Genomic DNA, 65772 nt, shown 5'->3' with positions numbered 1-65772 from the left:
CTTGAATCTTTTTATATCTCTTTTGTAGCTGTTAGCCCTTTTTATAAATTCACATTCTGAAACAACTCTTATAAAATTTCTGATTTAGACAAATTACTCCACTGTAATAAGATGAAATACTTTCATGTTTTTTTATGGTACTATAATACTATAATTGAAACCCAACTGAAACTTTTTATACTCTTTGTATATAAATTACACCTGATAGAATCTTAACTCTTAGTAACCTTGTTTTAGCAAATACACAGACACAAAGCAATATTAAACCTTTTTTCCATTTACCAATTTATGAAAACACACATAATGTTTAAATATATTACCTTATGGAACTTAATAAGTAAAGAGTACTTGATTTTATATTTGGTTGATATTTTAACACTTTAGCTTTGTAAATTAATCAGATGTCTGTAAAAACCAAGATCTTAGACAAATGTAGTAAACAGAATTAGCCATCTCTTTCTTGTTGAAGAAAAATCCTTCTACAGGATACCATGATAGTCCCATTGATATACTTAATAACTCGTCTGTAAAAAGCCATGGGCTACATTTTTGTATTATATCAACATATGCCCTAATTGTTCTTGGTCTTACTGGGGTGCCTCCTTCCTCTAACAATTTATTCAACCATTTCCCCCAGTTTGCCTGAGAAAGTTCTAGGGACAGGCAACTTGAAACAAAACAAAATAAATCAAAACAAGAACACATTGTTTTTTGAAATGGTCACCCATTCTCTCGCCTTCCCTCAGGGGCGAGCAATTTCACTTACCTCCAAGTTTTAGACGTTCCGCGTACAGACCACCAAATGCCGCAGTCTGGCTGGGCACAAAATCACGAGCCACTCACAGCCTTGTAGATTCAAACAGCAAGTCTTTATTCCCGACCTCTCACCGACACTCTAGACACACATTCTGGGGGAAATCCACCAGCACTCTACACGCACGTTCTGGGAAAATCTACCTCCACTCGGCTCTGCATCCCAAAATACTCTCTGAATCCCGCGAGAACTCAACGGTAACTCAAGGAGCGGGCGGGCGGGCGCCTGAGGCAGCAGGATACACCCTATTCCCAGCAGGAATCACCTTAAACCTGGAACTGCCCTAAACCTGGATAGCCCTAAACCCTGATCCGCCCTAAAACCGGATCCACCCTGGTCCTTGAGCAGGGTCACCTTACTCAAACATTCATGCAATGTCACTGCAAATGACCTGGGTCCAAGGCAAGCCCATTTCCACAATGGAGAGTCCTTCCTCTAAGCAACATGGGGTAGGCTGACAAAGAAATTGCCATGCGTCATTCCTACTTGGCAATGGCTCTCAGCAATTTCTGAGCATGAAGTCATCCAGTTAAAGCACCCCAATTTATATGGGAAGAAACTTATGCTCTATCTGCTCTTGGCCTTTTTGCACAAGGGTAAATGGACTCATCTTAGTTTTATTTGAGTAGAATATCAAATCCTACCACCTTCCCTAGAATTCTGGAAACTTTTCAGATATTCCTGTACATTTGCTTGTCCCTGGGCATATGAAACACATACATCATATCACTGCCCCATGGCTGACTTAACTCCAAACTATGAATTTTTTTGACATTTAACAAAAAGACTCCAACATGATACAAATATGCAATGGCTTAAAACCACTGATGAGAGTTGTAAGGATGTCAAGCAAGGGGAATCTTACACTCTGATATGCACATGAATGGTCACAACCCCTTTCAAAAAATCTTTGATGGCATATCTTAGAGATTGAAATAGAATGTGGTTGTTGCTCAATGATTCAACTCTTAGGAATATACCAAATGGAAATGCCTACCTGTGTTCACCAGGTGAAACTTTGTTTACAGCAACATTATGTGCAAACCAGAAGCAATGCAAATATGTATCAGTAATGAAAGAATAAATAAAATGAACTCAATATTTTTAAGAGGGAGTCTGCACAGAATTGAAAATAAAATACCACCACATTCACAGAATGTAGATAACTTGTGATTGTCATTGTTGACTTCTCTGAACCATATGTTTCAAGATTGGGGTTGGGATATCCTACATCCAAGATCAGCCAGTCACCTCCATAGAGTGTATGCATAGGATTCTTATTCTATGTTGTCCCCATTTAGCTTTTATAAAATTTTATTACTTGTGTAATTTTCTGGAAGAATAGTGATTGATCACATAATAATCTCATATTGTTTTTTAAAGGCCTCTTCTGGCTAGATAGTCATACAGGCACCAGTTTAATTTTCTTTAAAGAGCCTATAAACAATTTAAATATTACATATCATTGAACACCTTGGTAACACAACTAAGATTTCAAAATTGTATCCTGCTTTGAGAACAAACACATTCTTTTGGATTTATGTGAATAAATGCATATCCCTGAAGTAATACTTATATTTTTCAAATCTTAGATGGATTAAGGAGGGAAACAAGTTAAATATTCCTACTTTTGTTCACAATAGCATAGTTACTCTGGTAGAATAATTTTCATTTCTATAAAATACTTAAGACAAGCCAACTTTATATGAGAAGTGGTTTATTTTGCTAACAGTTTTGAAGATTCTACAGCATGGCAGCTAGACCACCTCAACTCTGCTCAGGGCTCTCTTAGCTGCTTCCAATTCTATGGTGGATGGTCACAGAAAGAAACACAGGGAATCAGAAGTCTCACTTCTGTTCAGGAAGCCAGAGATACTGAGTGAGAGATGGTTCAGGATTTTATACTGGGCTGGGGTTCTGGCTCAGTAGTAGAGCGCTTGCCTAGCAAGTGTGAGGTACTGGGTTCAATTCTCAGCAACACATTAATAAATAAATAAAGGTATTGTTTCCACCTATAACTAATAAAAATATTTTTTTAAAAAATGTTATACCAGCTATTGCCCTTCTCGGACTATTCCCTGAAGACCTTAAAAGAGCGTACTACAGGGATACTGCTACATCGATGTTCATAGCAGCACAATTCACAATCGCTAGACTGTGGAACCAACCCAGATGCCCTTCAATAGATGAATGGATAAAAAAAATGTGGCATTTATACACAATGGAGTATTATACAACACTAAAAAATGACAAAACCATGGAATTTGCAGGGAAATGGATGGCACTAGAGCAGATTATGCTTAGTGAAGCTAGCCAATCCCTAAAAAACAAATACCAAATGTCTTCTTTGATATAATGAGAGCAACTAAGAACAAAGCAGGGAGGAAGAGCAGGAAGAAAAGATTAACATTAAACAGATACATAAGGTGGGAGGGAAAGGGAGAGAAAAGGGAAATTGCATGGTAATGGAGGGAGATCCTCATTGTTATACAAAATTACATATAAGAGGTTGTGAGAGGAATGGGAAAATAAACAAGGAGAGAAATGAATTACAGTAGATGGGGTAGAGAGAGAAGATGGGAGGGGAGGGGAGGGGAGATAGTAGAGGATAGGAAAGGTAGCAGAATACAATAGTTACTAATAGGGCATTATGTAAAAATGTAGATGTGTAACTGACGTGATTCTGCAATCTGTATTTGGGGTAAAATTGGGAGTTCAAAACCCACCTGAATCAAATGTATGAAATATGATATGTCAAGAGCTTTGTAATGTTTTGAACAACCAATAAAAAAAAAAAGTTATACCAACTTTCTCATGTACACTTGTCAAAAAGAGTAAGGATAAACAACTGCAGAAAGGAAAAACAGCTGTGGATAAAAGCAAATGTCCAGAGTAGAAAGAAAACTGCAACCTCACAAGCTCCAGACAAAAGCAACAGCTAACTTCTAGCTAAAAAGGCCAAAGGCCCTGGGCTCCCCAGGCTGCACTGCAGCTGCACCACCCGCAGCAGGGCTCATGCCCATGTGGAGATAAATAGGAGCCACATGTCTGGCCTCAGAGCTAGGTCCAACCTCCCAGGTCCTGTCATCCAGGCAATGGTAGCTGAGGAGAGGAAGGGCCTACAGTACAAGCCCCCCTGGCTTGTTTGCCCTGAATATCTGACATTTTGCCTAAAAACACATGGTTCTGAATGGAGTCCTGCCTTATGCCCACAGAGCTCAGCAGGTACAATGGCCTCCTAGAGTCCTCATGTATGCAGGCACCTCTTTCATGGCCATGCTGGGTTCTGCAGAAGGAGGCCACTAAAAACCTCTGTATGACTAGGTGTGGTTGTGAACACTTGTAATGAGAGAAACATGGGAGGCTAAGGAAAGAAGATTGCATGTTTGAGGTCAGCCTCAGAAACTTAGCAAGGCTGTGAGTAACTTAACAATTTATGGAAACCCTGTGTCAAAATAAAACATTAAATGGACTGGGAATGTGGCTCGGTCATTAAGGGAACATGGGTTCAATCCCTGGTACAAAAAAAAAAAAAAATCTATCTGGTCCTTGTGATCTTCATTGGAGAGAACACCCTGGCCATGGAGGAAAATCTTCAATGGTCAGTGGGGGCAAACTTTCATTAACCCTTCACCACTAGTTGATGTTGTCTTGAAGGTAATGACTGTGAAGAACAGAAACTAAAGCCAGTTCAAGTTGTGTTGGTAGCTGCCACAAACAGGTCACCCAGGAAGCATAAAGAAAAGCATGGAAGGGCGTCCCTCCATTAAACATATGCCTAGAGTGAGAAGAGGCCCAGCAGGAGTCTCTGGGTACAACTGACAGTGGGAGTGACCTGAAGTTGACAACACTGTGATAATCAAAACAGTGACTAGTCAGGCTCATCCACATCCTGTACTCCAACCCCTAGAATGCAACCAGGGAAATGAAGACTAAGGCAGAGATTTGTACATGTCAGGTTGTCCAATGCTACTCCTGGATGAGATCGATCTTCTGTGTGAATTAAGTACTCAGATGACCTTCTCACTCAAAAGCCATGACTCCACTTGCAAATGCCACCAGAACATGTCCTGATCTAGTCTCCACTGGCCATACAGGGAGAAAAACAGCTTGCTCTGCCGGAGGTCAACTAAAAAGTGAATAAGGCTGTGTGGATCAAAGGGACAATGAGGAGGACTATCAATGTCATCACAACACGATGTTGTTTAAGGAGGAGGTCACCTGCCCAGGAAAAAAACAGTACTCCCTTAAGAGAAGTATTGGTAGCAATCCAGCCCCTTGTGGACAAGTTCTTAAAACGTGGATGAATTTGCTTTGCAAAAAATACCCTGCAATACTCCAACCCTGTTTGTTAAAAAACAAAACAAAACAAAACTCCCACTGGTTCATACTAATTTGTATAACAATAGCTATGAGCCTAAGAGCCATAATTAACATTGTTTAGGATATTCAGACACAGGACATAATTTGTATATCCTGCTAATTAAAATGTCAGGTAACTATGGTTGGTTAAAGTGGTACAATTAAAAGATGAATTCTTTTGCATCCCACTGAAAAGGAATTCCTAATTATGGTTTGCTTTTGAGTGACAAGACTTCAATACAAATGTAAACCATCTAGTATTGCCAGACTGTTTTATCTTAGGGATTTAATATTTCTTCTATTTTGTTGAATAAGTGTCTAACAAAAGTGTTAGCTGTGTGGGTTCAGCTGAATAAAGAAATCCTTTTACAATATGTGGATGACCTGCTTATAGCCAAACCCAACAAAAAAAAAACTGTGCCTTTAGAATACTACTGCTATAATAAAGCACCCCACATCATATGGATATGAGGCATCCACTAAAAAGACTCTGTTTTGTTTAAAAAAAAAAAAGTCACCTATCTGGAATTCCATTTATTCGTGAACCTCATTTTGGATGTTAGATTAAAGGCAGGCTATAAGAATTCAGGGACCAAACACAGTTAGATGTGCTACTGGCAATGTCATGGTTCTGCCATGTATGGGTCCCTAATATTAGACTAATAGCAAATGTCTCTATGAAGCCCAAAAGGATTATAAATCAAATAGTTGACTTCTACACCAGAAAGCTGAGCTGCCTGAGAGGTAAAAACACAGTCTCATGACAGCCCTGCCCTAGGTCCGCCTGATTTGCAAGAGTTGTCTATATGTGAATGAGAAAAAAAGGTACAGACATTGAAGGGCTAGTTATTTAGACTTCTGGTTTATTTATACTTCAATAAACTATAACATCTTAAAGGTATTAGTGTATTAATATTAATGAATTAATTAAGTACAACCACTCTGGAAAGCACCATGAAGTCTCCTCAAAAGCCTAGGAATGGAGCCACCATGTGCCCCAGCTGCCCCACTCCTTAGTATTTGCCCAAAAGAACTGAAATAAGCATACTGTACGGATACAGCAATGTTGTTAGAGCAGAGCAGTTCACACAGCCAAGTTATGGGATCAGTCCAGAATCTGGGAAGAGATGAATGGATACAGAAAATGTGGTATATAAACACAATGGAGTTTTCCCATTAGGAATGGAAATGATGGCCATATGCAACTAAATAAAACTAAACTCCTCTCTCTCACCATGCACAAAACTCAACTCAAAATGGATCAAGGACTTAGGAATACAACCAGAGACTCTATGACTAATAGAAGAAAAAGTAGGCCCTAATCTCTATCATGTGGGATTAGGCCAACTTCCTTAATAAGACTCCTGTGGTGCAAGAATTAAAACCAGAATCAATAAATGGGATGGAATCAAACTAAAAAGTTTCTTCTCAGCAAAAGAAACAATCTGTGAGGTGAATAGAGAGCCTACATTTTGGGAGCAAATCTTTACCCCTTACACATCACATAGAGCACTAGTCTCTAGGGTATATAAAGATCTCAAAAAGATAAACACCAAAAACAAATAACCCAATCAATAAATGGGCTAAGGACCTGAACAGACACTTCCCAGAAAAGGATATTCAATCAATCAACAAATATATGAAAAAATGTTCATAATATCTAGCAATTAGAGAAATGCAAATCAAACCTATTCTAAGATACCATCTCACTCCAGCTATTATGAAGACAAACAACAATAAGTGTTGGTAAGGATGTGGGGAAAAAGGCACACTCATACACTGCTGGTGGGACTGCAAATTGGTGCAGCCAATATGGAAAGCAGTATGGAGATTCCTTGGAAAACTTGGAATGAAACTACCATTTGACACAGCTATCCCTCTCCTGGGTCTGTACCCAAAGGACTTAAAAACAGCATGCTACAGGGACACAGCCACATCAATGTTTATAGCAGCACAATTCACAATAGCTAAACTGTGGAACCAACATAAATGCCCTTCAATAGATGAGCGGATTAAAAACAATGTGATATATATACATAATGGAATTTTGCTCAGCAATAAAAGAGAATAAAATCATGGCATTTGCAGGTAAATGGATGGCACTGGAGAAGATAATGCTAAGTGCAGTTAGCCAATCCCAAAAAAACAAATGCCGAATGTTTTCTCTGATATAAGGAGGCTGACTCATAGTGGGGTAGGGAGGGGTGGCATGGGAGAAATAGATGAATTCTAGATAGGGCAGAGGGGTGGGAGGGAAAAGAAGGGGACAGGGGATTAGCAAGGGTAGTAGAATGTGACAGACATCATTATCCAAAGTAAATGTAGGAAGACACGAATTGGTGTCAACATACTTTATATACAAACAGAGATATGAGAAAATGTGGTATATATGTGTAATAAGAATTGTAATGCAAAAAAAAAAAAACAAAGTACATGTGTAAAGACATGAATTGGCGTGAACATACTCTGTATACAAAGATATGAACAAATGTGCTCTATTTGTATAAAAAGAATTGTAATGTATTCCACTGCCGTGTATTTAAAAAAATAAAATCAATTTTTAAAAAAGACTAATTTATACCTAAGGACCAAGGTATTATAAAATAAGAATGTCCACTGAAAGAATAATACTAAAATACTGTACATTGCTTATCAAAGAGTAGAGAAATAAAGATCTATAAAAAAATTTTTTTAAATAAATACATTAACAAAAGCTAATTTTAAAAAAGGAACAAAATTTGGGGGCTGGTGCTGTAGCTCAGTGTAGAGCATTTGCCTTGCTAGCAAGTGTGAGGCCCTGGGTTTGATTCTCAACACCACATATAAATAAATGAAATAAAAGTCCATCAACAACTAAAAAAAAATATTTTTTAAAGAAGAATGAAATCATGGCATTTGCAGACAAAGGGAAAAAACTGGAGAACATCATGCTAAGTGATATAAGCCAGACTCTGAAAGTCAAGAGTTCAATGTTTTCTCTAATATGTGGTCACTAGACCAAAATAAGAGGGGAAAGTGAGGAGGATCCTCTGAGAATAGAGGAGAAATCAGGTGAGTAGAGGGAGAGGACTCAGGGCAAGGGAAATGGGATGAGAAATGGGAAGAATGGTGAACTGAAAATGACCAAGCTACCCTGTGTATATATGTGAAAATAACACAGTTAAGTTCACCTTTAAATTAGTGCTACCTATGCAGCACTAATATGAACAACTATAAGTAAACAGAAATAAACCCAGTACAATAGAGGAAAGGGAAAGGGGGTAGAAAGTGGACGGAAGGAAAAGCATTAGTTTTGGGACTGAATTGGAGCAGATTATATCCCAAGCTTGTATTGCTTAACACACTGTATAATTAGGTCAAAATGGACCCCAGTATTAGGTGTCAATGTAATGCACTAATAAAAAAAGGCACCACTACCCCCAAAATTAAAAATAACTTATATGAACAAATCTTCAAGCCAACAAAATACTAAATTTTGCTCCATATTTTCAAATGAGCAAATGCATCTTCTACTCAATAATTTTTAGTTATTAGGTGAAACGGCAGCACATAACCTGTTATGTGTGCTGTTGTTACAGACTGACTTTCTAGGTTTTTATTTCTTTAACAGTACAATTAAGAGTCTAAGTAATGATCTTTAAAATTCCTTAGAGCCTTGGGCTGAGGTTGGGGCTCAATGGCAGAGTGCTTGCCTCCCACATGTGAGATTCTATCCTCAGCACCACATAAACTGTAAGGGTCCCGCGAAACGTCGGAGAAAGAGACCACCAAGTGACCACTCATGCAATTGGCAGAAGGGGATTTATTGAACCAGCATGCTGGGGCTCCGTGCCCACTCAAGAAAGGAAAGCAGCCAGAGCCCCGAGCAGGGGCTGAGCACTGCTTAAGTACACTTTTTGGGGAGGGCGGAGGGCTTTGTATACATCAGAACAAATCATCATGAGGCGCGGGAAAATTGAACAACAACTTCTAAACATGATTAGTTCATTCATTGGCGGGAACAGGTCAGGCTGGAGTGATAGGTCATTCCTAAGGAGGGGGTTACATTTAAACTGATTGGTCCAGGCCCTGCAATGCCTACGTGGGACCACACAGAGCCCTTATTAAACAACCAAATAGTCAGGGGAAATATTTACTGGGCAGTTCCAAGCATTGTCTTAACAGCTACAGAAATTTCAGGTTTTGCAGGTAGCATAGAAACCTAACAATACCTAATCCTTTACATTTTAACTCAGACCTTGCAGCTTAGAAACTTTACAACACCCGGTCTTTTACCCTTTAACTTTAACGCTTTAACTTCAATTTCTTTTACCCTTACAAAACAAAATAAAGATATTGTGCCCATGTATCATATATATTCCTTAGAGCCTCAAAATTCACTCTATTCCAAGCTGAAAAAAAAAATGCCTCTAGTCATATGAAAATTTAAGCATAATTACAACAACAGGATGCATCTAAAAAACATTTAGGCTTTAACTGCAAAGTTGGACTTCACCACTTTTGAAACTTACTTAATTCCCGGGGTCTCAGTTTTCTTATCTGTAAAACAAGAAGAGCAGTTGTACTATCTCAGGGTTGCCATGAAGCTGAAACAAAGAAACTCAGGTGCCTGAAACTTAGCTACAAACAATACAACTCAGCAATGCACCACCAGCATCTGGAATCCCTGCATAGGAAACACTGTCTGGGTCACAACAATGACCTGGTCCAACCCTCAGTTCACAGTGTAGGAATGGAGTCCGTGGGAGAGCCCTTGATTTCCACCTTAGGTCAATTCTTTCCTCTGCACCACTATAGAAACCTTCATTAGTTAAGACTGCTTTACCTTAGGCTCGATAATTTGCAGAATCCCTCAGCAGAGTTAACCCGGAGCAGGAAGGAAACATGAAAGGGCGCCTATATCAGGTTATTTTATTTTATTTTTTAATATTTATTTTTTAGGTGTAGATGGACACAACACAATGCCTTTATTTTATTTTTTATGTGGTGCTGAGATCAAACAGGGTCCCGCCCGAACCCAGGTCCCCCTGTGCTAGGCAAGCGCTCTACCGCTGAGCCACAATCCCAGCCCCAGAATATTTTATTTTTAAGAGAGAGAAACATGAAATAGGTGCTTGGCTGCTATTAAAAGGGAAAGCCCGGCAGGTCCTGTCTTTGTGTTACCGCCCTTTGCCATTTACAGGTGAGAAGTCCTTGCTTCCCCAAATGCTGAAGTATAACACCAGAGAAGCAGCTGAGGCAAGTTTAGAGTGGAAAGTAGAAGCTTTATTAAGGACAGCAGAAAAGACTTCTTCCTGGAGGAAGAAGGACCCAAGAGGTGGAATCCGTGGAAAGGGGGAGGTCTTCCCTCTTTTATAGCTAAAGTCTTCTTTTAGCTTTCCCCCGCATTTCTGTCAGCCTTCCTGTCCTTTGTTCTGTTATCTTGCAGTGATAGAATGAAGATGGGGAGACCCAAAAGGTGAGGGGCAGATGGGCTGGAGGAGTAGTCTGGTCAGGCATGGCCTGGGGCCACTTCCGATTAGCATCTCCCTGATGGCTGGGAACTGCTTCATTAACATTTCTTTAGAATGGGCTTAGGGACTTGGAGACATTAACATTTCAATCTCCCAAGTGCTGCTCTGCTTTCCCGGGCTCCATTCTCAACATGGCCTTCCTTTTTTCGATTTTACTGGATATTAGACCCAATTTAACTAACTACACTAACTACCTAGCTTTAAATCTGGCTTCATTTGGAGCAGCTCCCTCCCCCGGGTCAGGGTTCTTCAGTCCACCACCTGCCACTCTGCAGGGAGGCTGCTCTGGCCTCCGCCTGCCTTAGATGTCCGGTCCTGGGAGTAGCTGCTGAGGCCACCCGGTCCTGCACAGGACCCTACAAATCCAATCTAACCCAGCTTCGGAAGCCCTCTTCCTAACCGCAGGCGGACTGCGAGGACCCTGTTGGAGGCTGAGCCTCAGGGGAGGAGGAGGACAGAGGGGAGGAAGCCGGTGGCGGAACCAATCGCGCCCGCTGCTCCTTGGGCCTCCGAGCCCTACGGTCCTCCCTGCGGTCCTCCGCGCGTCCCCGCGTCCCCGCTCGGCCCGCACTGTCGCCTCACCGCACGTTAGCTCCCAAACCCGGACTCGCTGGCTTCCTCCAGTGGCCTCCTCTAGCCCTGCGCCCGCTGCCAGTCAACGCTCCTGCTCTGCGGACGCTCTGCCCTCGAGTCTCCATGGCTACGGCTCCACGAGCCTGTGCTTCATGCTCCGCGGGCGTCACCGTCGGCTCCCCCTGCTGGGCGGAGTCAAAACAGGTTTGCTCTTCAGGATCCCCCTAGGTGGAATCCTGCAAATGCCCTGTGTGGGAGGTGGGAACATGGGGGGGTGACCCTTCCCGCGTCGGGGGTCGACTCCTCAAGGGTGTGCAAGGACTCCTCCATGGCCTGGAGGGATGACCCCTGGAAGAATTGGGAGGATGCCACCCACCTTGGTCTCTGGAATGACCAACCCATCCATAGCCTGGGGAGCTGACCCTTGATGCTTGGGTTTCCCAACTGAAACTGCCTAGCAGAGTAATGAGGCTATTATCTAGGAGGACAGGTCCTCTCATCATCCAGGTTATTGCAAAATAGTTAACATCCTAAATATATGTGATAGAGATATTTATACATCTGAGAACTAAATATGTTTGTCTGAGCCTTGAAAAAGTTTATAAACTAAAGTTTCTGTAGGTTTACGGGCAAGGTAACCAATAAGAGCTCTCTTTTATACATTGTGTCTGACAGAAAAGGACTATATTACCATTTAAAAACCTGGTTTGCATCTGTTTGGTTTAACTACATAAATGTTCCATTGTTATGTAAATGAGATACATTTATATGTAGCATTATATATAGTCTATTTCCATTACCTCAGCTGAATTCAGACTCCGCCACTCGCTTTACTCCATGTTAAGATGGCGCTAAGGTAGGCCAGAATTAAGCTTATTTATAGTTGTTGTCAAAAGATAGATTTTTGCTGTTAAGATTACTGTGATCTTAAAATAAACAAGGGATATAATACAAAATTACATAATGGTTCTGGTAAATTATAAGATATGTTTAAGGTTGTAAGAGAGTTTTAAAAGAAAAACTTTGAAGGATTTCAAGTGTAATTGAGTTTATAAATTAATGGGTCTTTACAGAGGCTAAATAGATATTAAGTATACATTAGTGCTATTATAGAGAGTATGTTTCTTGGTTCAAAGTTATTATACAAGCTAAATATGTGTTGCTTGTATTAACTTTATATTGTGTTTTTCTGTCCCATCCGGCAGGACACATCAACGTGGGCAGCGAACCTAGATGGGGAGGAATGAAGGGACAAGAGACACGAAAGGTGACAGCAAGACAAAAGTTCTGATCAAGCTGCAAACTTTTATTGTTCACACAGGGGTATTTATATGCTGGGGATGGGGAAGCTCTCTTATCGGCAGTTGCTGGATGTCTGCACAAGGTGAGATAACCGCAGGATGTTTCAGGAAGATAGGTTTCAGGAAGATAGGTGGCCGCAGGATGTCTCAGGTGAGATAAGTAGCTGCAGGATGCCTCCCAGGCAGGATGTCTCCCAGGGGGCTGTCAGGCTAATCTTTGAAGGAGAATTTCCTTCTAGTCCCTGACATTTTTCTTATAAAAATTTATAAGAGTTACTTGTTAATATTTTAGAAGTACTACTTTTAATAGAACAATCTGAGTTAATTTAAGACAATTAGTTATCTCCAACAGAAAAGATAGGGTATAATGCTGATTTGTAAGCACTTACCATGCCAGGCACATGCTGGACATTCTGCAATCACACACCATCTCCTGGGGTGTCTGACAGGTCTTAAGGAAGTTGCTAGGGTGCCATTTGGTAGGTGAAGAGACTAAAGCTCAGGGAGACTTGTCACTGTCTGGGGATACTTGTCAAACAGAAGCTGCTTGTAGAATCCACCTCTGGATCATTCCTGATGCTCAGGCACAAAGCACTGCAAGGAAGAACCCCACCCACCTTCTCTCTGCTTGCTGTCCTGCTCCCAGCTCCAGCTTCACATGGCCCCCACCCTGCCTCTTCTTCCATTAGAAATACCCTTTTATACTCCACATCCCCATCCTCTCCCCCAGCTTTGCCCACAGTCCCCATCCCTGGTCACCACAAAACAGTCTCTGCAGCCTGAGTGCCACATGGGCCTTCTCTACTGATGAGTGCATCCTCCAGAACCCTCAGGTTTGTCTCTGTCCAAAGAGAAGCTGAGCAGGGCGGGGAGGATAGCCGACACTGGGCTCTTGGGAGGGAACCTCAGACTTCTCTGGCCAGGAAAGGCTTTAGGAGACTGGTACTTGATCCTTGGCATGGTCTATGGTGAGAGTTCATCACAGCTGGTCAGGTTGGAGGCCTGGTCTGGGCTGCTGAAGCACCAGAGACTGCAGTCAGGGCTAGGCACTGGGCAGTCCTAGGGCCCCATGGTGGCTTAGGAGGGGGAGAGAGGGATTCAGCAACCCTAGGAAGGCAGCTGAGAGGGCAGCTAGGGTGTGGGTGGCCTATCTACAGGACAGAGTTCACAGGCAGAATAGAGAGTGGCTAAAGATTCATGGAAACTTCTGGGGACTTGGGTAGTGTTCAGGGACAGTAACTTGGAGCTGGAACCATAATGGCACAAATTCTAATGTCTGAACCTTGGAGAGAAGGAACAAGAAGTGGGTTAAGGGAGAAGGGAGCAGTTCTTACCAGGGCAGAAGCCATTCATGGGACTCTGTGATTTTCCAGCTGCCTTTCCCAGGCAGCTAAGCTAAATTTTATTTTATTTAAAAAAAATTGAACCCAGGGTTAAGCCCAAACTATCATTAACAACAATCCTAGTCATTTTTTTCCTAGTTGTTGGAATTGAACCCAAGGATTCTAAATTCATTATTACATCCCCAGTCCTTTTAAACTTCAGCTTGGGACAGGGTCTCACTAAGTTACTGGCCTTGAACTTATGATTCTTCTGCCTCAGACTCCCAAGTAGCAAGTCATTTTTCAAGTATTTACTTAGAGCTACTGGTCAATAAGTGATTTACATATAGTAACTCAGTTCCCACAACCTCTGAGGGAGTGATGGCTTTAACTCTATTTTGCCCATGAGAACTCTAAGGCACAGAGAGCTTGAATAATATCCCCAGGATCACCCAGGAGAGGGATTCAGATATAGTCATCCTGGCTCCAGTGTCCTTCTGATGACCTGAGAAGGAAATGATGGCTTTTTCTCCTTTCCAACTGGAAATATGTGTTGTTTTTCTGATTTGGGAAGTAACTGAAGAGGCATAACAATATTTGATCAAAATAAATGACTATAAACAGAAAAGAAGATGACTCTCCATTAGCCCATGTCAGACACAGAGCTGTTTACCTCTGGTTACAACATGACACAGTATGATCCAATTGTTGAAGATCAAAGTTGCAAATCAAATTAGTGACAGGCAGGCCCAGTGTGCCAAGACTGGGAAGTTGAGCTGATACAGATGGTAGAGGGAGAATTGGAAGGGTACCCAGCAGATCATGGAGTCTAGGAGTGGAAGTAGTGATGGGCATGTGTCAGGACTGTTCAGGGGCCCACATCCCAAGTCTGAAAGACTTGGGCACTTTTGAGTATTCCAGGCCTGCTGTTGGGCCTGCAAGAGTAGAATCTGGTCATCAGCAGTGGGCAGAGCTGAGGTTTCAAGCTGGTGGATACAGTGGATATCCAGCCTGAGAGGACCTCATGTCAGTGTCTGGGTCTGGAACTGGCAGGGGAGAGAGAGTGAGTTGTCCTAGTTCCCCAACCCACTCATTTAATGAGTCCCACTAGGAACTCCAACCATCAATCACCTGGCTTCCTGCACAGACCAACATTGTCTTCAGCCTTTGCATGAGAAAGACTCTGCACACAGAAATGGTCAAAGCAGTCTACAGGAAGGCAATGACAAAGGCCTGGCATCCCTGGGTGAGAGCCCTGGGATCTAGGGAGCTGGGTCCCCCAAAAATCAAACTATCAAGAAAACCAAACCAGCATTCCTTCTCAGGGTCCCTGCTAAGTGTGAGTTTTCTAAGGAGAGAATAACACTTGTGAGGTAAGCAAAGCTGAGCCCTGTCTAAAAATAAAAAGGGCTGTGGGTGTAGCTCAGTAGTAGAGAACCCCTGGGTTCAATCCTCAGTACCATGACATGTGGAGTGTGATGACTAGGATCATAGTCTTTGCTTCCTGGCTGCAGCTGTACCTGCGCTGGGAACTTCTTGTGCAAGAGTGCTGGTCAAGATTGCCCATTTGCTCTGAAGGTGCCCCGGCTGAGGTAATTCTGTTTAAGACCTGGAACTATCAGTCTTGACTGATAATAATCTACTTACACTCATAATTCTCTATCCTCAGCAGCTGGTGTCTGCTGAGGATAGAGAATTATGAGTGCAAGTAGATAATTATAATTGCTTGCTAGTGCTTTGAACTTCAAGCCTGCTTTCTTGAAGAAACTTCCTCACAGAATACCTTTTTGATGATAAAAGCTATGTAATAAACCTGCTGAACTACCTCTAGGTCATTGTTCTTCCATTGGAGGATGGTGTCCCATATGGTCTGAGCTTTCTTTGTGTAAATATTTGTTGTATTTCTTAATCCCCCATTGCCCTTCACTGGTTTTCAAGGTTCAGATATGTATATTGTCGCAACAAAAGATAAGCAACTAGAGATAAAATAAACATACAAGGGCTGCTGATAAAGCTCCCCTGATAGAAGGATTGCCTAGCCTGGGTACAGCCCTTGGTATGATCCTCAGCCCCATACACAAATAGTCTATCCTGAGTGTAAAACACATGTCACACATCTAACCTACTGATCACCACAGTCTGTCCCTGCTGCCCTGAACACACTCAGAATACTCACGGCAGCCTGCAGTGGGGCAGTCAGCAATACAGCCAACCTCACACTGCAGTGACAAAGGTTTTCTGTTTCTTCATCAGGGATGAAACCCAGGGCCTGGCATGTGCCAAGTGCACTCTACCACTGAGCCTCTCTGCAGCCCTCAAAGTGCTGAATATCTCACACAGGGTGCTGAACACTGACCTGAAAGTTAGCACCCCATTGGTTGTGTGGGAGACACTTTTCACCATCGTAAGCCTGGAAAAGGAAGTCAGGATCAGCTGCATCTTGTGACCTTTCTGAGATATAATATATTTCTCAGCAAAAAAAAAAAAAAAAAAATGTTAAACCTGGAAGAAATGCAGGCCCACAAGGCTCCTCCCTGCCAATAAGAACAGGAAACCTGGGACAGGGGATGACACTTTCACAAACCTGATTCTAGAACTTGGGGAGGTAGGTTAATTCTCCCTAACCTAAAATCTGTAAGAATAATTTTCAATTAGAACAAATCAGTGTGGGCCAACATGACCTGGGGTCACCTTGAGTCTTTAGTTGCAATAGTAATAAAATCTCTTTTCCATGGGGACTTGAAAATCTGATGAAATCTTGGTATCAGCCAGAATTAAAGAGGTGGAGTTGGGCGGTGCTCAACTGAGTGACAGGAAGATGAAGTTAAGGAGATAAATCTATGAACTGGACCTATTATGCTATGCCATCCTTTGACACCAACATGCTGTCTTTGAAAATACAATTTACCTAAGGCTTTCTGGCCCTGTTCTGGCTTAACTCAATATGAGGTTACATTTTTGCACCATGGGCCTGTTTCCTCCAGCTGGTCTCTCAGGGCCAAGGAATGCATGTGCCTAGACTTCTCCCTGTCAATAAGAACACTTTATCTTGAAAGGGGAGTTGTATCTTTATAATGACCAGATAGTTCAAGATTTATGTTAACAGGATAATTAAAAGCAAAGCTCACTGACAATAAAATATGTAAAAATAACAAGTTCCAATTAGAACTAGTCAGTGGAGGCCAAGGTGATCAAGCATTTCAAAGGGTAAATTGGGCAACTGCAGGTAGAATTAAATTGCACCTAAGGGATTCTGTGTCTGGGACAACTGCAGTAATCATTAATTTTGTAATGCTGGCAGATGGGAGGTAGGAGGTGTTGTCCCTGTGAACATTTAGTTTAATTCTTGCCAGAGAAGGCCAAGTATGTGACAGGACATGTCCTGAAACAGTCTGGCTTGAGCTGTCATTAACTCACCATGTGACTTCCCTCAGCTAGTTTCCTCCTCTTTAGAGTGAAAGGCAGGAATCAGGGGTATCTGTGCTGTAGAGAAGACTACCTGTGGAGACAGAGTGAAGTGTTTTTGATTCTGGTGTTCTGGCTTGAAAGAACTCTAGACAAGATGTGGCACTTACTAAAACAATAGCAAATTTATTAAAAGCCATAGGAAAGCCAGGTAAAGTTGTGCACACCTGTAATCCCAGCAGTTCAAGAGGCTGAGTCAGGAGGATTATAAGTCCAAATCCAGCTTCAGTAACTTAGTGAGACCCTAAGAAACTCAACAAAATAAAATATAAAACAGGCAGTAGCTGTGGCTCAAGACCCCATATTAAAAAGAAAGGAAGGAAGGAAGGAAGGAAGGAAGGAAGGAAGGAAGGAAGGAAGGAAGGAAGGAAGGAAGGAAGGAAGGAAGGAAGGAAGGGGAAATGGATAAAGAGGACATTCACAAGGGAGGCAGTGGGTTCTCTCAGAAAGAAAGATAGTGCACCCCTACTGTGCTCCAGTTTTACAGGGTGAAAGGCCAAGGTTCATCGTCGGAGATTAAAATGCACACACAGATAGCAGTGACAAAGATGAAGCACTTTACTGCAAGCTGGTGCTAGTTTATATAGAAAGTGAGAGTCAGTTATCTTAAACCAGGAAGCTCCCGGGGCCAATCATAGTAAAGGTCAGGTCATCACCTACGATGCATGCATGTGCGCCCTGCATAAGATTCATGAGGGGCACGAACTGTCCACGAGTACAGAAGATGGGAGGGCCAATTAGAAGGTTTTCAAAACAACTTGTTATCCACCCACTGGCAACTTGCCTGCCACCACGTTGCATTAGGGGCTCCTTATCTGAAAGGCCCGGGGAGTTCTAGCCGCCCACTGGAAATTTGCCCACTGCCATGTTTGAAAGGCCTGGGGAGTTCTCAGGGAGACTCCCAATATTTTCCCTTTTTTGTTATTATATGGAAAGGGACGTCGATTCATTCTGGCTACTTTCTGCTGAGTGGGGGTGTCGCTGGGGAAGGGGTCTGAAGGAGGGAAGTTAGGAGTCCCCACAAGAGAGCTGCAAAGATTGGTATAAGGTCAGATGTGACATCACAAAATGTTCCCTGTAGCCAAAGGTCAATTATCACTTCAGTCCAGTCGGTATAAGTCTCTACGGCGGGTACAAGCCAGGCATCATCAGATATTGCTCTCAAGAAGGTATCCCAGGAATCTTTGAAGGGTTTTTCAGCATTGTGAGGGATGTTCTCTGGAGAAGGCAGTTGATTCATCTGTGGCCAGAAGCTGATAATTTCTAAGTAGAAACTGGTTAAAAGTTTGGTTAGAGATTTTACCTACTTGAGTTTGAATAAACTTTCTAATACATGGTAAAAATAGACACATTTAAAAGATTACACATAGTGGTCCAAGGATAGGCCATACCCATGCCAGAAGGGGAGTAGACATTAAGGAAGAGAAAAGATTTTGACTTGTTGGGGTCCTTAATGTGGCTGCCAGGTCAGTGAGCTTAACAACATTGTCTTCTATAAGACCCGATTCATTGATATAATAACAGCATTCTTCCCTAAGGAAAAGACAGGTTCTGCCCTTTTCAGCAGTGAGTAAATCTAGGGCCCTGCAATTCTGAAGGTTGAGTTGTGCCAATGAGGTGACCTGTTTTTGTAAGGATGTTAGAGATTCTGCTGTGGAAGTAAGTGCTCCTTCAAGTTTTGAATTAATGTCCTTGACAGCCCATACAGAATGACTTTAGGTTCCCCCCCCCATAACCCTGCATCTGCTGCTGAGGGCATTAATGAAATGCCTATCACTAATGGAAGGAATGCAGCCCATTTTCCATGTTTTAGAGGGTTAAGGATGGATTTTACTTCAGAGTTGCTATAGAAAGTGAGTTGTGGAACTATGTTGACTAATAAACGTGGACTAGACATGTTGGAGAATATAATGGCGGTGAGAGTGCCATTGCACAGAAGAAGAGACCTGGTGGGGAATAAGTGGTGTGGTTGATGGTTAGGTTACCGTGGCAAAAATCTGCCAGAAGGGAATTGGGAGTTGCGGATCCCAGAAGGCAAACCTGAGGAATTATGGTATGGTTATTTTCCTCAGGTTCCTATAAAGGAACATTCTGCAGGGGTTTAATAGGATCCTTTTTGTAGGATGAGTTGGGCAAGCTGGAAACATCCGCGCTGGAAAATTTTATTGGAACTGTGGCAAGTAAGGGCCGAGCTAGGGAAGCGCACAGAAAGCAATTTGCTGGACTTGCATCGGGGAAAGTTTGGTTTAGGTAGGACAATGTGTCAGTGATGATCTGTAACCAGGTATAGATCGGTGAAGCCTAAGAGTCAGAAGTGCGTTGGCTTTCTAGGGATGCGAGCAGCCATTGTTCTGCTTGTTGAGATAAGAGAGACTGGGGGCCCTATAGAAATATATTCCTGGGTAATGGATAAGGAACCACAGGGAGTGGAGGTATACCCACCGAAATAAAAGGAAGCTTTTACTCCTGCTGCCCAGCGTGGGTTCCCAGGGTCTGGGATGGTCAGCTTTATTGGTGGGAGGCAGAATTAAGTTTAAATCTTCCTACATTTAATTGCCCTGAATATGCATCATGAATTCTGCATGACCAATAGGGGCAGCCTCCGTAGGTTTCTGGCCACTGTTTGCAGTAATCCTTATTTTGGTCATATAAAAAACATAAGTAAGAGTGACTGGCTTGCTTAATGAGCTCAAAGGAAGAGGAAGAGAGTACAATATAGATGGCTGAGGAGCACCCTGTTAGGGGACAATCAGAAGTTGTGGTCCGGGTGTTTTTTGTGTGTATGTTTCTCTCACCTTGAATCTCCAGACATACAATGTGAAGGCATTACCCTTGGGGTGACGATGAGGATGAGGATCAGAAAGTTAAGGTACATTTTTGGATATGTTCTCAGCTATGGGTGTAAGGGCAGAAACACGAGAGAGATGAATTTTTAAAGGGTCAGTAGAGTGGGGAGAGCAAGAGTATGTAGGTGTGGATTCTTGCGAGTCCTCTGGTCCTATGTTGCCAGAATCAGTTTCCCAGATGCATGGTTTGAGCCTGGAAATGTGAATAAATTGATTATTTGTGAGTCTGAGTTTTGCTGCCGAGGGAGTGCACATGATAACCAAGGTGGGGCCCTCCCATTTGGGGTGTAGTTGGGGTCTTTCACCTAGGGGGCAGTAATATACCTGTTGGCCAGGTGTTAGGGTGAGGGGGTTTTGAGTAATGGTTGGGTCAGGTAAAAGCCAGTCCTGGTATTTCCAAAGTTCAGAGCATAGATGGAAAAGGAGAGATAGAGCATAGGAATCAGGTATAGGTAATTGTTCAGTCTGTATTCCAGGGGGTAAGAATGAACGGTTGTACATAACCTCAAATGGGGAAAGGTTGGATGGTTTCTTTGGTAAAGCCCTGAAACACAACAGGGCCAAGGGGAGGACCTTAGTCCAGTCTAAGCTTAATTCCATGGTGAATTTGGTGAGGGTTTCTTTGAGAGACCGATTAGTTCTTTCAACTTTCCCGGAAGCTTGGGAATGGTAAGGGCAATGGAAATGCTAAGGGAGTGATAGTGCGCTAGCTAGCCCCTGAGTTATCTGTGGGGTAAATTCTGGGCCATTATCCGATTGGATGGAAGTGGGCATCCCAAAACAAGGGATTATGTCAGATATCAACTGATCCATAACCGTGGATGCCTGCTTATTGGATGTGGGAAATGCCTCTATCCACCCTGAGAATGTGTCCACCAGTACTAAGAGATATTTAATGTTTTTTACCCTGGGCATATTTGTGAAATCAATTTGCCAATCAGCTCCTGGGGTGTGACCATGGGCCTGATGAGAAGGATAGGGTCTGGATTTTAAGGGGGTGTTGGTATTGGTCCTCTGGCAGATCTGGCATGTGGATGTAACCTGTTGCAGAAAGGTCTGATCGTTGGAGGAAAGAGGGAAAAAATATTGAAGGAAAGTTAATAAGCTCTGGGGGCTAGAGTGGAACAGTGAATGGAGAAATCTAATGAGCTGGTGAGGGTCAGAAAGTTGCTCCTCAGAGGAAAGATGGAGTAATGAGGAAGAGGATGGGGCCTGTAAGGTAGCTGACCTGGTCAGCTTTAGAGTTGCCCACTGTGGCAGGAGAAGAGTCGGTCTTATGGGCTTTACAGTGGACTATTCCCAGCTGTAAAGGCAGCGTGGAAGCCTGTAGCAGATTAGAAATAAGGCTGACATTTATAATAGCAGTTCCTTTAGTCATTAGAAGTTCCCTCTCCTTCCAGATAGCCGCATGAAAAACCAGTATATGAAAGACATCTTTGGAATCAGTGTATAGAGAAAGTTTTTTCCCTTTTGCTAGTTCACATGCTCTTGAGACAGCCGTAAGTTCTGCTTGTTGGTTGGTTGTGTTGGGATTGAGGCAATGAATGGCGCAGGAAGGCACCAGTCTGCGTGTTCCCTTAGGAGTTTCTGTAGAAGTGTGAGACAGGGCAGGTAGGACACAAGGGGAGGAGGAGTGATTGAAAAGTTTTGGGTGGTTAAGAAAGGGCACCAATAGAGTTGCTCAAAGGGGCTAAGGCCTGAGGGAACCCTTGGGGATGCCTCAATTCAGGTGAGGGCCAACAGCAGGAGATTGGGCCAGAAGAGCCTAAGTTCAATAGCAAGTTTAGTGAGATGATCCTTGAGAACGCCGTTAGGCCTTTCAACTTTACCCAAGGATTGGGGTTGGTAGGAGCCTCCAAGTGATGTTGAGGCCTTTGGAGACTAGTTGAACAACCTGATAAGTGAAGGCCAGACTGTTGTCTGACTGGACGGAGGCGGGAAGTTCGAACCTGGGAATGATCTGCTCAATGAGGATGGAGGCAACAGTGTCAGCAGTTTCCCTGGATGTAGGGAAGGCTTCTATCCAACCTGAAAAAAGTATCAACCAAAGTAATTAGGTAGCTAAGCTTTTTGTGCCTAGGCACATGAGTGAAGTTGATCTACCAGTCTTCACCTGTCTGGTGGCTCCTCATCTGAGGTGTGGGGAGTTTAGGTTTGATGCTTCCTTGTGGGGATACTGTAGAGCAGACAGAATAAGCAGAATGGACCTGCTAGAGAGTAGTTCTCATTCCTATGAAGTGAAAGAGGGGTTGTAAAAACTGTAAAAAGGGGCTAGAGAGGGTTTTAGATGGGCACAGAGTCTCTGGAGCCAGAGGAGTTGGTCATGAGTCATAGGTCTCCATCTTGGGCACCAGGGCTGGTAGTCTTAAAGAAGTAGTTGATTGACTGACTGGTTGGTGAATCTATATATCTGATCTTGCAGGAACTTCTGTAGCAATTTAACAGACGTGGTCCTATTAGTGGTCCTATTAGGAGAAACATAAAGAGGACTAATAGGGGTCCTGTGAGGGAGAGGAGCCAAGGCTATACTTGACTGAACATTCCCCATGGAGACTGTTGGCTAGTTGCTGTTTCCTCTTTTCTAGCTGTTCTTGTCTTTTATTACTCCTAGGAATGACTTTTTGGCTTAACTGGTTTTGGTAGGTGTTTAAGATCAAGCTGGTCAAAATTGACTTTGTTTCTATCTATTGTTAAGAGTCAGCCGAGTTCCCATAGGGGTCACTCGTGGGGGAACTTGAGAGTAGCTTCTTAGTTCTGCTAGTGCCATTTGAGCTAGGATGGGTCCAGGTCTTACTTGACCATGTGGCTTCCCTTGGAAGCATCAGGGATGTCTCCCTTCTCAGATGACCCTCCTATGGACAGCAAATACATGGATTGGCTTTTCATTCTCCAGTGGTCTCACTAATCTCCCTGATCAGGAGGTTATGTGGCCCAGAGTTGCAAAGCTCTTTAGAGAAGTTCCCTGCTCCCTGGATTCAGATTGACTCAGGGGCCAGAGCCAAATATTGGTTTTCTTGGCCATTTTAATTTAACTTTAAATCTTGATCATAAACATCCAGCAAAGTCAGTTTCACTTTAAATTAAGAGTACTGGGCTTTACCTGAAGTCTACCCTACTTTGGAGTCATTCTTACATGTAGTGAGATGGGACATAGGCCTTATCTCAGGTAAGGTGGGGCTCTTCATAAATCTTAGGTAAAGTGTTCTAGTATTGAAGTTGATATTTGTTTTTAAATATCATTTTATAAAGTTTATATAAATTGTTGCTTGATGTCACATGAATATTAGGTGATACAATATAATATCACATCTAAAACATGAATTAAAGAAAGGCTGAAAGCTTTTAACCTTTTGTAGAAAAGTAGCAAAGTACTTTTGTGTTTTGCAGTACACAATTAATCATATCTGTTGACTATTTCATGAAAACATAAACAATGTTTAAATATATGGAATTATACTGTTGTAGGGATGGACAAGGCAAGGTACCTATGATAGCACCGAAGATAGGGAAACAGTCCTATTTGGTTGCAACAGGATTCAGAGGGCACTGCTTCTGTTGTAATCAATTAATCCCCTGAACCCCAAGGTTAGGTAGTTTCAGAATTTTGTACCCAACATGTAAGGGAAGGGGCTCAGAAGTTCACAGTCTGCAGAAGTTCACAAAAAGCAGTTTTTGTTTCTGTTTTTTTTTTTTTTTTTCTCTGTTCTGGGCAAGTTAACTTTTCAAGGACACCTGGGAGGGGGAGAGCTTTTTCTTTTCTTTCTTTCCTTCCCCTGCCAGCTGTTACCATGGAGCCCAGTTGGTAATTTCCTTATCTTAGAAATGTAGCCATCCCTGTGAAGCCCCAGCTCAAGGCCATAGGCCTTGTTTACATATTTTGTGAAAAACTCGTAAGGGGGTGTCTAGCTTTTGTAGTGCTGATTTTTCCAGCCAGTGGCCAAGTAGAATAGGGAAACATGAAAAGAGGAAATTTATCTACACTGAATTCTTTTATAGGGATTCTTTTTTTTTTTTTTATTGTTGGTTGTTCAAAACATTACATAGTTCTTGATATATCATCTTTCACACTTTGCTTCAAGTGGGTTATGAATTCTTTTGCTGAAAGTCCTAAAATCAGCCATGGTGAAGATTTCTGGAGAAGGTCAGTTAAGACTTTTCTGTGGGCCTGGTAGGGAGGGGGAAGACGGGAAGGCAGGGCTGAGAGCAGCTCCGTGGATCTGAGAATGAGGAAGGAGAGATGTAAAAGAATAATGGGAAAGGGGTTTGGGATTTTCCTAGCAAGGAAAACTTGAGCAGTAGAACAGGTAGAGCAGAGGGGAAGATGGGAGTGAGTATCCCAAAAAGCCTGTAAGGGACTTTAAATTCTTAGTAACCTGTTTTCAGTGATGACAAAGCAACTTTAAAGGCCATTTTCACCAGATCTTGAATAGGGGTCTGAGGGCTCTCCTCAGCTGGTTTGAGCTTTGGGTTAGCTGGTAAGAGGACCTGGTGGGACCTGGTTTGAGCACTGACAGGAGAAGAGAGGAGTGAGTGGGTGGAGGGGTACCTCAGTACCTGATACCTCAGCAAGGGGGCAATGGTCTGAGAACTGGTGGAGGTTTGGGTTTTTGATCTAGTAATTGGAGGGGAGAAATCAGGTTGCTGAGGTGGAAGTGATAGCAGAGAGTCTGGAGCAGAAGGCTGAGAGTGAGGATCTATTGGAGAAGCATAGTTCAGGGTGGGAGCAAAGGAGGTAAAAGGCCTCCACATAGGGGGATCTCCTTACACCCTTTTGAGTGCTCGCAGAAGTTTAAAAGGTCATGAAGAATTTGAGGATCTAGAGACCCCTCTGGGGGCCGTCGGTTTTGGTTGTCTAATTGGTAATATGGCCAATTCTGTGTACTGAATTTGATGAGGAGTTTGGGTTTGATGTCTGGAGTGAGGGTCAACCGGTTGAGGTTAGCCAGAAGGCATTTGAGAGGGGAATCAGCAGGGAAGGAAGAAGAGGCTCCCATGATGACTCTCGACAGGAAGAGAAGAGGTGAATGGCCTGGACTGGAACAGAATTTGGTTGAGTTTCCTTCAGGCATCCCTGAAAGGAGAAGTCAACCAAAGAGACTCAAGAGAGCCGGGGCTGGGAGGGCAAATGAGTTGTCACCCAAGAGCCCAACCAGCGAGACCTTAAGGTGCACCCCTACTGTGCTCCAGTTTTACAGGGTGAAAGGCCAAGGTTTATCGTCGGAGATTAAAATGCACACACAGATAGCAGTGACAAAGATGAAGCACTTTACTGCAAGCTGGTGCTAGTTTATATAGAAAGTAAGAGTCAGTTATCTTAAACCAGGAAGCTCCCGGGGCCAATCCTAGTAAAGGTCAGGTCATCACCTATGGTGCACGCACATCCGCCCTGCATAAGATTCATGGGGGGGCACAAACTGTCTATGAGTACGGAAGATAGGAGGGCCAATTAGAAGGTTTTCAAAACAACTTGTTATCCACCCATTGGCAACTTGCCGGCCGCCACGTTGCATTAGGGGCTCCTTATCTGAAAGGCCCGGGGAGTTCTAGCCACCCACTGGCAATTTGCCCACTGCCATGTTTGAAAGGCCCGGGGATTTCTCAGGGAGACTCCCAATACAGGGAGTCCCAGAGAAATTTCTAGTAAGTCCCATTTTTAGTGTTAACTTTAGGTTACCCATGAAAACAAATATATCAAACAAACCTAGTTAATCTTTTAAGTCAACTTTTTCTTACCAAAGAAAACTTTAACAACAATGGAATATTTTTATATTCCATTGCACGTGGAAGTAAAATCCCTGCCCTGGCAACAGAGCTGTTTATTCTCTGAGGGCTCCTTTAGGCTCTTGGGGTGCCCAGGACCCCCAATATTTCCAGCACATATGGCACAGAATAGATCATTTGGTGCTCTGCTCCAGCCCAGCATCACACCACTGGGTGTCCATGGAAGGCTGTCTAGCAGTGGCTGTCCAATGACCCAAGGACCTGTGCTGGACCAGTCACTGTGCCAAGCACTGTTGCCCACTGGGGCTGCTCCCTTCTTGAAGAACCATGGCTCTCTCACCTCACATTCATCAGCATTTTCTTGTGTTTCCTCAGGTACATATTGCAGTGGTCCTAGAGTCTTTTGGAGCTCATAAGGGTCTCTAGAAAAAGCACTCTTTTGTCCCAAATATGCCCCCACTTTGTTGAGGGAGGTGTCCGGGGTACACCCATCTAATTCATGCTCTGTGAGAACTGCTGCTGGCAGAGAAGACACCACTATACTGAGTTCTCCATAGTCCACAGGGATTCCTCTCTTCAGGGGACTTCAGGTTTCTTCACCAGCTGTGACTGTTCTGCAATCACTGTTTCAGAGGGGGTGAGAGTGATCAAGGCCAGATATTGCATCTCTGCTAGAGTGCCAAAAATGTGTCAGCCCCAAGTTCCATGGGTGAACAGACCATGCCACCAGGGAGTATTTTATTCCCTCCTGAGTTCCTTGTTTGTAGTTGCAAATTCATTGGGGGCAGAAAGCACCTCTGAGCCCTTTGCAGAATCCTGGGAGTTAGACCTGGTAGAGAATCTCTTTAGTTTCCATAGGTGACCCATAAAGACACAAAACATCAAGTTTGCTTTACATGGTGTTTTGTTCATTGCCATCTTAGGTCTCATACCTTGTTTATGTCTTGTGGTATACATAAAGTCCTAGAATGTACTTTCCAGCCTTCTTCCACTTCTTCTTTTCTTCCTTTGAGTAAAGAGGGAGGCTTTATTAAGTTCTAATAATCCTAGAACTTAAACCCACAGGCACTGTATCTGTACCTACATCCCCAGCCCTACTCATGTGTTTTTATTGGCTCAGAGGGAACCTCTATCCACATTCCAGTTAGCCAGCTTCTGCTACATTGGGTTTGGGATGGCTCTGTATCCTTTTAAAGGTCTGCCAGAGAATGACAGTATCTTGTCCTAAAGAAGTTATTCTTCAGGGCATAAGGTCAAAAGAATATATTTCTTTGGCAACTCACCAGCATTATTAGTAGAAGCGATAACTATGAAAAAGTAGAGACTGTTGTTTTCTTGGTGGCTGTAGTGTACATGTCCATATTTTTCCTGTGTTGAGGAAGGCTCCCAAGTTGCAGCTTGTGGGTGCATTATGTCACACTTTTGCTCAGCTTTTCCTAAACATGAGTACAGCTGCAGAAAGTTCCCCAGATAGCAAAGAAACTGCTGAAAAATCAAAGGCAATCTTTGTGCTATGGACAATTACAGCTTTTTACCCTATTTAATCCAGAAACCATGAGATTCGGTCTGGCAACATAAAAAAAGAAAAATAGAAACAGCAAATATTTAGCAGTCTCTTGAACTCAAACATTTTTCCTACTCCAAGAAAGAAGCAGGAGATCGAGGTTAAACTCTCAACATGGTGTATCAACTCGTTGAAGATAATAAATGAGCAGGAAGGTGACAGGAACACATTCTTCAAGGACATATGGAATCTTGCAGAGGATGGCTAGGGAGATGTGTGATTGTTGGACTTAAATTTACAAAGAAGGAAGAAAAACTACTGAGACAGTGGAAGATGGAATGGGATTAGAGGGAGGGGAAAAAAAGAGACTAATACAAAGGCTGACATAAAGTTTGATGGACAGGAAAAAAACAGAAAGATAAAAAGGAAAAACTCCCCTCACTCCAGGTCAGCAGCCCTGAAACGCTGCCCACCATTAGAAGTTGTTTGAGTGTGTGGCTAGTTGCTGGGGGAACTTGTTGCAATCCAGTGCTCTAGGTATTCATAGCATGTGCAGGGGAGCCCGCAGGTATCCTGGGGTGCTATGGTTGGGAATTTCCTACCAAGGTGGCATGGGGAAAGAAAGGGACTTAAAACCAAGGATGCAGCTGCCACCAGAAGCCTCCCTCTCATCTGTGATCTAGATGCTATCTTTTCTGAGTCACCCATTTTACTGCCAGTAGAAGCCACTGTCAAATTTCTACTAACTCTTGGAGACTCACCTTCCCATGACTGCCCATGCTCATGGCTGCACATGGTTGTCTCCGCCCCTACCATGTTGACAGAAATATGAAACTCTGTCCTTCAGCAGTATTCAGACTCAAAGCCACACATCATAAAATGCTTACGAGCTAGCACTTATGACTAGAGGTCTATGATGAAGAACTAGGACTAAAGCTAGCATATACAAGATAACATCTTAAAAATCCAGTTTATGAGGAGATATTTTAGCTTCATAGATAGGAAGATTATCCTCAATTACTTCATGGATTCAACACACTGTCCATAAAAATTCAAGAGGATCTTTCTTAGAAATCAACAAGCTGATTCTAACATGCACAGGGAAATACCAGAACTTTGGATAGGCAAAGATATTTGAATAGAAATCAGATACTCAGAGGACTGCCTTTATGAAAAACATTTTACAAATCTGCAGTGAGCAAGACAGTATGGTATTGCTGTAAAGAGATCTGTGGATCAAAAGAACAGAATAGGGTTTAGAGATAGACCCATGCAGACATGGTCAGCTTGTTTTGACAAAATCAAAGGCAAGCAGTGGAAAGGGGAGAGCTTGTCAAGAAATGATAATGGAATAATTATCATATATATGCAAAACCAGTTGAGGGCCAGAAGCAGGGGCAAAGTCCTCCAAAGTCAGGTAATTAAGCAGAGCTGAGGCCTCTCTCCTCACACACTTGCCAGGACATGAGCACCTGCCCTCCGCCTGAAGGAAATTGTCTGAACTTACCATGGGTTTCCACATGCTGTGTACCAGCCAGGACCAGCGGTGCTGAGGGGTGTGGCCCAGATGCACAATGCCTGGTGCCCCCACTTCTCCCTGCAGCAAGCCACCTTTTCAGATTTCTGCTGATCCACAGCCTCTGCTTTCTGATTGGGCCCTTCCAGGTCCTTAATCTGCAGCTTCTTTCAGTTTTGTGGCTCGTGGAACATGTTGGCGGTACAGTGGCCCCTGCTACTGATGCCCTGTGTGAGACAGCCATGCTGGGGTGGGGCTGAGCAACATAGACCAGGGGAAAGAAGGGGGGAAGCAAGGCAGTGGGTGGACAGGTACAAGATGGTGGAGGGGAAGGGCAGGTAAAGGGTGAGGGTCTGGATGGCAGGCTCAGGAAGGATGGATTGACAGGGATCCTGAGCAAGAGAGGCAGGATGGGAAAAAGCATACCCCAGGCATCTCATATCTCAGAAGGCCTTGTGAGAGTCTTAATAAGGTAGGTCAAGGCAGTCTCTTCTGGGAATATTGCTGGAAAAATTGGCAGGACCTTTCTGTGTTCTCACAATCAAAATGACATTTTCTTCAAGGATCCAGATGTGAGCAAAGCTAACCATTCACTCACTTTTAAAGCTAATAGATTTTAATTTTAGAAGGAAAAAAAATATGTTTGGAAGTTTTAATTGTGTTTGAAAAATTTGATAAAGATTTAAAAGTTTCAAAAATTAAAATTTGAAAATGTATTTTAGGTTTGCAAATTTACTTCTGGAGAATTAAGTGCATTTAATTTTTGAAAATGTAAGTTGTTTGCTTTAATTTAGCAGTTTAAATTGGACAATGTGAATGTTTTAAAAAATTTAACAGTATCACAGTTATTTTCTTAAAGAACTTGTTGGTCTCTGCATGTGTATAGACAAGTCATCCAAATACATCAAAATAATCTAATTTAAACACCATTTATAGATATACTGCTACGTGTCAGATGCACACACAATGTAGCCCATGCATCACACTAGCTGTGCTCTCCCTGTCTACACTGGCAGACTCCCACTTTCTCCATCAATCAGGCTCACTCTGCATCTCCCTGCAGCCCTGGGCACCCACCAGGCTCTCCCTCTCTATTGCTTTATGCTCAGCCAAGGGCCCTCCTTACCCAAATGGCACACAAGGAGTCCCTTGCCCTCTGGAGAGGTACTGACAAGCTCAGTGGCCCCCAATACAACCTCTGATGCAGCCTGACACTTCCTTTTTCTCTCCAGATGACCCAAATGGGCATACGCATCCACAATAATACAGGGGATGAGTGTTACCAAAAGACCTGCATGATTTCGGAATCTTCAGGGGCCCCACACTTTCTAGGAATGTCTAAAGTGGAATAACCAGTCCTGGAGTGCTTGCATGTCCCTGCATCAGTTCCATTGCAGAGAACTCCTCCAGTTTCCCATTCCTGCTTTGTAAGGCATGTGATGAGAGGAGAAGACTAATGATCTTAACACTGGTGGTTTCAAATGCAACAATGAATGAAGTGGGAGCAGGTGTGGGGAACAGGAACCCAGAAGCAAGGCTCTTGAGCTGGGGAGCTGATAAAGCAAGAGTGCCATTCTGCTAGCACAATGGTAAATGGCAGCACTTGATGGTACCTTGTCATGTGTGTGTGTGTTTGAAATTGTCATTAATAAAATGCTTATCCACTGCAAGCACAAATATAAAGAGCATCAAACTATAAAAAAAAATTAAAAGGGAAATCTTAGTGCGGGGTGCCCTCCCTTCCCATGATTCCTCAACTTGGGGAGAAGTGGTCTTCCTCCAGCAACTCAGCAGATTTTCACTGAAGGAAATTTTGTCGTCGGTTTCCTTTTTATAGCACCTAGAGGTGCTGTACAAGTCATGCGTATGCTCAAATGAGAGTGCTCACTCTGTTCTCCAAGTTTCCATAAGAGTGTTGAGTATAGACCCAGAGAGTAGAACCATTAAAGTCAACTCCTTTGAGTGGCATTTGAGATAGCAACCTACAGATGCCCACAAACATCTAAGTCTTTGGCTTTCCCTACTGGGCTTTGGAAAGGTGCCATGAAACTCCTTTAATATAATTTAAGCTGGGCACAGTGGTACATGACTGTAACCCTAGTGGCTCCAGAGGCTGAGGCAGGAGAATCCTGAGGTCAAAGCCAGCTTCAGCAACTTAGCAGGTCGCTTAGCAACTCAGTGAGACTGTGTCTAAGTAAAATTTTTAAATGGCCTGAAGATGTGGCTCAATGGTTAAGCACCCCTTGGTTCAATCCTCAGTACCCTCCAAAAATCATTTAAATATTTAGTTGATAGGTTTACTCTGACTATAATCCATTGCATTTTGACAACATGTAAACATAAGGAAGTTGTTGGGTGTATTAGAAATATTCTAAAACTCTTCAGGTTTTTGATCATCTATAAAAAATTTTCTTTCCCAGAGCATTTAAAATATGTGTGGGCATTTTGTTTCAAGGCACAGACACATAACTGTAAACTCAGTGACACAAGAGGCTGAGGCAGGAGAAGTGCAATTCTGAGGTCAGCCCCAGGAGCTCATCAATTTAGCAAGACCCTTTCTCAAACAAACAAAAAAAAATGAAGAGTAGATATATTGCTCAGTGGTATAGCAGCTCTGGGTTCAATTCCCAAAACCAAAAATTATGTAGTTTTTATAGTAATACTGTCTCACACATAGGTCTTTAAAAATATGCCACCAATATTCTATGTCACTTTAGGTAAAATAGAGATATAGTATAATCACCATTATTCCACTTAACCTCCTGACCCACCTGCCTAGCAGTCTCCCTTCTCTATTGAAGGTGAATGATTATAAGATTGTCATACATAACTGGTTTGAGACTTACCATATTGTAGCAGTTATTTTCTGGTTCATTTGGGAAACTGATTATTCTTCATAAAAACAAGGAAAATTAGGGGAAGATGTAAATATACTGTGTATTTATGTATGTGTGTTTTAGAAAGTGAGGGGCTCATGCTATACTACACAATTATAGTGTGATGAATAAAGGAAACACACCACATACTCCCCACATCTAAAAATGACATGAGGGGCTGGGTTTATAGCTCAGTGGTAGAGAGCTGGCCTCACACATGTGAGGCCCTGGGTCCAATCCTCAGCACCATATAAAAATAAACAAATAAAAAAAAAGATATTGTGTCCATCTACAACTAAAAAAAAATTTAAAAATTAAAATGACATGAAAACTTCCCATTTTGAAGCATGCTGTTATAACGTGCTGATGAGCACATTTGGTGGCATTCAGTGTCAAAGTGCCTAAGACAGGAACACATAGCAATGCAAAAAAGAAAAAGAAAAAAGAAAAACATCTGGAGTGACTGATATTTTCTATAAAACATATAAATTTACGACTCAGGTATCCACTTCTGGTTGTGTTAAAAGCAAAAGATGGGTTTGTAAACACAGTTTCATAGGAAAAATTAGTTCTAGGGCTCTCGGGTCCAATTACACAGTAGGATGACTATATATATTAATGTGCAGTGCATTCAAAGATGAATAGAAACACTCTCAATGATGCAAAATATTAGAAATGAAAAATATGTGAATTACTAATTGTATCATATGATATATACATATATTGAAACTTTACTCTGGGCCTAATAGTTACAATACCTATCTGTAAATTGAAAATTATTTAAAAATGCAGTAATGTGGATTCAAAAATGCAGTAATGTGGGCTAGGTTTGTAACTCAATGGTAGAGTGTTCGCCTAGCCTGCATGAGGCACTGTATTTAATTCTCAGCACCACATAAGGATAAATCAATAAAATAAAGACATTGTGTCATTCTACATCTAAAAATACTTTTTAAAAAATGTAATAACTCCCAAGTCACTCCCAAATTACAATTTAACTTGCCTTAGAAAACTTTTAAATAACTCATGAGAACTATCGCTATGTAGATGACCTGAAGTGAAGACAAAGCAGAAAACGTGTAGCCATAACCCTTAGAATGAAGAATGGCTGATCACTGTGTAGCTGAATCTTAAATAAAAAGATCTCTCACATACACTGCTTCCGTGTTTGTTATCATAAATTCAATATTTACATATCCCAATAAATTTAAATAAAATCAGTATTTGTGGGTGTTCCATTGACCCAAAAAGCTAACACTACAAAAAAAAAAAACTAAGGTAATATTTTTTTATTTTGTGCTTAGCTTTTAAATAGGATTTATAGACACTCCAGTGCCTTATCTGAATAAAAATTTTATTTTTCCCTGTGTGTTGGTATGTTTTCCAGTTCCACTTAATACATAAAAAGGGACAGGTATAATTTGGAGTATCTCATATAGATTCAGTGCTAGAGAAGTTTGGGAGCCTGTATCATACACTATATATCCTTTAATCCCAGAAGTATGACAACCATTGTAAAGTATAGAGTAGAATAAAAGGTAGCCAAAATCAAAAGATACATAATATTATAAAATATGGGGGAAGCTTCCATATTCCATGAGTATGGCTCTTTCTTTTCACCCTCATTATTGGACAGTTCTTTCTGGTTAAACTTTCCTGATGGTTGCCCAAGTCTAAATAGGCATTTGATATTGGACAAAAACATTTTTCTAAATTATTTGACATGAGTGAAATCTCCTCAGGGGTGAGTTACTCCTGGGGCCTTTATGATGAACTGCTTGGTTTCTTCAAGTTTTTGTTGTTGTTGTTGTTGTTTTCTACCAGACATGCCAGGAACCAGGATGGGTCAGTGTCCAGCTGAACATGTTGCTTCCTGGGCAACCATCAGGAATATGTCTCTCCAATGGTTCTCCTTTTCACAAAATATGCCCTGGTGACTCTTGGTTTCTGGAGTATTCAAAATCCCTGTGTTGGGATGTTGTTTTGCTTTCTCAAATTTCAGGGCTTTTAGAAGTACTGCCATTCTATAAGGTAAAAAAATGTGTTTAATACAAGGGATTGAATTCAGTAGTGCTTAAACACTGAGCCACATCCCCTGTGATTTTTATTTTTATCTTGAGACAGGGTGTCATAAGTTGCCTGAGGCCTCAATCAGTTGTGGAGACTGGCTTTGAACTTGGGATTCTTCTGCCTCAGCCTTTTGAGTTGCTGGGATTAAAAGAATGGGCCACCCTGCCCAGCACCTATATGGTAAAAGATTAATGTACTAATTCAAGATAGAGAAATCTGGTGCTTATTTTCATGTTCTTATATCTTATGCATAACTGTCTTAATGTCTTCATAATTACAAGAAGAATAAAGGTCTGATTTATGGGAAATTATTTTCTAAAAGAATTGATGTTTCTAAATATTACTGGAGATATTTTATTTTATATCTGTTATGTAGAACCTTTAGTAAAGAGGAACTGTGTCACCAGTGAGATAGTAAATCATGATTCAACACATAAAACTGTTAACACATTAACACATTTTTACTTTTATTCAGTAACCAAATGCATATAAAATGTTAATAAAGTATTTCAAAATACACTGTAAAGTCTCAAAAATATATATTAACTCTCAGGAAAAGACTTCTCATAAAATGATCTATGTTTGAAATTTTTTTCTCCAGTTTTCAAAAGTTAGAATATTGAGTAATCTTTGATTTATAATATATTCATATCTTTTCAGAGATTAGTTTACTGCACTATTCTATGATACTTGTGAGAATTTCTTTATTTTTACCACATCAGCTTATAATAAATTTTAACAAAACTTAAAGGCAATTCCTCATTTCTTTCCCACATACATCATGATATGACTTACAGATGAGGACTTTGCTATATTTTTTATATTTCTAATGTGTTTTCTCCATTAAAGATATTTTGCTGTTATTTAAGGCATGTATTTCAGGCAAATGTCTTTCCACATTCCCTATAGGTATCTGGTTTCTAATGTTAAAAAAAAATCGAAATTCGTTAGGCACAGTATTTACATTGTTCAGGGTTTTTATGCACTCTGAATTCTCCAGTGAGTAATAATGTTTTTAGCAATTGCTAAAAGGTCTGCAACATTGTTTACACTTGCATTGTCTGTCCCCATTTTTATTTCTCTGATGTTGAACAAAGCATGCTCCTAGATTAAATCTTTTCTTACATTCTTCACATATAAAGGGCTTCTCCAATATGAATTTTCCAGTGTCAAATAAGGCATGTTCTTTGAGTAAAATCTTTCATACATTCTTCACATTTGTACAGTCTCTCTCCTGCATGAATTCTTTGGTGTTGAATAATGCACTCTCTGAGAGAGACCTTTCCCAAATTTTTCACATTTTAGGGCTTCTCTCCAGTATGAACTCTCTGGTGTCGAGTAAGATGTGCTTTTAGATTAAAACTTTTCCCACATTTTTCACATTTGTAGGGCTTCTCTCCAGTATGAACTCTCTGGTGTCGACTAAGGCATGATTTTTGAGTAAAACCTTTCCCACATTCTTCACATTTGTAGGGCCTCTCTCCAGTGTGAATTCTCTGGTGTTTTGTGAGATTTGAGTTTCGATTAAAAGTTTTGCCACATTCTTCACATTTGTAGGGCTTCTCTCCAGTATGAAGTCTCTGGTGAATTGTAAGTCGAGATCTTCGGTTAAAAGCTTTGCCACATTCATTACATTTGTAGGGCTTCTCTCCAGTATGAATTTTCTGGTGTCGAGTAAGGCATGCTCTTAGATTAAAATTTTTCCCACATTCTTGACATGTGTAGGGCTTCTCTTTAGTATGAAATCTCTGGTGTTGAATAAGGCATGCCCTTAGTTTAAAATCTTTGCCACATTCTTCACATTTGTAGGGCTTCTCTCCTGTATGAATTCTCTGGTGTCGAATAACACATGTTCTTAGAGTAAAACATTTCCCACACTCATTACATTTGTAGGGCTTCTCTCCAGTATGAATTCTCTGGTGTTGTATAAGGTTCCCTTTTTGAATAAAAGCTTTTCCACATTCTTCACATTTGTAGGCCTTCTCTCCAGTATGAACTTTCTGGTGTTGAGTAAGACATGCTCTTAGATTAAAGCCTTTCCCACATTCATTACATTTGTAGGGCTTCTCTCCAGTATGGATACTCTGGTGCTGAGTAAGGTGTGAACTTTGATTAAAACCTTTGCCACATTCTTCACATTTGTAGGGGTGCTTTCCAGTATGAATTCTCCGGTGTTTGGTAAAGTATGAATGATCTATAAAAGCTTTGCCACATTCTTCACATTTGTAGGGCTTCTCTCCAGTATGAATTCTCTGGTGTTGAGTAAGGTGTGATCTTCGATTAAAAGCTTTGCCACATGTTTCACATTTGTAGGGCTTCTCTCCTGTGTGAATTCTCTTGTGTTGGGTAAGGTATGCTCTTTGAGTAAAATTTTTGCCACACTCTTCACATTTGTGGAGCTTCTCTCCTGTGTGAATAGTTTGGTGTTGAGTAAGAGTTGAAAAACTCGTACAAACTTTTCCACATTCTTTACATTTGTAGGTTTCCTCTCTGCTATGCCATCTCAGGTGTTTGAAAAGGGTTGAGTGATTTTTAAAGCATTTGCCACATTCTTCACACTTGTAGGGATTCTCTCCAGTATGAATTCTGTGGTACTTAACTTGGGGTGGTTGTTGATTAAAAGTTTTGCCACATTCTTTAAATTTGTAGTGTTGATCACTTCTATGGAACTTGTGGTGTTTAGAAAGGGGTGAGCAACTCCATGCTTGGACACATTCCTTAAATTTGGGGGACTCCCTTCCAGAATGTGCTCCACTGTATTGAGGAAGGCTAGCAGCTGGATTAGAAGCTCTCTCACATTCCTCACATTTGCAAGGTGCCTCTTGGCCCTGAGTACTTGGATGGGTCATAAGCTTTGAGCACTGAGGAAAGACGTTCCCACATTTGTCATTTCTGAAAGGGTTCTGTGCACAATGGCCACACTGATGTTCTCTCATATTGCAACCAGAGCTAGAGTTCTTCTGTGTTTTTCTATATTTATAAATTTTTTCTCCAATATAAGTACACTGGTAATTGTTTAGAGTGGAAACCTGGCTAAAGGTGTTTCTTGTTTCATTATGCGTGTTCCATACTTTCCAGAATTCTATGTTTGAGTTTTGATTAAGCAGTAATGAGTACACAGAGGCCTTGCCACAATCATTAAAAGTATATGTTTGGGCACAAGAAGGAATTTTTTGTTCACTTCTGAATAATGGATCATTTTTTAAAATTTTTTCAAAGTGATCACTTTTAGAAACTTGTCCTTCAGTTATATATTGAATTCTTTTCTGAGGTATTAAATGTTCTTGAGGCCTACTGACAGTAAAATTTTCATTATGGACAGTCACCACTAATTTTTCTTGTCCTTTATAGTATAATTTCTGAATTTCACTCTCACCTATACTATCCCATACTTTCTTCTGTTGTAAATAGTCAAGGACACAATTTCCATATTTTCTATTTATCACTTTTTTAAATAAATGTTCTATGCCAGGCTCTGGTGTAATTTTCTGGGTATGATGAAAGTTCATGGCTGAAATAAATAAAAATAACAATTATTTTACATATTAGATTGGGAATATACTTTGTAAATATAACATGAAATTATAGTAGTTAGGACACCAGCAGGGTGGCAGAAGAGTGCATCACAGACCATCATGACTCCATAAATATATAAGCTAAGTAACAATGGAAAGATAAAATTTCTGTGAGGGCTATAGTAGTAGCTCAGTATGTGTGAGACACTGGGTTTGATTCTCAGCACCACATATAAATAAATAATTGACAACTAAAAAATATTTTTTAAAAAATTTTCTTTTTGAGAATTACCAAAACAATGTAAGAGTTCACAGTATTTACGATGTGTATATCATTAAGGAGAGTAATACAGCAGAAAAAAGGTGTGTGTTACTTTTATCCACTCCAGTTCTTCCTCTTCCAGAATATACCATTATACAAAAATCCACCAACTGTCTTCTCTCTAATAGAAAATAGGAAATGTGAAAGGTGAACATTTATGGCTTTTTCAGGGACTGTCTGAAAACCACTTTCTGTCTATCATGAAAGAGTCCTGGATATAAGAGATAGATTTTGGATAACAATAACACAGATATTCCACGGGGTTAAAGAATATATGGTCTCAAAGGAGAAATAGGGACAAATCTTTTTAATGGGAACACACACACACACACACACACAAACACACATATGCACTCACAGCCAATATCAGTATTACCTGGATGAAATCACTACAGCACTATTGAGGTGAATGGCTTGCTTTGTAATCTTTATAATCTTTGGTATTTACTGATTTGTTCCATTGACAAACTAAATTTCATGTTACTAGGGAAGATATAAATGAATGGTGAAATGACTAAATCTACCTAATTCACAAGTGCATTATTTCACATAATTATCATTTTAGTGCTTAGTAAACATTGCATTAATTCTATTAGCATTCATCAAGAATACAGTATATTAGCTTGTGTGGGGGTACAAGCCTTAATTCACAAAACTTGGGAGGCAGAGGCAGGAGGATCCCAAGTTCAAAGTGGCACTCAGCAACTTAGCAAGGCCATAAGTAACTTAGTGAGACCCTGTCTCAAAATGAAAAATAAAAAAGGGCTGGGAATGTTGCTGAGGTGTTAAGTGCTTCTGTTTTTAATCCTTGGTACTCCACTTCCAAAAACAAAGAAGACTACATTACACTCACCATGGGTACAATAGAACTCTTTACTTTTTCATGTCCATTACAATAATACTTTGCAGACATTGACCAACACAATATCTGGTAACCATTTATTCTCTGCACTTCTGAGTCAGAAGAAGCTGCAAATTACATTTTGTGTGTGCCCTATTTTACATAATGCAAAGCACTTCATATTCATCTCATGACACTTTAAGTGATAAAATATCTTCTTTTTACTGTTCATTTATTGTGTATAAAAACAACATTTTTTTACTCATTAAATTAAGGATGAACACATATGTTGAGTCCATGTCCTGACAATTGTGAAGAATGCTTACACTGAACGTTGGTAGTGAGATATTTCTCCAACATGATGATTTAATCTACTCTGAATACCTATTTAGAATTTGCATTTTCAGATCACAGGGTCATTCTACTTTTAATGTTTTATGAGCATTACCTAGGATTAAGCCTAAGAGTGCTGTACCAGTGTGTTACAACATAAACCTTTTTAAAATTGTTTATTTGGAGACATGGTGTCACTAAGTTGCCACAACATGCCTCAAACATAAAATCCTCTTGCATGTTTTCCCAATTACTTGAGATTATAAGCATGTATTACTGTGTTTGCCTATTTTTCAGTTCTTTATTAATGTTCATATTGTTTTCCAAAATGACTACTAATCTAGTATTGGCTGTTTTTTTTAATATGGACAAATAAAAAATAGAACAGTACACAAAGAAAAAGAGACACTGACTTAATCAAAGAAACAAAACAAAACACTAGGAATTTAATATTAGGAAAGTGAGAGTTATGAATTACCCAAAAAAAAAAACAAAATTTTTTTGAAATAAATTTAGTAAACTAAACCAAAACATAGAAAACTGAAAAAAAATTAAGGTAAAAATCATTAGTAGTAACAAGAAAAAGTTGTATGCTTGAAGAATTTCTTAAGAAATAGTGTTGAGAGAATCAGAGTGGCTGTGCACAGCTGTAATCCTAGCAACTTGAGAGGCTGAGCCAGGAGGATCACAAGTTTGAGGGCAGCCCAGTGACTTAGTGAGATATGGTCACAAATTAAAAATGAGGGGCTGTGGTTGGGATCAGTGGTAAAGCACTTTCCTTGCATTTCTGAGGAACTGGATTCAATCCTTAGCATGACATAAAAATAAATGAATAAAATAAATGTGTTAAAATGCAAAAAAAGATTTAAAAAATAAAAAATAACAATGGCTGAGGAAAGGGACAATGGAAAAGCAACTGAGTTCAATCTTCAGTATCAATAAAAATGGCTGAGAAATTGTGAATGTGAACAATAAATAGAAGTCAAAATTCAAAATTATCTCCAAAGGAAAAACACAAAGACTCAAAGCCCATTTTACTCAATTTTTTAACATTTATAAAGAGAGAATCTTGAGAGCCCCAAGAGAAAAAGACAAGCCCCTGAGAAAGATATTTGGATATAATTATTGGTTGATTTCTTTGTAGAAGCCTGGTACTACAGAAAAGAAGTGAGAAACAATGTTAAAGGGGTGGAAGAACAGAATTACCAATTAAGAATACTGCAACCAGAAATACTATCCTTCAAAAGTGAGGAAAAATAAAGCTTTTAAGTATATATAAATGCACCCAAACTTTATCACCACTTGACCTGTCCTGCAAAAATACTAAAGTAAATCTTTCATATTGAAAAATAAAATAAATGTGCCCAGCAACACAAGTCATGTGAAACTTTAAAGTTTTCCTAGCAAGAAGAAGTCATATAGCAATATAGAATTAAATTTTACTGAAATGATGGGACATAAACACTTACTTTTGAAAGATAAAAACTAAAAATCATCATAAACCTCTTAATGGGTATGCAATAACTATGCCAACAATAACATAATTTAAAAGGATATATAAATAAACTAAATTTTCTTATGAAATTAATTTGTTGCCAGCTTAACATATAGTGAAAGCTTAAGTGATTTTATAAAATACCAAACTAAATGAAACAATACTCAAAGAATGAAGGGAAGTGAAAGGGGCATAAAACAATGTCACCATAAAAATCAGTGATACAAAAATCAAAGAATAACAGAAAGAAGAAAAGGAATAAAAGAAGCAAAGGAAATTTTAAAAAAATACAACTGTACGCAATCTACAGGAGACTCTAAATTTAAGGAGGCAACATGAAGGCAAAACTATACAAGAATATTCTACATGAAAGTGACCATAAGCTGGTGTGACAAAAATTATCATATGAAAAACATGCTTTAAAACAAAAACTTATGAAATACAATATATTTTATTTCAAATGTATTTTATTGGCAATAGAAATAACAAATTAACAATACAATAAAAATAATAGAAGCAAATTTAATTTTATTGCCACGTAAACAAGGATCCAACATATCTTAATTTCATATTACATTGCCCTAATTTCTGAAATATTAAAAATTTCCATCAAATTATAAAATGTAGGTAAAAAAACATAATTAATTGATGTGAGAAATCAATTGATGTGAGAAATTACACTACAACATGAAATCTACCCTATAAAATAAAACAGAAATAGAAAAGAAAGAGGGAATTTAGTCAACAAAATTCTGAATAACCATGGTTGTATTATTTTACAAGCCCTTTTATATAATTATAATCACTGGTAACGCAAAATGAGCAGCCATTATGAATTATATTAATTATATGGCAGAAAAATTCCACAAAAAATCTATTATAAGTATTCATAATGAGCTCTAATAAGCAGACTTCAGTGAATAAATATATAAGTGAAATTAGGGAAACTGCTGTATGATACTAATATATTACAATGGCTTCCCCTAGAGTTATCCAGAAATGTGCAAGATTTCTGAGATACCCTCCCCCCACACACAAATAATGGAAATGCTGTCAGATCACGCTGACCCTCACAAGCAAAGGGGAGTGTTTGGGCTGTTAATTTGAACACACTGGGACATCAGTGCAGGAGAAGAGAAAATTAAAGAAGTTGAAAGCATGCTAAACACAAGGCAGTACCTGTCCTTCTAGGATAGCAAGAGAAACAAACCTAATCTTTTGGAAAATTATTTATGTAGCATGATAACATCTCAACCAACACTTGGAAGTTTGGCTACCTCCTTGAACTTTGGACCTCTCAACTGTGTCCTCTGTTTCATGAATTTCTATCTACCTGGAAACATGGCTCAAGGCTCTCTCCTTTGCTCCAGAGGAAGGTGTGCAAATATGGTTTAGAGACAATAAGATGTGTTCATTGGAAAATGAAATGACTACTTGTTGTGATTCTCCCTGTGACTACTGATGCTTTCATTCTGGTACTGTAAAGAGGAGAAATTGGACTTTGATGTGTAGGTCACATCATTCTATATCACTGAATTACTATAAGTACCACTAATCTAAAGTGAAGGGTATATATCACCTCAGGAAAGGGAGAGGTTAAGAACTAAAAGTAATGACAGCAACACTTTCTTCTCTGTAACAAAAATTGTGCAAGCCTTTTTCTTTTTCTTTTCTTTTTTTTTTTTTTTTTTTGAAAGCAAAAATCTGAAATTCCTTCACGAAGAGCAGAAGTATATTCTGCATGGGAAAAATTATATAATTAAGAATTCTGAAGAGAAGTTCTGCTCACCCAGGAAGACCAGGTTTCTGTAGGTCTCCAGCATCACATCTCTGTATAAATTCTGCTGAGCAGGCTCCAGGCATTCCCATTCCTCTTCAGAGAAATCAATGACCACATCCCTGAATGTCAACAGTTCCTAAAATAGTATTAGTCAAATTAATATCACATTGACCATATCATCATTCACAGAGCTTTTAAGTTCTCTGAAGATGAAATGAAATTTAGTAGAACTGGCTCTCAAGTAGATTAGTGACTTTAATTATACAAGAAAATACATTGTAACAAAGTAATAATCTCTATTATCTAACTCTGAGGAAAGAGTGTTGAGAGTCAAAAAACCAAGGTATTGATATCACTATCATGAAATAAGATGTAAAATTAAGGCATCAACACAAGAATATACACTTTGTGATTTTAAAATTATAAGATAAATTGTCTATTTCTCAGATAAGAAAGTTATGGTAAGTAAAAAGGGTGATTCTCAAAATTTGAATCCACAACCATGAATCAAGAGATTTACTAAAATACAGACTCTCGTCCAGTGTTTTTGGGATGGAATCTGATTTTCTGAATATGTAGCAGTAATTCCAATCTAGTGATCCTAGTGCCAGTGATCCACGAGAAACTGTTGAATAACAATGAGAAAAACCAGTTTAGAAAAAAGTTCTTGATGAATTTGAGTTAAAATATTTTAAAGGATTTATGTTCTTTTATTAAAATAGCAACTATCAACATCAATCTTTTTTGATCATTTCAAATGTATACTTCTCACTATGAGTTTTTCATGTCCTAATGCAGAAATCCAAAAGAATGCAATAACAGTAATGGTATTCATCTTTTATGACATTTGATCAAATACTCAGTAAATGGTAGAGTCTAATTTTTACCCAAGTTTATTTGACCTATAATTTAGAAAAAATAGGGAATATTAATGTCAATTTAAAGTGTGAATGTTTGAAAATATTTCAGAGCAGAGTGATGATCATAAATGAGAAGACTCATGGAAACATGTTAAGAAGAAACAAGAGCAGATTGATGAAATGACATTTTTATGTCACATACACATGTCTGAGGCCATATATGAATTGTGGGTTTGTTTGCGCCATCACAAGGCAGGGGAGTTTCTTTTGTGGGAACTCAAGGTGAAATTCCACCAATGGACACCCTGCCTTGGCTCAGACAGCCCTAGGTTCAAACACGGCCACCTGGAGGTAGAAAGGAGGTGGGTGTGACCTGCTAAGCCCCAAACAAGTGGTTTTGCCACCTTCATCCTGTTTTCCTGAAGCAGTTCCTCACGCTGACCCCCTTGGTGTACCTACCCACATAAACTACTGCCTGGGCTCCAGTTGGTTGTTGGATCCATTCTCCGTCTCAGCTGACTCGCCCCACTGGGCCGTGCTATTTTCCTCATTTCTGTAATTTCTGATTGACTGTCTCAGTCGGCTCATCCTGTGTCAGCTAACTGTCCACCTACAGCATTAGTCGCAGCAGAGTGTATTTTATGCCTGTCCTTCTAGGATAGCAAGAGAAACAAACCTAAGCTTCTGGAAAACCATTTATGTAGCATGATAACATCTCAACCAACACTTGGAAGTTGGGCTTCCTCCTTGAACTTTGGACCTCTCAACTGAGTACCTAATGCTAGGTACTCAGTGGTGCTCAGAGAAACTTCAGGTGAGCATCAGGACACCCCCCAGTTAAGAGCGTGCACTAGTCTCTTTGTTAAAAGGACGGTGGGGCTGTTATGGGGAGCCACTTCAGAAAACACAGAGTCCAAATTCAAATCAATGAGAGCTTTATTTACCTGGTCAGGGACTGTCACCCACCCTAGATACTGAAGCTCTGTGGAGAACAGCAGCTTCCCGGCCTGTATCCTGGGAACTTCAAGATGGAAACCACAACTCAGGGGCTTTCCTCGGCGACATGCAGATAAGCCAATCACAGAGATTGAAACAACAGTAAGTGGAACCTTCAGCCCTAAGCAGGACTGGGATTTTCCAGTTAGCAAGCAAGCAAGCACAGAAGCTGAAGAAAGGCAGTCAGCTTTGCAATTCCGCTGACCACATCCCAGGCCCAAGCAGGAGCTAGACATCAGCATCCTGGGCTTGGGCGAAAGTCTATGTCTAAGTCATAGAGACCCTCAAGGGCACCCACCCAGGATGCAGCTCCCACGACCCCCGCTGCATCCTGAGGGGGGTACAATGTGTGGGTACAGAAAAACAATTTTTATAAGAACAGCTTTCATTTCAGTCTCAGAAACAGCTCTGGTAACAGTTTTGTTGTTGTTGTTGTTCTCTTTTTTTTTTTATAGAAGGAAGAAAAATGGAGTCTTAGGCCTATGACAGTTCTTGCTTTGTAATTGTCTTATCTCACTTATCATTTAATAATCTATATTTTTTACTAATCTATAACCTATAACTTACACTCTTACTGATTTTATTGATTAGTTTACATCACAATAGGGCGTGAGGAGTTGTTTTTATTAGCCGGTGCAAAAATGGGCAGTTCCATCCTTGAGCGAGCTCTGTTGCCAGACGCTCAAGGTGAACAAGCATAGTTGGTGCAGCTCTCCTCTGTTTCCTTGAGGAGGGAGCTGCGAGGGCCCTCCGCTGCCTGCCCAGAGCAGTGGTCTCTCACTACCAAGGGCGCAAGCGCAGGAAGGTGGCTGCAGGCCTCAACACCCTGCGGTGTGTTGAGGGCAGCGAGGCCAGAAGCGACTGCAGTGGTAGGTCTCTCACTACCCAGGGCCAAGGCGCATGGTTGCAAGGGAAGCCATTTGGTGGGTTGATGGCTGCAGCTGCAGAAGCGGCAGCTGTGCCTGCCCGGTCGCCTGGTCCGGGCGGCACAAATGGCGGCCAAGAGCCCAGTGGAGTGTGGCTGGTGCTGCAGTAGCCTCGTGGGGCCTCCGGCATCATCTAACCCAACGTCGCCCACCAGGGGTCTGCGCAGGCCGAGGTGCGCAGGGACAGGAGCGGGTGGTCAGGCTCTGCGTTCTGGGCCTCAAAGCCAGGGATGCGCCGCCCTGGGTGGTCCTTGATAATAAGAGAGCTCCGTCCACCTGCAACAGCTACAGTGTTGGGCTTTTGACCTGGACTCTAGCTTTTGAAGATCTTAAATCACCTTTAAAGTCCACAAAAGGTTAGCAATTGAGGCTGCTCCTTGACCGGAAGCCTGCCCAGCTTAACCGGCTGCACTTCCAGCCGCCCCACTCCTGCTGCAGGGAGGGAGGGATGCCCTTCACCTGAGGGTGTTGGAGTGCTGCTCCCTCCCTTTAAGGTTCACTCTGACTAACCTGAGACTATCTCTGGGACACTATGAAAGCAGTTCTAAGAGTGCCGCAGTCTGGCTGGGCACAAAAAAAAAAAAAACGGGGGGTCAGGAGCCACTTGTAGATTCAAGCAGGAATGAACTTTATTTTTCAACCCCACTCAAACTCAACCCAAGTGAACTCCACCCGCGAGAACTGAATGGGAACTCCGCAGAGAACTCAAAAGTAGCGGGCACAGGAGGCAGCAGGAGCCGCCCCTTCTGGCAAAAATGCCAGGCACCATCTTGACCTGGCCTGGCTCTCAACACCAGCGCCACCCTTTTTCTTAGGATCTGGAGGCTCCTGCACACGGATTCACTTCCTGCACTTGGACAGGTCACTGGGCCGCTTCTCCCTGCAGAAAGGGACCCGGAAGGGAACGCCTATTGGCAGCGCCATGGGACCGGGTGCGCATGCCAGTATGGACCCCTTCTGCTGCGGGCTCTGCAGGAGGCGGCGGCTGGCCGGTCAGCTGCCCCCTGTGCCTGGTGGTCCAGATCAAAGTCAGTCCGCGTTGTCTGGGGAAAGTTCAGGGTGGCCCAGGAGCATGGCGAGGGGGACGCCCTTCTAACCCTCCTGCTTTCGCCCTCCGATGGCGCCCTGCCTTCTGTGCAGCGTTTGGAACCCCTACGGCTCTCAACATAAGAGGAAAGTTCACTGCATAGAGTTCATTCCTTAAAAGAAGAAAAAGTCAATGAATAAATGACTTAACATTGCATCTCAAAACCCTAGAAAAAAAAGAACAAATCAACACCAAAGCAGAAAAGCACAGGAAATAATTAAAATCAGAGCTGAAATCAATGAAACTGAAACAAAAGAAACAATTGAAAAAAATTGACAGAACAAAAAGTTGGTTCTTTGAAAAAAATAAATAGAATTTATAGATCCTTAGCCATGCTAACAAAGAGAAGGAGAGAGAAAACTCAGATTACTAGCATACGTGATGAAAAAGGAGATATCAAAACAGACATTACAGAAATACAGAAGATAACCGGAAATTATATTGAAAACTTGTACTCCAATAAAATAGAAAATATCAAAGGCATCGAAAATTTCTAGACTCATATAATTCGCCCAAATTGAATCAGGATGACATACACAATTTAAACATCAATTTCAAGTGACAAAATAGCAGACACCATCAAAAGTCTACCAACCAAGAAAAGCCCAGGACCAGACAGATACACAGCCGAGCTCTACAAGACCTTTAAAGAAGAACTAATACCAATACTCCTCAGTTTATTTCAGGAAATAGAAAAAGAGGCAGCGCTTCCAAACTCACTCTATGATGCCAATGTCACCCTGATTCCAAAACCAGGCAAAGACAGATCAAAAAAAGAAAAATGTCAGACCAATATCTAATGAACATAGATGCAAAAATTCTCAATAAATTATGTCAAATTGAATGCAAAAACACATCAAAAAGATTGTGCACCACGATCAAGTGGGATTCATCCCAGGGATGCAAGGTTGGTTAAGGAAATCAATAAATGTAATTCACCACATCAATAGATTTAAAGATAAGAATCATATGATCATTTCAATAGTGGCAGAAAAAGCATTCGACAAAATACAGCTCCCCTTTATGTTCAAAACACTAGAAAACTAGGGATAACAGGAACATATCTCCACATTATAAAGGCTATCTATACTAAGCCCCAGGCCAACATACTTCTAAGTGGAGGAAAAACTGAAAGCATTCCCTCTAAAAACTGGAGCATGACAGGGATGCCCTCTTTCACCACTTTTATTCAACATAGTTCTTGAAACACTGGCCAGAGCAATTAGATGAAAGAAATTAAAGAAATACACATAGGAAAAGAAGAATTCAAATTGGTACTATTTATGATGACATGATTCTATACCTAGAAGACCCAAAAAGCTCCACCAGAAAATTTCTAGAACTAGAAAATAAATTCAGCAAAGTTTCAGAATATAAAATCAACACCCATAAATCAAAGGCATTTCTGTATATCAGTGACAAATCCTCAGAAAGGGAAATGAGGAAAACTACCTCCATTTTCAATAGCCTCAAAAAAAAAAAAAAAAAAAAAAACTTGGGAATCAGTGAAAGTGAAAATCTATACAATGAAAATTACAGAACCCTAAATAAAGAAATCAAAGAAGACCTTAGAATGTGAAAAGATCTACCTTGCTCTTGGATAGGCAGAATTAATATTATCAAAATGACCATACTTCCAAAAGCACTATACAAATTTAATGAAATTTCAATCAAAATCCCAATGGAATTCCTCATAGAAATAGAAAAAGCAATCATGAAATTCATCTGGAAAAATAAAGAGACCCAGAATAGCTAAAGTAATCCTCAGCAGGAAGAGTGAAGCAGGTGGCATCACTATACCAGACCTTAAACTATAAGGAAATTATAGTTAATTATAATTAATCAGAAATTATATTGAAAACTTGTACTTCAATAAAATAGAAAATATCTAAGGCATGGAAAATTTCTTTAAAGAAATTTTATAGTAACAAAAACAGCATTGTACTAGCACCAAAACAGACTAGTAGACCAATGGTACAGAATAGAGGACACAAAGACTAACCCACAAAACTACAATTATCTTATATTGGACAAAGGTGCCAAGAACATGCATTGGAGAAAAGACAGCCTCTTCAACAAATGGTGTTCAGAAAACTGGAAATCTATATGCAACAAAATGAAATTAAACCCTAATCTCTCACCATGAACAAAACTCAACTCAAAATGGATCAAGGACTTAGGAATATAACCAGAGACTCTGTGTCTAATAGAAGAAAAAGTAGGCCCTAATCCCCAACTTCCTTAATAAGACTCCTGTGGCAAAGAATTAAAATCAAAAATCAATAAATGGAATGGACTCAAACTAAAAAGTTTCTTCTCAGTAAAAGAAACAATCTGTGAGGTGAATAGAGAGCCTACATCTTGGGAGCAAATCTTTACCCCCTCACACATCAGTTAGAGCACTAACCTCTAGGGTATATAAAGAACTCAAAAAGCTAAGCACCAAAAAGCAAATAACCCAATCAAGAAATGGACCAAGGACCTGAACAGACACTTCTCAGAAGAGGATATACAATCAATCAACAAATATATGAAAAAAATGTTCATCATCACTAGCAATTAGAGAAATGCAAGTCAAAACCACTCTAAGATTTCATCTCACTCCAGACAGAATGGCAGCTATTATGAAGACAAACAACAATAAGTGTTGGTGGGGATGTGGTGGGAAAGGTACACTCAAAAATTGTTGGTGGGACTGCAAATTGGTGCAGCCAATATGGAAAGTAGTGTGGAGATTTCTGGGAAAATCCAGAATGGAACCACCATTTGACCCAGCTATCCTCTCCTCGGTTTATACCCAAAGTACTTAAAAACTGCTCCGTCCACGGCCGTCACACCCGTGTAGCAAGATGCCGCTGAGGTGGAAAAACGGCGCAGGATTGGGGTTAGTGCTCTTCGGAGCGAAGCCCCAGGCACTTCCCTTTCAATCTGCATGTTATATGCATCAAAAGGCTCGATCTTGCTATTCCTCTTGGTGGCTTTGGGCTATGGTGTTTATTCTATGTATGTTTTGTGGTCTTCTTGTATCTTTTCAACAGATCATTTTGCCTAATGTCCGAAATACTCAAAATGAAACTAAAACAGCAACTAATGTGTCACATATGATTACTTTACGGAAACTCCTGGATTTTGCCCCTCCTGTGATGCAAGCTTGGATTACTGTGGTAGAAAAAGGAACTGAAGGAAAATCTTTGGGACAATTCCTGGATGCAGTTGAACAAGCAGAGTTATTCATAGATGTGGATGACACAGACCCCATTAAGGCTAAAATAGAAATGCTCAGGGGAAATCCTCACAGTAAGCCTAACAGTTCTACAGAAAAACAGCTCAGACGTTTGGCAATTCCCACACGTTGGATAGATGGGAAATGGTTACAATATAAATTGAAAGGAGGTTGGTGGACTCCCCCTAGACGTCCAGGGCCTAATCATTACCTACACCCCCTTCCTTATACGGGATGGTATGATGCACAGGGTCGTCGGTGGGTTAATTATGAGGGCCAAAGACGGGAATGGCATTCTCTCCCTTGGTCAGAAAGATTGGCACGTACTCGTAAACCCTGGTGTTTACAAAGTGAACAAGAAAGAAAGGAATTAATTGAAATGCTAGAACCTGGCATCTCTTGGCAAATCAGGGAAGCAGAGAGACAATTAGAAAGAGGACGGTATGGTTGGTTACATGCTCAGGACATTAAATATTGGACAGTGGTAAAACAATATTATATGGAAATGCTAGAAGGAAAAATAGCTATAGAAGACCACCCAGGGCTGTGGTAAAACACCAAACATTTAACAATAGGCCTGTGAAAGGAAGTTCAAACAGACATGTGGGTAATGGTGTGAGACTAAGTTCACGGAAAGTTATGTTCTGGCCCCTGCTTAAAAAACCACATTGTTATACCAAGAACAGCTCACTATGTAACAATGTCTCTGTACTTTTGCTTTACAAGATTGTATAATCTGCAGATGTCTGGTGATGTAAACCCATGCTAAATTTCCTTGATTGCATCTCTATATAAACCATGCACAAATCTCAATAAAATTACAGCAGCATAGTCTCTTCATTGAGTGTGTCTGTCTGTCATTTCCTCGCCGATTCCTGACTTCTCCTAGAGCCTTCTCCCTGGTTCTCCCGTGGTCGGTGGTCTCCGGTGGGCCAGTCTGCGGCAAAAACAGCATACTACAGAGACACAGCCACATCAATGTTTATAGCAGCACAATTCACAATAGATAAACTGTGGAACCTTGATGCCCTTCAATAGATGAATGGATTAAAAAAATGTGGCATATATACACAATGGAATATTACTCAGCAATAAAAGAGAATAAAATCATGGCATTTTCAGGGAAATGGATGGAGTTAGAGAAGATAATGCTAAGTGAAGTTAGTCAATCCCAAAAAAACAAATGCCAAATGTTTTTTTTTTTTTTTTCTGATATAAGGAGGCTGATTCATAGTGGGATAGAGAGAGGGAGCATGGGAGAAATAGACAAACTCTAGATAGGGCAGAAGGATGGGAGGGGAAGGGAGTAAAAAGTTATTAAGAAAGAAAGGTTTCTTTTTAAAGATAGTGGTTTATTTAGATTATTTAGAAAAATCTTACCAAGATACCTAAATACAAAGAGAAAAATTTAACTTATAGCAAAATCCAGCAGACAGCATTTACATCAAGTAAATGAGGTTAAAACAACTGTTATAGGACAAATTGGTACCAAGTGTGTCAATCAACATAAAAAGACACATTGTCATTGTTGTGTATCAGTGGCCAAATCAAAACAAAATGACATAATAGGGAATTGCAGTAGACTTTCCTCAGCATTCTAGAGATTGAGTCTCTTCTAATCATTCTGTTCTTTTAGAACTTACCAAATTCTTACAGTCACTCAATGTGTATTTATTTGACTCTTGTGTATTTATAGATGATGGTGCATCTAGATGGAAAGGAAATAAAGCATGGTTCACTTCTTCAGCAACATCTGAAGACCCAAAAACATCCCCAATAGAAATATAGAATACCAATACTTTGTGTTGTTAATTTGTGAAAAAGAAAACTTTTTCAATCCTGCAGGACATGTATGCATGGCATGTCTTAGGTGAAAGTGTAAGAACAAAAGGCTCCTATAATAGGGGGCATAGATAGTCATATGTGTTTCGAAGGGTTAAAGTTTACTATTGTGAGAAAAAAGGAAGCAAAATGGCTAAAACATGTTAGCAAAATGCAAAATGGCTAAAACATGTCCTGTAGCATACTTTCCACATGCTGCCCAGTGGTCTGTCCACCTGAATGGTTCAGGAGTAAAGGTGTGCATATTCCCAGTATAAGGTACTTTGGGAAGAAAATTCAATGCTGTCCCTGGCCTGGGCCACACACTGGGAAAATAACTACATATTCCTCCTCCTTCACTAGGATACCTTCTCAGAAGTGACTGCCTGCAATTCAAACCCATATCTGGAAAATATGGGTCTCAAGAAACCGAATACATGTGTCCCAAGGACCTTCTTTTGTAGGCTGAAGATGAATTTAACTAGAAGTCAATGATTTTAAACTTCTATGTTTCCCATTTTTATTCATTTAGTTTTAAAAGATAAAGATCCACTACTTAATGGATAAAAGTATTCACAATCAGTGGGATTTGTCTAGTACTAGGGATTGAATCTAGGGACTAATTACAGATTTATAACTAGCAACATCCGTATCCCTATCTACTTTTAATTTTGAGACATGGTCTCCCTAAGTTCTCAAGACTGATCTCAAAGGGCCAATCCTCCTGCATTAGCCTCTTGAATAGCTGGCATCCAAGGCGTACACTACCCACCAAACTCAGTGTTTATGTCTATGGAAAGCAACAAATATATAAAACACTTACACTCGTATCTCAAATAGAAAAGCAAAAACATCCATCTTTTTTAAGAAAGTAAATGTAATATTTGATTGCTATCTCCATGATAACAAGTCATTTACTAAAACATAAATCATGTGAATAATTCTAGGGTTTGCCAAACCTCATCTCACATAATTTAGTATTAGCTGCAATATCCAGATAGTAAGATCTATGATTTTTCGACTGTCACAGGCCTTCATGTATGAGGACCTGATGACTTGGTAAATCTGGAATTCACCTCTGCAGCTACCACTCAATTTTTAGAAACTGCATTCATTTTTCTCAGCCATAATGGGACAGAGATTTTTCCTATTTATTATTTCTGGTAAAATTTCCAAAGTTAAGCCCTACAATGCTATTTGAAATCACATCCCAAAATACAGAGCACATGAGAAACCAATAAATAACATGCCAGAGAAGAAAAGGGCAAATAAAATATTTAAACAAGGTAAAGTAAGACTTACTTCCTTTTCTAAAATCCAACTCCATCCTGTAGCTTTGATATATTTTCTTATGTTTGAAGCTCTACTAATAAAGTGTATTTTGCAGTTAGGTAAAAGCTGAAGCTAAAGTAAGTAAAGAAATATTTTCAAAGTAACCAAGCCCAGAAGCAGCACAGCTGACTGTAAAATAGACAGGTCAGACCCAAGGTTAAAGTCAATTCATCCTGACACCTTGAACATTCTCCTATCCCTATTTTTACTCACTGAAGTACATTATGGCTTCCTGTAAACATGAAAAGTGAAGGTTTTCCTTGAACTTTGGAATATTCTCCTTGCATTCATAATTCAGAGAAAATGCAGAGAGGAGAATGAGTTCTGTATTTCCCCCTGAACACCATGATCCAATCTATAGGCCACCAAAAATCTCCATAAAATGGAGGTTTTTGAAAAAATATTCATGTTCCAAAGGGTGACATATGTAGATAAAATGAATAAGAAAGATGCCTCTAAGCCCCAGGGGAAAAAAAAGTTTTTCCCCAAGACTCCACTCCAATCCTTAGTCTGCCATCTACAAAGAGATGAGAAGGAAGCTGATGGTCTATAGACAATCTAAGTGAAATGCCCCTGAAAGTATCAAGTGTCATCCCCAGGAAGTTCTGAAATCCAATACCAGGGGAAAAAATGGGACACTAAATAAGAACAAGCCACCTAGGAAAGTTTCTATTGTAGTGAAGTTTTCATTTCTGTGACCTAAATAGCTAAAACAACTTAGAAGTGGAAACATTTATTTTAGCTCTCATTTTCAGAGGACTCAGTCCATGTTTGGCTCACTCCAGGACAGACACATCATGGAAGAAGAGCATGGAAAAAAAGCTGTTCAGCTCATGGCAGCAAGGCAGCAGAGGAGGAAGGTGCTGGGAGAAGATGATCCTGTTCAGGGGAGGACTACCCCAGTGACCTACTTCCTGCAACTATTGCCCCCTTCCCACTAGCGTATTCAGTCATTAATGAACAAGTATACAGAAACCCGTGCCCGCATTATCCAATTATGGTCCAAAAATCTATCTCTCCACCTTGCTGCAATTGGGGATCATGTTTCAACATTGAGATTTTGGAGACATCCCAGATATAAATTAATATAGTTGTCAAAGATATGGTGATAAGGTGACTGTGCCTAAGAAAGAAAAAAGGAGGCACAAAGATTCTGTAAAGCATAGTCTGGTGATTATTCTCTACTTTCCATCCATATGAAACATTCACCTCCTGAAAACAAACATTTTCAAACGGATTATACATTACATAGGGACAATGGCAATTAAAATACTGTGTCAGCTTTAAATGTTGCAGAGGTAAAATTGTTAATAATCCTGTGAACTATAAAGGGAAAATTGATATTTTGATGTCTGTGAAGGAAACTCTAAAATGAAGGATTTGTTGTCAGCCCTGTGAGCAGCCATAGAGAGGGCAAGGTCTAAGTTCTGAGACCCTGCCTCTCACATTGTGGGAAAATCACAGAAAATGAACAACCCTGGGGAGAAAGGAAAAGCTGATGTCTGCTGTCAAAAAAGTGCCTCCTTCACAGGAACCACATCCACCAACGTGGCTTCTCCCAGAATGATGTTTTGTGTACTCTGCACAAACAGAGGAGATCTACAGATGCCCAGTGATGGCTCTTTGTAAAGACAGAATGCCCAGAGCTTCCAGCTGCTGGCTGATCTTCTACTCCACAGTCCAGAAAGCTCAAAAGGCCACAACGCCACAGCAGTGAACCTAGATCAGCTGAACCTGTAGTGAATTTTAGGCAGGAGACAGTCCCTCCATAGCTGATTCTCCCTTTTAAAAAATCTGCAGATTCTACATTTTCTGGCATTCTATGTATCTTAACACCATTCCTAGAATTCTTACATGACCTGCAGCTCAGAGGGTGACATAAGCCCCAGCAGAGCCACCTGGGCCTCACAAGAGAGGAGACTCCAGAGCTCTAGGGGCATGACAGACAAAATTCTATGCAACTATGGAAGGACATCCCCTCCTTTCTGAGTGCAGGCCTGATTGGGCAGATCCCTCCCAGAGTCTATGACTGGGGAGCGCATCAGCCTCCATACAGACTCAGAGTGCCAGGAGGCACATCAAACCCTGGGTGAATGATGTCAGAGTGACACACTCTTGGCTGCAGCTTTTCTCAGCCAGTTTGTTGCTCAGAAGGGACATTTGAATTTTTGCACATCTTCATCTGCCTTCAGGAGCTGGAAGAATTGTCTTCACTCTCCTTTAGGAAGCTACTCCTGTGTCTTCCTTCTAGACAAGGAACCATGTGTGCATGTGTGTCTGATCACACCTCAGTTATTCAAGCCAGCCAATCTGGCCTCAGCATGGGAGGACTACACAAGCCAGGCCTGGCTGGTGTCTGGATGACCAAGGCTTCGGACACTTTCTCTTTTGGTCTATTTCATAAAAGCAAAAAATGATTCACACAAAGGAATATAATTATTAAACACATATAAAAATGGAGGTTATACAACAGTAACTTTTTAAGAATAAAGAGTTAAAAGCAAGAAAACAAACATTTTAGCTAACTCAGGTGAGGACTGCTTGACCCACATTTCAAACAGAAAACTTGTTTGCAGTGGAATAAACATGTCCACCAGCTCTGGGACCAGATTGATGGATGATCTGTAACTGCAAAACTAATCAGTCTCTGGAGATGAGGCTTAAAATCTAAGGATTTAACTTTGGGAGCTCAACACCCACTTCTGTCTTGTAAGAGATTTATAGAAGAAAACCAAGCAATTCCAAGAACAGATTGGTAAATTCAACTCCATTAAAATGTAGTCAAGTCCATAAAAATGTAGCATGAAGTGAAAAGAAACTATGCTACCTGATAAATTATCTGTATGAAAGACATACAAATGGGAAATGTACTGTCAGTAAAATATGAAAAACAGGAGAAAGTAATAAATACACAAAGTAATTAAATGTAATAAAATGATGGAATTATTTTAGATTAAAAACCACATAATAAAAATGCTCAATGTCATAGATTATTAATAAAAGTAATGTAAAATGACATTAAAAGACATAAGGGTAGGGCTGGGGTTGTACCTCAGTGGTAGAGCACTTGCCTAACTAGATGTGTGAGGCAGTGGATTCAATTCTAAGCATCATATATAAATAAATAAATAAAATAAAGATTCATCAATGTCTAAATTTTTTTTAAAAAAAGAAATAAGTGTAAATGTTCATAGGAACAAATACACATGCATTCATGTGTGTCCGCTGGTTGACAAATTTCACTGACATTACTAGTAAATCTGAATTTATGCATAATATACAATCCACTGTTTTTCCCAATGTGTAAAACATTTATGAAATATTAATATTTTGGAACAAATAAAGGTGGCACTGTCAATATCATCAAGACAAACTTGAAACTGTTTAAGATCCATAAGCAATGCAATGAGTCAATCAATTGCGTAAAATAAAGTCCCAGATAGCAGTACAGCATCGTGTGTTCAACAGACTGAGGAAAAGAAATGGTTTACAAAAGAAAAATAGAAAAGAAAGAAACTTTTAAAAATAATCCTAATGGAATAGTAATGGTGACAATAATTTACAGAAAATTCAAAATACTACAACCAAGCAAACCAATGATTCCTGAGAAGTACTGGTAAAATTATGAGCAATAAAAAACGAGTCACAGGACTGTCACCATCTCTGTGTGCAGAAGGAAAAGGAAATCAGTGAGACACACCAGAACTGCCATTGCCCATGTTTATCTAATAGGGATGTCTAGATTCTCATTATTTAAACAAAGTATTGCTTTACAGAAAGAATTACCTTGACTTCTTCAGAGCATTTCACCCCTTCACTCAGATTTTTTGAACCATAATTTAAAATCTTAATCTCAAATCATAAAATAAAAATTCAAATATGTGGGCAAACTGGAATTGTATGGCATCAAGATTTTATGAAAGAGACAACAGAAAAACAGCATGTCAGTAGCCTATTTTACTCACAGGTCACAGGGAAACTGAAACATTAGAATCAATGTATTAATGCACTTGGAAAACACTCTTATTGTAAAGCTGCACCTTCCATGGGTCATTCCTAAGCAGTGAATGAGGACATCCTGAGCAGCTGAGGAGAATTTCCTGTGAGGTTAATGCACACTATGTAACTTTTTCACAGTGTGGAAATGCTCACTCTTCAGGATCATGATTCTCACCAATGAACAACACATAGCTATAGTCTGTTTAAGGTGCTAACCTATAATGTCTTTTTTCTTTTTTTTATTATTAGTTGTTCAAAACATTACAAAGCTCTTGACATATCATATTTCATACATTTGATTCAAGTGGGTTATGAACTCACATTTTTACCCCGTATACATATTGCAGAATCACATCGGTTACACATCCACGTTTTTACATACTGCCATACTAGTGTCTGTTGTATTCTGCTGCCTTTCCTATCCTCTACTATCCCCCCTCCCCTCCCCTCCCCTCCCCTCCCATCTTCTCTCTCTACCCCATCTACTGTAATTCATTTCTCTCTCTTGTTTTTTTTTTTATTTTCCCTTTCCCCTCACTTCCTCTTATATGTAATTTTGTATAATAATGAGGGTTTCCTTCCATTTCCATGCAATTTCCCTTCTCTCTTTTTTCTACAAACGCTTCTAACAACAAAGAGTGTGAATTTGCAGAATATCAACCAATGTACTAAAAACCAGTTATCCAATAAATAATTCAATTTTGACCCTGGCCAGTAGAAATATCACAAGTTTGGGGCTCAAACCTGCAGGATTTCACCTAACTGGGAATCCAGTCACAAGCCCTGGGATAGCATTTATACCTCTTATCCACTTTCTATAAATTGGGGGACCTACAACTACCTAAAATCTTGAATAATCTGATATAACTATTCAGAATATAGGAAAACACTTTATTATGTATACCAGCTTCTCGTAACTTAGGAAATTTAACACATAGAAAAGATGTACAGAACATGGAAAGTGGCAGAAGAAGATGTGGCAGGCTGGCAGGATGTGGAATTAGATGGATTTTATTTCCCTAGATACATGTATGATTGCACAACTAATGTAACTCTGCATCATGTACAGCCAGAGGAAAGAGCATTTGTGCCCCAATTGTGTACAATGTGTCAGAATACATTCTGTTCTCATGTACAACTAATCAGAATAAATAAAAAATATAGAATAAAAAAGTTCCACCCCCCAAGAAAAATTTCAGCATGTTTTGTTTTAATTGAAGAAGTGACCAAAGCAAAGAGTTCTAAAATTCTTCTGGAAAGTTAAATATATATTAAACTAGTCAAGAGATCTCTGAACTGTAAGAGGAAAAGAAGCAGATATCATTACCTGACACTAATATATAGTATTAAACTACAGTATTGCAAAAATAAAGACCCAGAATCACAGAAATTCCATAGATAAATACATATGTACATAAATATCATTTGTATTGTTAAATGCAATGGAAGGCCCTACATACATCCAACTCCATCAAGGAAAGTATTTAGTGTGAATGACTGACACAACCCAACCTAAAGGTAGATGTTAGAACTGGAGGCAAAGATCACTGGCAGTCTGTGTGCAGCACGGGTGTAGCTCTGAGATTATGGCACAGTACCCCCCCCAAAGCAGATGTTAAGTAGGATGATATTCAAAATAGAGCAGAATAAGTGGCCCTGAATCTCTATCTTGACTCTCAAAACATCTGTTCCTGTTTGGAGACCCTCTTAAACAGACTCATAAAGTATGAGTTCAGAAACTTATATACAGTGGACAACTGAGAAAATATCTACCATCAGATAAGCAGGAAAATTTGGGGCACATTTAAGTATGATTCCTGCCTTAAGCCATCTGCATATAATCGAGACAGAATATCCCAAATCCAGTGTCACCCTGAGCAGAGAAGATTGGGGTCATAAATATAGTATATTTAACTGTAAATCGCTTGTAAGTTTGGATCTTAATTTATCTGCTGCTCAGAGAGAAAGGAACTAGATAGACACAATTATTGAGAGCAGAGGAAAAAATGGTGGTTTTCTATGGCTATCCACAATCCCTGGGCTTCACTCCCTGGGATGAGAGCAGAGGAAGAGTTAAATCTCCAGGGTCCCAATTTATCCCTAGAAGGGATTTGCCACAAACTCTGCAAACTGCTGTTGCTAACAGCTGAGCTTCTATGTGGCCAGCCCCAGAGTTAACAGGGAAACAGTTCACCACAGGAAGCCCAAGTGGGAGTGCAGCACTTCCTGCACCCATTCCTCCAGCTCCTCAGTAGAAACGCAAGGCCTGCCAATTCTTTCTCTAAGAAATCGGACCATGTACCAAATACCCCAACTTTAACTCATTCCATTCAATGGACTACATCTCAAGCCCCCAAATTTTGGGAGAGATAGCAATTGTGTGTGTATCTCCCTACATCACAGAGGAGTGGCTTCACATTGGTGTGCAAGCACTTCCATAGACTACAATCCCCCCAAGGAGTGAAGAAAAAGGGTTAAAATCACAAGTCCCTAGTTTGGTTTTGTGTCACTGTTGTTATTTTGTACCAGGATGTGAGCCATGAGCATTTTACCACTGAATCATATCCCTGGTCCTTTTATTATTTTTTATTTTGAGAAAGGGTCATGCTCAGCTGCTTAGGGTCTTTGCTAAGTTGCTTAGGCTGGCTTTGAACTTGCAATCCTCCTGCCTTAGCCTCCCCAGCTGTGGGGATTTTAGGCATGCACCAGAAAGTCCATCTACAGATCCCTGTTTATTTCATTTATTTCTAGAAATGGTTCAAAATATCTTCCAGTGGCTACTTGGCAGCCTGAATTCTAGGAAATTTGCATCAGGAATTTAGTGCACCAGTCAAGTATAAGACCTCCTGCAGCCTGAGCACAGTTATTAGGATGGCAAGTACTAGAAAACTGAAAAGTAGCTAGTACTCTGACTATATGGATATGGAAGAAAGAACCCCTTTCATACTCTTGCTAGAATATAAATTTAGTACAGTGATTTTTTTTAAATAGCACCAGAGCTCTTTAAAAACTAAACATACAACTATCATATGATGCAGTGATAATAATTCTGGTATACAGCTAAAGGAATTGGAATCACTGTGTTAAATAAATGACTTCATTTTCATATTTATGTGGCAGCATTCACTGTAGCCAAGATAAGAAAACAAGTGTCATTTGGATCAAGAGGGATTCCTCCCAGCTGCAGGACACTCAGCTACTCCTAGAGACTACACCCCTAAATTTAGACAGCTCTCTAACAGGATAACACCAAGGTACTGATGTTCATGAGACACTCCAAGAGAACTCAGACAGGCCAGCTGTGGGATCCTCCTGTCAGGCAGTTCTGAAACACAGGACCGGGGGAAATATCAGAGGGGCAACCAAAACCCAACCACATGAAATCTACATGGAGGAATCTTACAAGTCATTTTAACAAGGTAAGATAGACACACACACAATTTTACACAACATAACTTAGCAACTTAGCTAGACCCTGTCTCAACAAAAATAAAAATAAAAAGTACTGATGTAGCCCCAGAAGAACCATTACCAACATTAAGCTTCTCTTCTTGTCACCAAGATTTTTACAAAGAACAACAGCAGGATTTTTTTTTTTTTTTTTTTTTTTTTTTTTTTTCAGAGCTGTGGTTTGAGCTTCCTTTCTTGTAAAAGCCAGGTCTGCTGACAAATGTCACACACTCTGTCTCAAGACAGCTTGCTGTACAAAAATTTCTGTTTTCCTTGGGAAAAACTTGTGAAACCTCTGTCTAAACTAAAATATGGGACCACGCACTGACTATAAATCTCAGAGAATTTCCCTACCAAGGTCCCCGCGTTGCTCCCTCTGGAGGCTGCAACTTAAGTAAACCTGCTGCCCGCGAATTCCTCAGGTGCCGCCCCCTCCGCCCTACATCAGAACCAGCGATGGAGCTCCTGGTAAAGCACCCTGCAGAAGGAAGGTTGGGAAGGAGGGAGAAAAAGCAAGAAAGCCAGCTAGCTCAGGAGGACGGCGGCAGCGAGGCCCAGAGCCACTGCTCCTCTCCTGCAGGAAAATCCCACGTCGAGAGACTTCTCCGACTGCCGTCCCACCTGTCAATCACCACCCATCTGGGAAGACCCGGCTGCTGGCGCTCTAGGGCCAGCTGAGGGGTGCAGCAGGCTGGGCAGGAGCTCCGCTGCCGGCACCCTCCCTACCTGCTGGCCAGGGGGACTGAGGGGACGCTGCCAGGAGGAGGGCTCAGGCCGCGGACCCCGGAGTCCCCAGCAGCTCCTGGCCCCACCGCAGCCGTCCCGCGGTTCCAATGACCTCCCTCCCCGGGCTCAAGAGGCCCCGCCATACTCACCATTTCCTGGCGCTCGGGAGTCGGGCGGCCACCAGGGATCTTCAGCACCTGCAGGGCAAAGCCAGCGAGACCCCAGGGCTGGCAACAGAAGCCGAGAGCCAGATCGCAGGACTGGTGGACCGGGAGACAGGGCTCCCCACCTCCGAGCCCCGTGGGCAGATCGCGGAAGCCGCCCTGTCCTCGCTGGCTGTGCGGGGATTGGACGGTTCTCCCCGAGTGCTCTCCACTGCACAAGGCTGCAGACCCGCCCCGCAGGCTGAGCCCAGAGAGCCTTCTTTCTGAGTGACAGTAGACGACATCCAACCCAGGAATCAGTGAGGCCAGGATGACAGATTTCTGGTGACAGCTTTTATTTTTCCTCCTGAGGTCTGCGAATTGGACAAGAGGGCCTCAGACTACAGGTAATCGAAGGCAAAGTTTCCTCTTAGAAGAGTGATCTAGCAGCGCCAGAGGAACATGTGCGTTGAACCTCGCATATAAGGTGACTTCTGCATAGTATTCACGAGTAGAAATAATATAATGACAAATACTGCAAAATTTTGTAGAACTTTTCTGCTCCCTCTTGTGAGGTGATAGATTGAGCTTTAAACTGGGAAGCAATCCGATAAGGCAGCAATATCCAATGAAAATCATATGTGAAGTACAAGAGTAATTTAAAGTTGTCTAATATTCACATTAAAAAATTAAAAGAAACAGGTGAAACTGATTGTAATGGCATAAACCAATATATCCAGAACAGTAACTATCATTATGTTGATGTAGCCCAAAAGAATGTCAGCAGAGATTTTTGTTGTTGTTGTTGTTTTTTCTTGTCAGAGAGCTCAGGTGGTTTGAGCTTCCTCTTTCTTGTAAATGCCCAGTTTGCAGACAAATGTAACAGACTCTGTTTCAAGAGGGCTTGCTGTACAAAATTTATTATTTGTTTTCCCTGGTAAAAACCATGAAACCTATGCTTACCTAAAATTATGGGACAAAGAGTAACTGCTATGTTACCACCCACTGTTATACAAACAACCACTGAGGATAAATCTCAAAGAATTTCCTGTCTCTGGAGCTAGTGACTTTTCTTCTTTAGCCCCTCTAGACTGCTGCAGTTTAAATAAACCTTCTTCGGGCAAATCCCTCAGGTGTCCAGCCTCCTCTGACCTACATCAATGTGACCCACAGAAACTTACTTATCAAGTATATGTGGTTTTGGAACTATGTCCCCAAACTCTCTGGATTCTAAGCTTCCAGCATATCTCAGTTTGCAAAGAAACCTTAATCCAGATTTGACACCTGAGGGTCCCCTGACCTCAGGAGGGGAAAGGGCCTAGTCACCTTGTTTTTATGCTAGAGGTGAGAGACACAGTTTCTTAATAATATTTCTCCATAGACCCAAAGGCCAAGGGAGACAGTGCCCTGAGCAAGCACAGGAAACTATCCAAAAGTAGATCACTTTTTCCCACTTGAAAGTGGCCACAGGTCCATCCCATTGCAGCCATCGGACAGCAAACAAAGGAAAATGGGGTCCCAGGAAGTGGGGGACACATGTCTTCAGATCTGTCCACAGGCTTGACTCTATTGTTTCAAACATGAAATGAATACTTCTTATTTGACAATTTGGTCTTAGACCTAATGGCCAGGCTATGATGTCTGTTTCATCCTGTGGTCAAAACCCCACAGCTAATTAGCAGCTGGACTGGGCTCAGCATGAGCTGTACCTTATTCCAAAGCCAAAACTCCTCCACCAGACCAAAGGACTCATGCAACATTGCTTATTCTCAAAAGACTTGGAAAGAGACAAATATTAAAAAAAAAAAAACACCAGCACTTGTGATTATATGTATATGGAACACAGTACTATGTGTTACACATAATAACACAAATGGAACCTTCTTATATACTGAGTCATCATGAGACTCCAATTCCAGGATCCAGGGAACCTTGGTTCAGTTTACATCAAGGGCACACACCAGCTAGAATTAATTTCAACCCCCCTTCACAAATAAAAGTATAGGTTGATTTTGAAAATGTGAAAAGTTTAATCAGCATTTATCAATTTTAGAACAGGCTGTTCTGGTGAGATGTAAAGAACCACCAAATCCTACATTTTCAAAATACAGATTAGCAAGAGCTATAGAGAAATGCAACAAAATTCTTTATTGGAGGCATAGAGTAAGAGGAGGGTAAAGAGAGACATGTGATTATTGGAAGTACCGTGAGTTATCTGATATTCGAACGTGGAATTCAGACAAGGAAGATTCAATACATTGTATTTGGGCATGTGGATGGAATGACTGCCCATGGTGGAAAGGTTATTATGAAGTTTTAAAAGAATGTGAGTGGCAGATAGTGGTGAAACAATTAGTGTCTGCAAGGTTTTTGTCAATGATGGAGCCACAGCACATACAGGTTTAATAGCCTCCATGAAGATCTTCATCCAACTGAGTCCTCCAAGAACATCCTCAATATGGGGAAAGCATAGGCTTCTACATATCAAATGGCTTCTCAGAAGTATGCATCACAGACAGAACTGTATTAAAGTTCTTCAAAGCTACTCGAAGTCTGGTCTGCTTCTGTAGGGAGCAAACCTCTCTTTCCCATATTTTGAAGAGAGCACCTAAAGAAGACATCCCAGTAGGACCCTTTGACTTGAGACACAATTGTTTGACTTTTTATGTTATGGAAGTCTTCAGAAACAGAGCTATCAACCCAGGTTACTCCTAGGAGAAAATGCTTGGAGACACTGTTGGGTTCAACAGAGCACATCACAGGGCCAGAATCGGACTCAGAGAAGAAAAACCTAAATGGCTGAGAATCAACTGAAAGATGACTCAAGTTGGTTAGCTGGGAAATTGGAAATGAATGGAACAGTGTCATTTCATCTGCCACCAGGATGAGAGATCAGCCAAAAGTAAAAAGAATGCCAATTCCCAATGCCAATTGGTGGCAATGTCACTTCTGCAGCTCCAACATGACTATAATCTGCCTGTAGCTATCAAAATGTTATATGTGCATATCCTTTCAATTAGTATTTTTTCCCTTGGATTCTATCCTCATCAAGATACTAGTTTATGTTGTCATTTGAATTGTGTCCCCTCCCCAAATCTCATGTTGATGTTCTAAATACTCAGTGCCTCAGACTGTGACTCTATTTGAATGTTTCTCAAAGACATATTAATGTTAATCCACTTAATTAGTGTGGGGTCTAATACAATTGAATCCACTTTCCACATATAAGAAATGACAAAACACAGAGAAGGATAGGAAAACTGTTGTTCAAACAGTAATAGAAGATGTAAATGTACCTCTCAAAGAGTGGGCCTCAAAAGAAATAACTCTAGCAAGCAACTTGATATATAGGCTCCAGAATGAGGACAAAATAATTTTCTATCCTGAAGCCCACTATCTGTGACACTGCCATATGACAGCCCTAAGAAACAGATTACAGCCCACTGTGACACATACACTGTCCCTGTAGCATGGCTGATGAAGGTACAATTGGATTACATCATGTTCTACCAGCATTGAGAGGCTGAACTGCTGCAAGAAGTGGCACTTTTTACTGGAATATTTTGAAGGCAGGTGAGAACACAACTCCAGGTGATGCCATAGTGATTTGCCTTGTGATACATCATAGTTCCAAAAAAATATGTAACAGAGTTTAACCACTTTTGTTTGCGTAACCTCGCTCTTCTTTGTGTAAATGCTTTCCTGGTAAGGCTGTTTGTTTTTAAGTCTTCTAAAAGGAGTAGATTGCTACATGGGCTACCTGGGGCCCAAAATAAGGCAAAAACTAGCAATAGTAAAAAACATACCCATTGCCCAGTACAAATTGAAAATGATGCCAAATTATTTCTCTGTTATTTCTACATACATGTTATCTGGAGCTTTAAATCAAATAGGTTACCAGGGGAAGGAGTACAGTACAGATTCCTTTGGGAACAAAAATTCAGGTCAACCAAGTGATAAAGTTCTAGGACAGAGCTTAGAGAAGTTCCCATACTTGGGTATTGGTACTGGTCCTATCCTGGCCATCTCAAGTACCTGCCTGTGGAGACCCTTCTCCACAAGGATCATCTAACCCCAGACCAGAGACATTATTGTTGGTTGTGTATGCACTTGCTTTTTCCCCAAGAGATAGCATTAACAAACAGCTCCCTGATAATCTGCAAGGAACTCTTCAAAGAGATCACCTGATATTCAGTATAACATATAACACTGGCCACCCTGGCTGGCCCCATGGGGGACACTCCCATTGAAAAAGTTTATATCCAGATCAGGTATATATAAATATATGTATAGATCTCCATCCAGGGGTGACACCAGATCACAGAATTAAGATCCCTAGATAAATACCTGAGTCGAAAAATCACTATCCAATGCTTAAATATCAACTCTGGCCATTCAGGTCCAGTGGTATTAATATAAAAGACCACAGAGTTCCAACATCTGGTAACCTCTTCCTGTCATTGCAGATCCCCTGCAATTACCCTGTATAAACACCATACAGAGAGAGAGAGAGAGAGAGAGAGAGAGAGAGAGAGAGAGAGAGAAAGACAGAGAGAGACAGAGAAGGAGGGGGAAGAAGAGGAGGAGGAGGAGGAGACAGAGAAGGAGGGGGAAGAGGAGGAGGAGGAGGAGGAGGAGGAGGATGGAGGTGAAGGACTTCCTCAATGTGGTCACAGATGAGGGCTTGCCTGGACTGGTCTCCTCTGGCCTGCCCTCTTTTACCTGGGGGTGCCTCCTAATAAATGACCATAGGGTCTGTTATAGGGCTGAGTGAACCTCAAAAAATGCTCCCACTCTGGACCTTTTTGTGGGTTTAACCTTGGAAGTTTTGGACACATCAGAAAACATCTTACTCCCGTGAGCATCTCCCTTCATGTGAGCTGGATGAGGGACTGTCTCAGAGTATGTGCCTGGTTACCAGAGTTCTAAGATCATTGTGTTCTAATGCCAAAACCCTGAGGCCCTTCTGCAATGTTTAGTTCACTGAACCTCTTCCTATAATTGCCTCCCCAGGTGCCCTTTGGGCTACTGGCTTTTCAT

The 65772-nt window shown here is 40.7% G+C and overlaps 1 protein-coding gene across 1 annotated transcript; it reads right to left on the bottom strand.

Annotated features, from left to right (window-relative positions):
- Nucleotides 1-34408: 34408 nt before the first annotated feature.
- Nucleotides 34409-60988, bottom strand: LOC114103248 (zinc finger protein 665-like). Its single transcript, XM_034637351.2, has 3 exons — nucleotides 60739-60988; nucleotides 42179-42305; nucleotides 34409-37394 (listed from the first exon to the last, which is right to left on the bottom strand). The coding sequence occupies exons 1-3, from the start codon at nucleotides 60739-60741 to the stop codon at nucleotides 35185-35187; spliced, it is 2340 nt and encodes a 779-aa protein (XP_034493242.2). The 5' UTR covers nucleotides 60742-60988; the 3' UTR covers nucleotides 34409-35184.
- Nucleotides 60989-65772: the final 4784 nt, after the last annotated feature.

The sequence above is a fragment of the Marmota flaviventris genome, chromosome 14 (genome assembly GCF_047511675.1).
Source record: "Marmota flaviventris isolate mMarFla1 chromosome 14, mMarFla1.hap1, whole genome shotgun sequence".
Classification (NCBI taxonomy): Eukaryota; Metazoa; Chordata; class Mammalia; order Rodentia; family Sciuridae; genus Marmota; species Marmota flaviventris.
This window is presented reverse-complemented; position numbering and strand designations above follow the sequence as displayed.

Coding starts and splice junctions, on each gene's coding strand:
- LOC114103248 (XM_034637351.2), bottom strand. Junction 37,395..42,178: donor CAGAAACCTGGTCTTCCTGG/GTGAGCAGAACT, acceptor TATTTATTTCAG/CCATGAACTTTCATCATACC.